This window comes from Megalobrama amblycephala, linkage group LG1, assembly GCF_018812025.1.
Source record: "Megalobrama amblycephala isolate DHTTF-2021 linkage group LG1, ASM1881202v1, whole genome shotgun sequence".
Lineage (NCBI taxonomy): Eukaryota > Metazoa > Chordata > Actinopteri > Cypriniformes > Xenocyprididae > Megalobrama > Megalobrama amblycephala.
Genome location: NC_063044.1, coordinates 29,751,926 through 29,820,904, shown reverse-complemented (window position 1 = coordinate 29,820,904; position 68,979 = coordinate 29,751,926). Strand labels below are relative to the sequence as shown.

General features: G+C 38.5%; 1 protein-coding gene across 3 annotated transcripts; it reads left to right on the top strand.

The window, feature by feature from the left end:
- The first annotated feature begins 42,967 nt into the window (after positions 1 to 42,967).
- rdh8a (retinol dehydrogenase 8a) lies at positions 42,968 to 57,075 on the top strand. Of its 3 annotated transcripts, none has more exons than XM_048188769.1 (7): positions 42,968 to 43,278; positions 47,595 to 47,756; positions 50,598 to 50,777; positions 50,975 to 51,068; positions 51,239 to 51,274; positions 55,991 to 56,174; positions 56,362 to 57,075. In XM_048188769.1, the coding sequence occupies exons 1-7, from the start codon at positions 43,170 to 43,172 to the stop codon at positions 56,587 to 56,589; spliced, it is 993 nt and encodes a 330-aa protein (XP_048044726.1). In that variant the 5' UTR covers positions 42,968 to 43,169; the 3' UTR covers positions 56,590 to 57,075. The 3 variants fall into 3 exon arrangements, with proteins under 3 accessions (XP_048044726.1, XP_048044735.1, XP_048044743.1); XM_048188786.1 differs by lacking the exon at positions 42,968 to 43,278 and adding an exon at positions 43,401 to 43,977; XM_048188778.1 differs by lacking the exon at positions 51,239 to 51,274 and having other exon boundaries at positions 42,970 to 43,278.
- Positions 57,076 to 68,979: the final 11,904 nt, after the last annotated feature.

The following is a 68,979-nucleotide window of genomic DNA, read 5'->3' as shown; positions in this document are numbered from 1 at the left end:
ATGTGACTATTGTGAGTCAAAGTTATAGCGCCACCAACTGGCAGCAGGAAGTGTATCACTTTTTGAAATGTTTTGAGATCACCCTCTTATTTTTACCTGATTTGCTTCAAACTTCATCAGTGTAATGTCAATACACAGCAGATGTAGACCTATGACAGGATTTTTGATATTTGAAATATTGTTGCCATGGCAACAGGTCAAACTGTAATAATATTCTTGAGTGTTTTTGAGGCTCTTAACATGCTTCAAATTGCATGAAACTCGACACACACATCAATATTGTCAACCAGTAGACATGGACAAAGCCATAGAAATGGGCGTGGTGGAGGGGCTCAGTAGCGCCACCTTTTGACAAAAGTGGGGGGTTTGTTTTTCCTACAGTCACCAAACTTGGTACACATATTGTTCTCATCAAGCCGGACAATTTTCTAATTTACATTCATTAGCTCCGACCAACAGGAAGTCAGCTATTTTGGTTTGAATGTTATTTTTTTGAAAAACAGGCTATGAATTTTATACTACTACTCCTACAGGGTTTATCCAATTTACACCAAGCTTTTTTTAACTTGTTGCTAACACATTGAAGTTGTTTAATTGCAAACGGATTTTGGATATCTCAAACGGTTTGGCCGTGGCGAGGCAACGAATTTATGGCAAGAAAAGGGAAACAAAGTGTTATAACTTCTGCATACATTAATTGATTTTGATGAAACTTCGGCTTAGTCTTCGTTGTACAAGGCTGATCACATGGATGTGACTATTGTGATTCAAAGTCATAGCGCCACCAACTGGAAGCAGAAAATGTGTCACTTTCAGCATACATTGAGATCACCCTCTTATTTTTACCTGATTTGCTTCAAAATTCATCAGAATAATGTTAAAACTTGGCACATGTAATCCTTTGAAAATGGGCAGGGAGGAGGGCTCTATAGTGGCACCTTGTAGTGCAGTAAATGTGGAGTGAATTTGACATAGTCCTTTGATGTTTAACCGTTTTAAGTGCCTATTGCCCGCTGTGCACAGTTGCCCTGAAGCCACCGGGGTGGCGGTGCCACCGGGCTTGGGCCCGCCATCGCTGCTCGCAGCTATATTTATTTTTATTTTATTTTTTTTATTTTTTTTCCGTCTTCCGGGGCTTTTTGGGGGCCTTAACATGCTCAAAACTCTTGAAAATTGGCACACACATTGGAATCCGCGGCCAACAGGGCCGGGCAGAAGCTGGTACCCGGGCGTGGCAGGGGGCTCAACAGCGCCCCCTTGAAAAAGGTCTGAAAATTTGGTCCATATATTAAACACGCTTGCACGTATTAGTCTGAAACTCGGTACACATATAGACCTCATCGGGCCAAACAACTTTCGTGCTCTAAGTTAAACGTCACGCCAACAGGAAGTCAGCTATTAAGGGTTGTTTGAAAAACGCATGCTCTGGAATTTGATATACTCCTCCTAGACGATTAATCCGATCGCCACCAAACTCGGTCAGCATGAAGTCAAGACACTGATGATTAAAAATTGCCAGGGATTTTTGATATCTCGAACGGTTTGTCCGTGGCGAGGCAACGAATTTATGGCGAGAAAAAGGAAACAGGAAATGTGTTATAACGTCTGCATACATATATTGATCTTTATGAAACTTCACAAGTGTGTTCGTTATAGGAGTCTGATCACATGTATGTGACTATTGTGAGTCAAAGTTATAGCGCCACCAACTGGCAGCAGGAAGTGTATCACTTTTTGAAATGTTTTGAGATCACCCTCTTATTTTTACCTGATTTGCTTCAAACTTCATCAGTGTAATGTCAATACACAGCAGATGTAGACCTATGACAGGATTTTTGATATTTGAAATATTGTTGCCATGGCAACAGGTCAAACTGTAATAATATTCTTGAGTGTTTTTGAGGCTCTTAACATGCTTCAAATTGCATGAAACTCGACACACACATCAATATTGTCAACCAGTAGACATGGACAAAGCCATAGAAATGGGCGTGGTGGAGGGGCTCAGTAGCGCCACCTTTTGACAAAAGTGGGGGGTTTGTTTTTCCTACAGTCACCAAACTTGGTACACATATTGTTCTCATCAAGCCGGACAATTTTCTAATTTACATTCATTAGCTCCGACCAACAGGAAGTCAGCTATTTTGGTTTGAATGTTAATTTTTTGAAAAAACAGGCTATGAATTTTTATACTACTACTCCTACAGGGTTTATCCAATTTACACCAAGCTTTTTTTAACTTGTTGCTAACACATTGAAGTTGTTTAATTGCAAACGGATTTTGGATATCTCAAACGGTTTGGCCGTGGCGAGGCAACGAATTTATGGCAAGAAAAGGGAAACAAAGTGTTATAACTTCTGCATACATTAATTGATTTTGATGAAACTTCGGCTTAGTCTTCGTTGTACAAGGCTGATCACATGGATGTGACTATTGTGATTCAAAGTCATAGCGCCACCAACTGGAAGCAGAAAATGTGTCACTTTCAGCATACATTGAGATCACCCTCTTATTTTTACCTGATTTGCTTCAAAATTCATCAGAATAATGTTAAAACTTGGCACATGTAATCCTTTGAAAATGGGCAGGGAGGAGGGGCTCTATAGTGGCACCTTGTAGTGCAGTAAATGTGGAGTGAATTTGACATAGTCCTTTGATGTTTAACCGTTTTAAGTGCCTATTGCCCGCTGTGCACAGTTGCCCTGAAGCCACCGGGGTGGCGGTGCCACCGGGCTTGGGCCCGCCATCGCTGCTCGCAGCTATATTTAAATGTTGTCTTTTGTTGGACAAGAGGTTCATAAATGCTTCTCATGTCTGGAAAGATGTCTGCTTTTTCAAATGTACATTATAAGCGACTCAAACTTACAGTGCTTTCAGGTGGATTAGCATTTGGAGCCATAGCTCATTGACAAGCTGTGCATAAAAAATACAGCCTTTGCGATTTCATAATCACACTAAGAATCGCATTTAAGTTCAATGTTATTTTTCGTATTGTGCAATAAATCGTGCAGCCCTACAATAATAATCAAGTACTTTACATATGCTTTAGTTGTGCATGCAACACATCAAAATAAATGTACTTCTTTAAAACAAAAGATTAAAACATAATTATACAAAATGTACGTTAAAGGAGCTATATGTAAGAATTTTCATGTATTAATCGCTTTTTTACTGCCAAAGTGTGAACAGCTTGTAACGAGAACTTCCCCAACTTCCTAGGTTGTCTATGAAAGCCTGATTTTTATGTGAATTTTTATCTTTTTTTTTAATCATTTATCATAGTCTACAATTTTATGACTCAGGAGAAAAAATCAAAAGGATGTTATGGCTATGCGTACTCCAGAGAGCCTGTCTTCAGTTCAATGACACATGAAATCAATGCTTATTCAATGTTCAGGATAATGCCGAAAGTGCCATTGTACTGTAATGGCGACGTTTCATGCAAAGAAATGGGATTAATTCAAACTATAGTCTCACATAGATAAAGTCTCTAGTCTCACATGCTTTCTTAACTGCTGCTCTCTCACTGCTGTCATTTTTGTTGTGTGTTTATTTTGTTACTTAGAGGAAAGCACACCCCACATATTTACATTCATCTAAATGTCGCTCTCAGCAGTGTGAACACCGTCGGGATGTTTGTTAAAAGTAAATCGCTGCAAAGGTATTTCCAACTTTTTTTACTTCTAAACGAAGAATGAAAAAGAACTTTGTTGTGAGTATATCGGGGCCTTGAATCACATTCAGTCTATGCTACGTGTGCTTGAATGCGAATAAGTTGCTGGCTGCAGTACACTTAACGGCCACTGGTGTCACTAATAACAAAGGTTTCTGAATTCTACATACAGCCCCTTTAAAAAGTAAAACTTTCTAAAAACATTCCATAAAATTAAGAGCACTACTTTTTCGAAAGAGTATGGCTAGGCTAACAAACTATGCTATTTGGCAGAAAAGTTCTGGAAAGTCTACTCAATGTTATATGTGTCTCTATCGAAAGAGTACTAGTTAGGAACACTACAAGGAATTTGAAGCAAAGGACTAGAGTCCGATGGCCCTGCAGCTGTATTATTCACTAAGCCAATCCCCTTTGGGTCACAGCAAGAACGAACAACAAGCTGAGAGTTTGGCTGCCGTTAGTTTGCTGATTTGCAGCCAGCTCAAAGTGTGCTGATCTACTTGGAAGCTTCAAGATACAGTCACGTTCAAATCAAGGTCACAGATGGATATCGATGGGGTGTCATTATAGGATATAGTTTTGACACAGTCTAGCCTGAGATAGTTAAACACACACCTGACAGCTGACACCTGCCAACACCTCTTTCAAGACTTCCACTGTCTAATGTTTACGATCACTTGAAACTTAATGCACAGGAAAGTTATAAGAAAATACTTTTTGGCATTGATTAATAACTGCAGTTGATGTTTTACTGATATTATAGTCTGTAATTGAATAGGCTAATCTAATAAGACTAACCGGGGGGTTTCTTTTGACTGAGGTTTGCCTAACCACAACCCCTGGCATGTGTGTCAGATCCTAACAAGGATCCTAAATTTAAATTGCCCTCCTGTTTCCATGGCCCTCCTTTCTCTCCTCTGTAAATTAAACATGTGGGAAGAGTTTGTCCATGCCAACCAACTGCTTGCCTGAAAAAAAGAGAACTGCATTTTATGGCATTATTTATTTGTTTAGCAGATGCCTTTATACTGGGTTTGCTCAAAGCATGGCAACAGACTTGTAAAAAGGCAGTGCTGAAATCCAGGCAAGACTAAAACACAATGGAAAACATCAGGTACTCATTTTCAGACAGGGCTGTGTCATTTCATCTCCCATTTATTACATTACAAAGACCTTGTAAATAAACAGTTCTCGGCTCAATGCCCATTGTCTCACAAACACGCATAAATGCGCCACCCAAGCCACATCTGTTATTGTTCACTGGTTTAAATTCATCAGTCTGAGGTTAAATGTATTTGACAGTTCAGTAACTGGGAGTGGGATATGGATGATTGGGAAAATACAACCAATTGATAGGGCTGATGTCTGTTTTTTTTCCCTTTCTATAAAGTATTCTTATACTATCTTTTAAATACACATGTACACATACATTTGTAGACACATACTCACAAGCGCATGCAGAAACAGGTCAGTAAGTCAGTGGTATTTATATGTCTGAGCAGCCATGTAATCTGCGTCAAAATAGGCCCAATTATCACAGGACTCAGCCTAGCAAACATCAGACATCTTGACTCGACATCTCAGTCACATGTGACCCAAAACCATAATTCTGACTGCTGTTTAATCCACAATCAGTCAAGTGCAAAGTCTAACAAAACCCCTGTGAAGTACACACAAACAAACATATATATATATATATATATATATATATATATATATATATATATATATATATATATATATATATATATATATATATATATATATACACACACAGTATACACTATCGTTAAAAAATTTGGGGTCAGTAAGATTTTTTAATGTTTTAAAAGAAGTGTCTTCTGCTCACCAAGCCTGCATTTATTTGATTAAAAATACAAACAAAAACAGTAATATTGTGAAATATTATTCCAATTTAAAACAGCCGTTTTCTATGTCAATATACAGTAAAGTCTAATTTATTCCTGTGATCAAAGCTGAATTTTCAGCATCATTACTCCAGTCTTCAGTGTCACATGATCCTTCAGAAATCAATCTAATATGATGATTTGATGCTCAAGAAACATTTATGATTATTATCAATGTTGAAAACAGTTATTTACATTTTTATTTCATGATGCTATGATGAATAGAAAGTTCAAAACGTTTGAACGGTAGTGTATATATAGTTCAAAAGTTTGAGGTCAGAATGATTGGCTTTTTCAGAGTGTCTATTCACACTAAGTGCAAATAGCGTCCCTTGTTGGCAAATGCTATTTACACTAGCTCCGCCCACCAATGTCTGGTTGGGCAACTCAAGTTTTATAAAAGACACACAGTTCAACATCTTCAGGCTTTTAACGCGATCGACGTCAGGTTCGAATCTGCCTTTTGCTGAGCCTTGGTCAGCATAAGAGATTTATTCTTTTTCTCTTCTTCTTTTTTGTAGTTTGCTTAAATAATCCTGCAATGTATAGGTTAAAAAATGGTCACATCATTAAAAGCTACACTCTAAAAAATGCTGGGATAAAAACAACCAAGTTGGGTTAAACCCAGTGATTGGGTTGTTTTGACCCAGTGGTTGGGTTAAATGTTTGACCAACCTGCTGTAGTTTTATGTAACTCAAGTATTGATTAAAAATGACTATATGGCTGGCTTAAAATCAACCCAAAATAGGTTGGAAATTAAAAATCAGACATATAATTACTAGAGGCAACAATAATTAATAACATTTATTAATAACCAGTTTAATAAATGTTTATTATTTAACTATTATTAATTAATATTATTTTAGGCGAGCAATATAGTAATTTTTAAACAGTAGTTGAGTTTAATAAAACTGCACCCTCTGGTGTCCATATTTCATTTTCTCCATATTTAACCAAACTTGGGTTGTTTTTAACCCAGCAGTGTACACAATAAAATTATCCGAAAAAAATAGTTTTAGATAATGTATAGAGTCCCAATGCAGTTTCACTATTTGAAATGTAATTTTTACCCACTTATAGTTAAGTTACCAAGTGCTCAAAGTGTCAATATCATTTGTTTACCAAACTCTGAGACTGAAATTCCAGAGGGAATGGTTAAAACACAGCACTGTTAAATATCTACCCTCTGACCTCGAAGAAATTCACATGACAGTAATAACAGTAGCCTATTGGTTTGAGAACAGGAGTAGAAATGGCTCCTCTGAGTGAGAATTCTTCAACACATTCCCAAGATACTCATAATGAGCGTGTTCATGAATGCTCTCAAAACAAAGCATCCCAGACACAGACCGTCATGTTACTTCTTAAGGAAATACAAATAAATGGTGAATCAACATTTATGACATTAAACCAATAACATCTCAAACTAACTGCAATATTCTGTGAAGTAAGAATACCAATGTTTGAGATATTGCATGGGAAACCAGACTATTATGCCTACAAATAACCTTAAATGGGTACAAAGTCAATGTGTTTACAAGGGCATCAGTAGTAGGATAGGAAAAGAACTCACATGCCCCAAATAAACCCTGGTTAACAAATCTTTTACAAAATAGACTGAGATCTCCTGAGGTCTGGGGAATGTTCCTCCCCCATCATCAGCATGAAGGGGCCTGGGGCAGGTGGCTAGACGCCATGTTGGATATCCGGAGCCGGTCCAGAAGTAACATGCTGATGCTCTATATGTCTGCCAACAGCCAAACCTGAGCCAAGCCTACAAATTACATTCATCAGAGGTTGTGAAACCCAAGGCGGTGCTACCTGTCTGTTTTATTCACCTGTACGCTTCATCCAAGTGCTGCTCTCACAGATCTACCTGTAGCTATGTCACCTACACCTGTCTGGGCGCGGCCGTCTGGCACAACTGAAGATGCTTCATCTGCGGGGCTTATACAGTAGAGAATGCTTTCCAGCATCACCTCAAATAACTGCTGAATGAATTCAAGATTTATGTGAGTTGAACACAAAACTGTAGCAACTGCAAATTACTCTGAATGCTTGATGAATGAACCTGCTCACCCCATAAACATATTTATCAGTGTGTCTAGCAATAAAAGGCATAGTTCAGCCAAAACTGACAATTATGTCATTGTTTACTCAACCTCATGTCTTTCCACTGAAGAAAAAAAGTCTTTGGATAGACATCAGGATGGGTAAATGATGACAGAAATTTTTGGGTGAAGTAACCCTTTTAAAAAAATAGTGTGCTTAATTGCATTGGATGTGCACATATAGTGTATTTCAAATCTTAAAAGTGAACACATTAAAGGTGCTAAAGAGGATGTTTTGTTTTATACATTTTTGCAATATTATTTGAAACTGTCTTTACTAACTGATAAAAGACTATTTATTAGATGCACTGAAAGTAATAATATTAATATGCATCATCTGTGCACAAGGTAGGGCCTTAAAAACATCAGCCAATTGTTTACGCGATCATCGCGTAAACGATTGGCCCTCTGGTTTGTCAATCACTGCTGTGACGTTCCTTGTGAGAGACGAGCGCGGCTGCACGCTCCAGTAACTTTCCACACTCCAGAGGTGCGGCATGCAATGTTTTTGTCCGGAGTAACAACTGCAGATTATGAGTTACCTGCGGTGAGTCCGACATAATGAATCCAACAAACACGACACAGAGAATGCCGGTGGTAAACACTCGTGTTCCAGTACTGGTGCACGAGTTTTGGGAGGCGTTCCTTTGGGTTGTTCTTACGCATGCGCTCATTTCAAAAACTCACTAACAGTCTTTGGTTTCTCAGTCGACGAAAAAATCCTCTCTATCACCTTTAAAGGGTTAGTTCACCCAAAAATGAAAATTATCATTAATGACTCACCCTCATGTCGTTCCACACCCGTAAGACCTCCGTTCATCTTCGGAACACAGTTTAAGATATTTTAGATTTAGTCCGAGAGCTTTCTGTCCCTCCAATTGAAAATGTATGTACGATATACTGTCCATGTCCAGAAACGTAATAAAAACATCATCAAATTAGTCCATGTGACATCAGTGGGTTAGTTAGAAGTTTTTGAAGCATCTAAAATACATTTTGGTCCAAAAATAACAAAAACTACGACTTTATTCAGCATTGTCTTCTCTTCCGGGTCTGTTGTATATATCCGCTTTCACTCCACAGTGACGCTGCTTCTTCTTCTTCTTTCCTGTTTTACGGCAGTTGGCATCCAGCTTATTGGTACATTACCGCCCCCTTCTGCTCCGGACAGTGACGCTGCTGACGTGTTATGTAGTGCGCCCAAGCTTCGTTTACAGTCTGAGGGAGACGCACGCTGTATTCAAGCTATTCTAAATTGTTTGTATTTTGGTATTGCTATATTTTTTAAAATGGTGCGTAGGTGTGCATGTCGCGGATGTCCTAATCGCGTTACTGTCTGGAGCAGAAGGGGGCGGTAATGCACCAATAGCTAACCCACTGATGTCACATGGACTAATTTGATGATGTTTTTATTACCTTTCTGGACATGGACAGTCTACCGTACATACACTTTCAATGGAGGGACAGAAAGCTCTCGGACTAAATCTAAAATATCTTAATTTGTGTTCCGAAGATGAACGGAGGTCTTACGGGTTTGGAACGACATGAGGGTGAGTCATTAATGACATAATTTTCATTTTTGGGTGAACTAACCCTTTAAATCAACGCATGGCGTATGGATGAATGCAGAAGTGCAGAGGATAGAGCAAAACAAAACACCGGTCATGAATTAGAAGTCTAAAACAAGAATGTTGGAGGATTTCGATATAAGAGAAGAGGAGCTTGAGGTACCTAAACTTACGCTACATCCTACGTCATACATTATACGCCAGGTCAGAGGTCACTCTTCCACCAGAACTCGACTCGGTCGTTGCCAGGAGCCAGTGATTATAGTTTATAAAGTTTTAAATATATATATTTTTCTTACAAAAACCCATCACTTCCCTTCAGAAGGTCTTTATTAACCGCCTGGTGCCGGATTACTTTGATGGTGGATGGATGTGCTTTTTTGGGCTCCAAAATGTTAAGCCCCATTCACTGCCATTATAAAGCTTGGAAGAGCCAGTATATTTATTAATATACTGTAACTCTGATTGTATTCGTCTGAAAGAAGATAATAGTCATATACACCTAGGATGGCTTGAGGATGAGTAAATCATGGGATAATTTTCATTTTTGGGTGAACTATCCCTTTAATGCTGCCTTCACATGCTCTCGGAATTATCGTAAATACGAGTTTCCTAGGTAAAATTGGACATGAACGCCCTCCCAGCTCGTAATCACAACTTCAGAAGTGGGAATTATCAAATTTCAGCTAGCATGTGAAGGCAGCATTAGTGTGTCAATATTACATTTAAAGTCCATATATTTCAAATGTACTAAATTGCAACGTCATCTGTACAAATGTGTGATTACAAATACATATCAATACATGATATATTTTAGGTTATCATAATTCTTGTCAGTACATTCTGCAATGCACTTTAACCACATCTCAAAGAAACAGATGTAATTGTGAAATTACATATAAAGATGTACTTAAGTCCTACTCAAGTGGGTCAAAAAAAAGTTCAGCTAGCTGCATTTAATATAAATTTAAACTACAATAAATTTTCATTTCATTGCCATGTTACTGAAAACATTAGATTAAGTTCACACTTCTTTACGTTATAAGTACTCTAATGTATATTATTTAGTATGCTAAAGTGCACTTTGCTTTCACAAGGGTATCCCTTTAATGGATATCCTTCATTGGGTTTGTCACATTGCATCCCTCTTCTCCTATGCACTGGTTTCCGCAGGGGGTTTCCAAAGGGGTCAGAACAACATCAAAAACAGACCAACTCAAACACTGAAAATATTTTTAGAAAATTATACAATTACTATTCCAATCTATCCCAGTAAACTCTGAATGAACCAGTGAAGTACTTTGGTCAAATTCTATTAAAACATTATGTTACTGATCTAATGTTTGTACTAATATCTGTCACATAACACAGGGTGGTTTACACTGGCTGCACTCGCCACGAACATCCTTAGAGCATCAGCCTTATTTTCCTACCGTCTACGCAGTTCTCACATTGTCCTGCATCTTTATTTACTGAAAGCAGTTCACTTGGGATGGGAGTCTTGGCTAAATTATTAGCTGTAAAATACACTATAATTTAAGGGAACTCCCTTTAGTGTTCATCAGTCCATGTTTTTCCTCCCACATTGATTCAAGACCACAGGAATATTTACCACACTGTGAGAATGACTCCAGCGGTCCACACAGTTTCTGCCCACAGCTTTTTAAAACATAATACCACAACCTAATATATACATATATAAAACCATAAATATTCTGAAAAATCAACCTAATATGAAACCATATTGTAATTTAACATACAACTGGAGGCGGACCGATATCTGTACAAGTCTAAATCTGTGACAAACAACATTCATCACCCTTCTGAGGCTGGATATAATTGAATTACTGGTCCTGACCCCTGACCTCAAGAGGCCTGGAGCCAAACCCTGTAGACAGCAGAGGCAATGAAGCGAGGAGAGCTGGAACAATACAGCTCAGACACGCCCAAAGGCACTCCAGAAACGCTGTCCCAGCTCACCACCCCTCAGCCACGGTCACACACTTTAACTCTCTTTCCACATTAGACAAGCAGTTCAAATCTCAAATTTCCTTCTGTGGTGTTGGATCCTATTTCACATTGTTTGCCTTTCAACACAGTCTTTAATTTGTTCAAACTCCTCCAAGAAAGCGTAGGATGGTGGTTATATGCGTGGAAATAATCAACTGAGATCTCCCCATTGGACTAACGCTAAATTAAACAGATGGACAATCAGCTCAACAAAAATGTTTGTGAGCTTTAAGCATAAACGTGAGTGAGATTTAAGTCCGGGTCTGTTTCATGTTATCGCTAATGTTTGGAAGTCGTTCAGACTGGTGGCTGGATGCTGTTAGAAAAACCTGGAACTTCCCCCACCACAGCAGCGAACTCTTCCCCTTTTGGAGTCATGCTCCACTAAACCCACAGTTTGGACGGAACATGATTGTTTAATACCATCTCATTTTGCGCAACATGCAACCAGATCCCCAGCTGAAAATAAAGGAACAGGGAGTTTGCCGAATTTTCTATTTGTCTACTGTGTCTTGAAGGCAGTGGGAGCAGTATGTGGGCTTAGAGACGGCGCTGTGGAGCACTGTGGGATACTGTATCCAACGTACTTAGATTCTGGGAACTGCTGAGTGGACGACACTATTGTGCCAGGGAGCTGAGCATCATTACACATCAGTCTCACATTCTTCTGACTGTAAAGTAGGTTCTGTGATATTTGCTCACTGCAAGACATCCCTGTATGTGGGACCACAAAGGAAACACCTGCATCTCTATGTCCCTCTCTGAACACTGCTGTCCCCCACCCCAGTATACACATTAAACACACAAACCCTCCCAGTCTAAGATGCGCACACCAGAAAAAGCTTTCCATTAAGCAGTTACTGTGGTTTCCACAATGTATAGTTGTTCAGCTGATTTTCGAGGCCAAAATCCAGTCATTTAAATAAGAATCCACACGATTGGGAATATTGTGTGAGTGGAAAGATTTCCCCACGCAGATTTAGCAACAAGTTCAACTTAGTCATGCAGACTCACCACTCTGACCAACAGAAAAATGCTTGGTTTGAAAGTGACGTTCACGAGTTCACTCTTACATATAATCAGATATCGTATTAAATATCTGTATTTGGCATGCTGTCCGAGGAGCGGGCTCCGAGCTCGGAACTTGGCCCAAAACCTCTGTTTATCATATTAGATACATTTGAGAGTGTTGAAAATGATGTTATAAAGTTACTCCCTGCGTTCTCTCGGTGGCTGCTGTGAGACACTTGTTGCGCGCTGCAGTAAGATAGATTGATTTTAGAATATCATATTAAATGCTGGATGGCTTGAGTTGATAAAGGGCATGTAATTCATTTTAAAACGTATTGTATGATGGAGAAAATTCTGTATTACTGTTACTAAAAATAAAGCTGCATCTGATTATGCTATGTTAGCTACTTGACAAAATAGTGTTTTTCTCTGAGGCATGGTAAATTATGGTACTCGCAAAAAATCAAGAAAATTAGATTTAAACAATAAGACTAAACGTGTTGAGTTATATAACAACAATTAGTTTTCTGTCTATAAATCTATCAAAACAGTTGTTCCCTTGTCTATTAAAACGTGTAATATATTAAAGCGTCTTTGGAGTTTCCATGGTTTCTACAAAATAAAACCGGAAACCGAGGATAACGTGGGTATGACGCAATTGACAGGCGACTCCTCACACGTCCCGGAGCCTTGGTTAAAATTGCAATTTTCTCACGATTTACAAATAGTTGGAAACATTTGGGATATTGTAAATACTCAAGTGAACAAAATATATAACACTGGCCTAGTGGTTTTTGGATATTTTACTGCAAAAAAAAACTACATATTGCACCTTTAATCCCTTCATAGATTGGTTTTCAAAGAAACGCTGTGGCTCTGTGGTGTTTTCAATATTGCTGTTTGTTTGAGTGGCCCAACAAAGTAATATTGAAGCCCAAAGTGTACTTTACCTCTTGGGCCTTATCAGGCCACCGCAAGTGTTTTTTGCTAGTTTCAGCCCGACGCAGTTATCATTTTCACATCCTGTGCCACGTTTTTTTATTTAAAGAGCGCGTTAGTAATATGCGGGTGCATAACGCAAGTACATTCTGCTTATTACACACACAGGAAAGTGCAGCAGCATAAAAACATGCCAAATATTAAAAATTAAAGGATTACAATGTACAAACCCGATTCCAAAAAAGTTAGGACACTGTACAAATTGTGAATAAAAAAGGAATGCAATAATTTACAAATCTCATAAACTTATATTTTATTTATAATAGAATATAGATAACATATCAAATGTTGAAAGTGAGACATTTTGAAATGTCATGCCAAATATTGGCTCATTTTGGATTTCATGAGAGCTACACTTTCCAAAAAAGTTGGGACAGGTAGCAATTAGAGGCCGGAAAAGTTAAATGCACATATAAGGAACAGCTGGAGGACCAATTTGCAACTTATTAAGTCAATTGGCAACATGATTGGGTATAAAAAGAGCCTCTCAGAGTGGCAGTGTCTCTCAGAAGTCAAGAAGGGCAGAGGATCACCAATTCCCCCAATGCTGCGGCGAAAAATAGTGGAGCAAAATCAGAAAGGAGTTTCTCAGAGAAAAATTGCAAAGAGTTTGAAGTTATCATCATCTACAGTGCATAATATCATCCAAAGATTCAGAGAATCTGGAACAATCTCTGTGCGTAAGGGTCAAGGCCGGAAAACCATACTGGATGCCCGTGATCTTCGGGCCCTTAGACGGCACTGCATCACATACAGGAATGCTACTGTAATGGAAATCACAACATGGGCTCAGGAATACTTCCAGAAAACATTGTCGGTGAACACAATCCACCGTGCCATTCGGCGTTGCCAGCTAAAACTCATTAGGTCAAAAAAGAAGCCATATCTAAACATGATCCAGAAGCGCAGGCGTTTTCTCTGGGCCAAGGCTCATTTAAAATGGACTGCGGCAAAGTGGAAAACTGTTCTGTGGTCAGGCGAATCAAAATTTGAAGTTCTTTTTGGAAAACTGGGACGCCATGTCATCTGGACTAAAGAGGACAAGGACAACCCATGTTGTTATCAGCACTCAGTTCAGAAGCCTGCATCTCTGATGGTATGGGGTTGCATGAGTGCGTGTGGCATGGGCAGCTTACACATCTGGAAAGGCACCATCAATGCTGAAAGGTATAAGGTATAAAGGGATAAGTTCTGGAACAACATATGCTCCCATCCAGATGTCGTCTCTTTCAGGGAAATCCTTGCATTTTCCAACATGACAATGCCAGACCACATACTGCATCAATTACAACATCATGGCTTCGGAGAAGAAGGATCCGGGTACTGAAATGGCCAGCCTGCAGTCCAGATCTTTCACCCATAGAAAACATTTGGCACATCATAAAGAGGAAGATGCGACAAAGACCTAAGACAGTTGAGCAACTAGAAGCCTGTATTAGACAAGAATGGGACAACATTCCTATTCCTAAACTTGAGCAACTTGTCTCCTCAGTCCCCAGACATTTGCAGACTGTTATAAAAAGAAGAGGGGATGCCACACAGTGGTAAACATGGCCTTGTCCCAACTTTTTTGAGATGTGTTGATGCCATGAAATTTAAAATCAACTTATTTTTCCCTTAAAATTATAATTTTCTCAGTTTAAACATTTGATATGTCATCTATGTTGTATTCTGAATAAAATATTGAAATTTGAAGCTTCCACATCATTGCATTCTGTTTTTATTCACAATTTGTACAGTGTCCCAACTTTTTTGGAATCGGGTTTGTAAAAGATTATTATTGTGTGCATAAAGAAAAAAATGCTTTGGTGGAATCCGGCTTTTCCCATAGATGGTCTGCTCGCGCTTTAACCTTGCACACGAGCAGATCAGTTTCCTCGCTAGAGAAGCATTCAGTTTTTCAAATTCCACCCTGTAAATAGCAAATCTGCCATGGCGCGAGTGCAACTGGCTTTTAAAGGGAATGGGAGATGAGACTCTGATTGGTTTATTGTACATTACATCCAAAACACACCCATTACTATAGGGACAACCCTTTTACACCATGTGGCGGGTGCACCAACCTTTTTTCCCGTCATTAAACTAGCAAAAGTGGATTTGGACATGCCCTAAGCCCACTTGCGGCGTGCACTTTAGACCATGTGCTTAGATTATTAAAATAGGCCCCCTTATGTGTACGCTAGGATTCAAGTCTTACCGAATCTCCTACAGTGCATACTCTGGGCCATTGATTCACAAGGTAATTCAAGAAAAAAACTGAATAGACAGAACAGAGAAAAATGCTTGCAAGCTTCAACAACAATGGATGACTACGTAGATGAGAGGTTGTTCAAGGAGGTTAAAAAGTACCCACATTTGTACAACTCTACACAATGCTGGGTTGTTTCAACCCATGTTTGGGTCAAGTATGGACAAACCCAACCGTTGGGTTTAAAAAATTGATTCAAAAATTTAAACCAAAGGTTGGGTTTGTCCATATTTTACCCAAACATGGGTTGAAACAACCCAGATTTTTTATGTGTAGCCTAAGAGATTATAAAGATGAATATGGGTTAAAACTCCTAGTGAAAGTTCTGTCAACAGAGTGGAAGTTGTTGTAATGCACATGCGTTGACTGCTTATGTGTGCTTGCACGTCAAATGGAGTATACTTTGAAAGGCTATGTGTACAGTTGTACATGTAAATTATATTTTGGGCTTGACTCAACCAATGGTGTGTTTACAGGTTTGACCGAACAGTGTTCAACAAGACTGGAGTGTTTAAAACTCCCTTTGGTGTCTCTAGATGTGCCGAAATCTTTGCTTATCTAACTTATCCTTGATAATCAAATGGCATTAAAGCAGAAACAGGCCACTCATACATATATGAATGGGAGAAATCACAAAGCTAATAAACGTAAAAGTCCCAAGAGAGTCCTCGCACCATTGGTGCTCAGGCCCTAAATATGACATCTGAAGTGAAAGTGACATGATGTGAATTTGTGCTCTGCATCTCACCCATCCAAGTGCACACACACAGCAGTGAGTATTGAACACACACCCGGAGCAGTGCGCAGCCAATTTTTGCTGCGGCACCTGGGGAATGATTGGGGGATATGTGCCTTGCTCAAGGGCACCTCAATTGTGGGTAAAGAGGCCACAATTCACAGTTAAAGTCAGCGTGAAACTAAAGTTGCAATAAACTTTTCTTCCCTATTGTGATGTATAACCAAAGCGGCTTCTCAAACAAGAAAAATTTACTTGATTTTGTCCATTGGAATTGATTGGATAGTTGATGTTTGCTATTGCTGTGATCTTGTGAGTGATTTTACAATTGTTGTGACTTGAAATGTTTTTGCATAATCTTTGCCAAAAGTTTTGATTTAATCTTTCCCCATTCAAGAAGACAGGCACTGCACTTGCATGACTAGAAATAGTTGCCTAGGGTAGTTATGAATAAGGCTACAAAGTGAACTGAATTGGGCACTTTGGTGGAAAGCAGCAGGAGAGAAGATGTTTACATGGGAATCATGATGTACATGAGGACATCACTCCTCTTAAAGGATCATAAGGACATTGATGCAAAATACAGTATATGGCGATTATAGAAAAGAGCATGGAGCTCTGCTTCTGTGAGCCAGATGTTTGTATTGTTATTGGATGGATGACACATTTTGCACAGCAGCACCATTGGCCCAAATTCATCAGCAGCAGGAAGGCATGTCTGTTTAGAGAAAGAAAGGGCTCTTTTGAATGGAAAAACCCATCCTCATCGGCCTCTTGTCTTCAAATATTCTCATCCATACTGTTTCATGTATTTATTTGTTCAGTGGGATCAAAAGGAACATGCATGACTGTTCTACTGCAGGAGTTCCCAAACAGGCTGTGTGAAAGGTGAGGATCAGGGGCGGCAGAGCGGGAGGCACGAGCAGGCATGGTAACACATGATAACCATAAAGAGAAGATGCAACATCAGAAATAGTCCTCCCACAGTCTTAAGAACTCAAGGCCTTTGAAGAAGATGGGACAGATAGATTGGATATAAATATGTGGAGGCAGAGAGAAAGAAGAATCACAAACAGAAAAAAATGCCTTTGTTCTTCATGTCAGACATGACAACAAACTGTGGCTCCAAAGTCCTATAGTTAAACACATGAAACTCACACCAGACTTTCTCGGGGCGATCAGGCAAATACCCGACAGCTGACTCAACTAACCACACATCCTGCTCCGTCATATCAGGATCCACTGTTTACCAGACAGGAGTGATACCACTGTGGCTGCGCATCTCCTTACATCTCTGCAAATGGCCTTCATACTGAGATGAAGTCTGACTGACCCAAGGAATATTAATATTAAGGGATATAGATTACAATTTTAAAAAAATCTCCAAATTTATCTCTATCCTCCATTCACTTTAATCACAGCAGCATTTAAGCTGCATGAACTGCACGATGATCTTGTTCTCCAGCATGATTTGAGATGAAGAGCATCTTGAGTTTCAATGAAAGCAAGAACATCAGACTGTCTGTACAAAGAGTCACATGATCAAATTTCACTAAATTAATAGAATTTTTTTTACATCATAATGTTTTTTTTTTGTTGTTGTTGCTGTTTGTTTCAATTTTTTAACTTTATTTGCAGGCTTCATGTTTATGGCTAATACAGGTTGCACCCCTTACTTAAAGGGTTAGTTCACCTAAAAATGAAAATTCTGTCAATTATTACTCACCCTTATGTCATTCCAAACCCGTAAGAACACAGAACACAAATTGAGGTATTTTTGATGAAATCCAAGAGGTTTTTTATATCCCATATAAAGAAAGTACCAAATTCAAGGTCCAGAGAAGTAGTAAAGACATCATTAAAATAGTCCATGTGAATACAGTGGTTCAACCTTAAAGGGATCGTTCACCCAAAAATGAAAATTTGATGTTTATCTGCTTACCCCCAGGACATCCAAGATGAAGGTGACTTTGTTTCTTCAGTAGAACACAAATGATGATTTTTAACTCCAACCGTTGCCGTCTGTCAGCCGTATAATGCATGTCAATGGGAACTCCATCTATAAGAGTAAAAAAAAAACATGCACAGACAAATCCAAATTAAACCCTGCGGCTCATGACGACAGATTGATGTCCTAAGACACGAAACGATCAGTTTGTATGAAAAACGAACAGCGTTTATATCATTTTTTACGTCTAAAACACCACTATGTCCAACTGCCTTGAGCATCCGGTTAGTGAGGTCAAAAAACACATTCTGATGACGGAACTGATGTCTCGCGCTTTGCTTCAATGAGTGCTAGACATCACTTCCGTTGTCAGAGAGCGATCAGACCTCACTAACCGGACATGGAGGGCAGTTGGACATAGTGGTGTTTTAGAGGTAAAAATTTATATAAATACTGTTCGGTTTCTCGCACAAACCGATCATTTCGTGCCTTAGGACATCAGTGTGTCGTCACGAGCCACAGGGTTTAAATTGGATTTGTCTGTCATGTTTTTTTGACTCTTATAGACGAAGTTCCCATTGACATGCATTATAAGACTGTCAGACGCAACGGTTGGAGTTAAAAATCATTTGTGTTCTACTGAAGAAACAAAATCACTTACATCTTGGATGCAAGCAGATAAACATCAAATTTTCATTTTTGGGTGAACTATCCATTTAATGTTATGAAGCGACTGTAACGGAGACCAGCTAGTAGTTGTTGTGCGAGTAAACCTCACTCCTCTGATCTCAAGAGATGCTCTAGCGACTGACACTAGAGATTGAAGCCTTTAGCCTCCTTGTTAGAGTGTCCGACTCCCAAGCCGGAGACCAAGGTTCGAGGCCCGCACAGAGCAGGGCGAGTAGGACCTGGGTGAGGGGTTACACGACGAGAATACTCTAACAAAAACAAAACAAAAATAACGACTTTATTCAACAAATTCTATCCCGTCAGTCTCCTTACACAGTTTCTACACACTTTCTGATGTAAAACCTGGAAGCTCTGCAATGAGAATGAGAGGGTAGAGAGGAAATTCTTGAATAAAGTCTTTATTTTTGTTTTGTTTTTGCGCACAAAAAGTATTCTGTAGTCACATTGACTATTTTAACAATGTCTTTACTACTTCTTAATTTGGTAATTTTGTTGCTTTCAATGGGAGATTAAATAAAACTCTCGGATTTTATCAAAAATATCTTAATTTGTGTTCTGAAGATGAATGAAGGTCATATGGGTTTGGAACGACATAAGGGTGAGTAATTAATGACATAAATTTCATTTTTGGGTGACCTAACCCTTTAAAGGGACATGTGAGAGTCAGTAACTTAGATGCACTGCACCATGTTTAGAAAAAGCAGTGATTATATTTTCTCCGTCCGTCCTGGAGGATGGTTCTGAGTGCCCGGAAGGCTGCATCTCACCCCGTGCTGTATACTCTATATAATACTATAAACATGCCACTGACCTTTTTCAAAGACTATAGAACAAGACGTGTCACTCGTATTGTTTTGAATGGGAGAAAGTGCAACGCGCAATATGGTGGAATAAGTCCCGCCTTCTAAATAAGAGCCAATCGCTGATTGGTAAAGTCATCGCGTCACTGCAGAAACAGTCAGACGTGCGCGACACAAGCATTTAGGACTGCGCATGCACATTAGCTTGATCCAGCCTGAAAAATACAGCTTTTTGTCATAATTCGAGCATTTAGAAACTAAATTTATGAGACAATTGTTGTCAGATTTCATTGGTGATTTCAAATATGAAATTTAATCGAAAGCTTGGCAAACAGCTTTGGAGAATTTGATGTTTCTCCATTCAAAGAGATAGGAGCTGCACTTGGATGCCCAAGAGGCATTTCAAAGATGGCCGCCGAGTGAAATGACTCATCTTAAAGGGACTTTGCCTTTTCACACTAAACATGCATGAATCGTTTAATATTTTTTATGCTTCTCATACACATAAAAGACCACCATAACATAGCAATTATGATTTTTATTTTTCAGCATAATTAATAAATCAATTTAATTGTATAAGTTACATAATACAAAACCATTTTTCAATTGAAATTGCCCACATCTTACTCAGCCTGCATGGTTTGGGATGATGGTGTTGACATATACACCACATTGTATAACAGTACAGTTGGCCAAGTGCCCAACAGGAATTTTAATCTACTGGAGTAGGTCAATAAGCACTCATTCACCTATGTCTCAAGCCAACGTCAAACTGTTTCACAGCAAACCGACATGGGTCACGAGCAAACTCGAACATGACGTGACAGTCTGCTGGAGAATTCCCTCCCTTGACTATTCCAACTATGCAACTACACCTGATCAATGATGTTACCCTGAAAGCATGGGCTACCAAAGGGTTGAAAAAGCAATTAATTGGTATAATAGAAAAACAGGACAGTGTATTAGATGGGTGAAATTGCTGTCACATGCACATGACCAAGGTGACAGTAGAATTAAACATTTTTTCAAAGTAATGGATACTCAGATATCCAGTAGTGGATAATTGAGATACTACTACTAGTATCTGAATCAGCAAGCTTGTGAGTTTAATTTGATATCTAACCAAAATCAGTTTAAAATAGAAATGTCAAATAGAGGTCAAATAGAAATGTCATGTCTGAGGAGGATTGTAACATTTTTGTACTTCTGCTTGACACACAAAGATTGCACAGACAGTCTAGACCTACATTTGACACGGTTGTGAGACTGAGTAACAAATGCTAACTAAAATTGTAAAATAATAATAATAATGAGGTTGATTGGGGTTAAGTTATTATTATTCTTGTTATTTGATTACCACAAAAATCCCAAAATTCAGTTAAAAAGCAAGTTTTATTTGAAGAAAAAGAGCCTTAAAAAAAAAAAAAAAAAAAAAAAAAAAAGCTGAAATCTATATATAAATACTTGAGACAGCAGCAAAGCACCGAATAAATCACGCCCAAAAATACAAATGCAGTCATTAAGAGTAAGTAGAGTAGTAGAGTGTGTTGGAAATCGGCCTTTTTAGGAAACTTAAAGCGCATTAGCGGCTGTCAGTCATCCTCCTGAAACTCAATGAACAAGTTCAAACTGGCGGAACACTGAATATTCAGCATTTATCTCAAACTTCCCACACAGTAATAAGAGCTTGTTATAAAATTATTAAGGAAAAACTCTAAGTGATGCGCGCGAATTAACACGACAACGCCACATTTTGCGCAACATTTCTAAAACAAATGTTATTGACTCGAATCCGCATCTGTAACAAGTGCACAGGAAATAACTATGTCCCAAGGTTTAAAAGTATTATGAAAAAGCTATTTAAAGCACTGATGGAAAAAAAATATTGTTTTAAGTTTTCATTTAGGCTACTTTACCTGTTTGCGTCGTTGTGGTGCACAGAGAGAGAAGCAGCGGCACTATCGCGCAGACCACCGTCTCCTTCAGCCGCCTCATGTTCAGGACCCGTTACCTCCACTCAGGCGCTTTATCACACAACAAGGAGATTACGACTCAGAAAGCCCAGAAGCCATATGCGTAGAGAGAGAAAGAGAGACAAGTGCTCCGGTCCCGGTCTGTAGCTGCACAAGATGGAGAGGTTTTTTCTCTGAGTATCCTCCTCTCCTCCAAGACCTCTAAGCTCTGTCCCTCTCATTCAGTTTCTGCCTCCAATCACTCCTTTCCAAACTTTCTCCCACGTCCCCTCCTCTCCCTCCAATGATGCGTTTAACTAAACTCTGATGCTTAACGGTGCCTCCATGGGACACGTGTCAGAGATTGAATGTGATATGACGTTACTTTAAAATGTATGCTTGTGTTTAATTCAAGTTAATGTAGTAATACAGTAACGCGTTAAAGTAAGCAGGAAAAAAAAAACATCTTAAATAGCCTTATTTACTGGTATAAGTCTGGTCTTACTGGTTTTAGAGGGGTTTTGGGCACTTTTCAGGAGCATGGCCGGAGAAGGAGACCATCTTAAACAAGCTAAAAACCAGCTAAGACCAGCAAACCCACTCAGGCTAGTTTAATGCTTTTCCCCCAGCTACTCAGTATTTACTCAAAATTCAAAAGAATAAATAAGATTAGTGCACAACAGAAAAGAAAGAGAAATTGTAATACATTGTCAGCAGGTTTTCGACACATTGCTTTGCTAAAGTCGTTACATTACTTTGATTCCTTTAATGAAAGTGATAACACTTTTGTATGGGGAACAAACTTTCACTCACTTTCAAATAGTTGCTTATTAGCTTTCATATAGGCTGTTATTAATGCTTTATTCTTCATGGCCATATTCTACATACCTAAATCCTACACAATACCTGAACTTAACCACTACAACTACCTTACTAACTATTAATAAGCAGTAAATTACGAGCTTTTTGAGGCAAAAGTTGTAGTTAATACATTGTAAAAAGGAATTGTTGGTTTAACTTAAAAAAAAAGTTTTGAGTTCATTGAAATTAAATTTTTTTAGTTAATACAATGAAGGTGATTGGTTTAATCAACAGAAACTCAAAATATTTGAACCACATTAAAGGGTTAGTTCACCCAAAAATGAAATTTCTGTCATTTATTACTCACCTTCATGTCGTTCCACACCCATAAGACCTTCGTTCATCTTCAGAACACATATTGAGTTATTTTTGATGAAATCCGAGGGTATCTGATCCACACATCGGCAGCAACGTCATTGCACCTTTTGACGTCCAGAAAGGTATTAAAGACATCGCTAAAATAGTTGACATGACTACAGTGGTTCAACCTTAATATTATGAAGCTACGAGAATACGTTTTGTGTGCAAAAACAAAACAAAAATAACGACTTTGCTAAACAAATTGAACCGTTTTCATATGTAGTGAACTCAGTGCAGGCTTCCAATGTCATTGCTGCCTATGTGTGGATCAGAAGCCCTCAGATTTCATCAAAAATATCTTAATTTGTGTTCTGAAGATGAACGAAGGTCTTACGGGTGTGGAACGGCATGAGGGTAAGTAATAAATGACAGAATTTTCATTTTGGGGTGACCTAACCCTTTAATTATTGAAGTTGATTTGACAAAAGAAAAAATGTGATAACAAATCATGAAAATAATTTTTTGTTCCCCATACTAAAGTGTTACCATGAAAGTTGCATGAGAAATGCCATCGGTGTCCAAGCCTTGAACTTCATAGTAATAAAAGAATGAGAACTTGAACACCTTTGGTCAGTTAATGAAGCGTAGTGGGAACAGTGGAAAGGTTATCTGCTGATCTCTCTCCTCTCAGACTAACAATGCACCCCCAGCAACTACTGCAACAAGATCATGACTCCATGATACCTCACAAGGTGGACAGTGGCCTCAGGCCCCTCTAAATGACACTAGTATTTATCCTAACATATCATTAAATTGCATAGTAATTATTTATCCATTACTCATTCTGCTCAACATATCAAAATTCCACACAGCAGATCATGTCTAAGCAGAGTGTGAAAAAAAAGGATTCATGTGCTTTTTTTTGCATGTCAAGGCTGAGATGTTTTGGATAGAAAAAAAGGGAAAGCCCACCGGGCCCTTCTTCCTTTGACACAATATATCCTTTTTATATTGCCTTGCAGAGTTTGCAGGGCCGCTGAGGCACTTTGGCCAAAAATTCTGCTGCGGCTTTGGTTTGGACTCGCAGACTGACAAGCCTTTGCGAGATAGATTCCTCTAATTGACAAAAATTCATGGAGCTGACATCGCCATAACCCAGGCTATAACCCAGGCTATGATAGACCTTTGTGGATGAGCCAGCACAAGTTCAAAGAGAAAGACATGATAGGAAAAGTGATGCTCTTCCTCTGACAGCCTTCCTACTTGGGAGAAAAACACAGAAAACAAGCGTGGGACACACTATGAAACATAACAAGCTCTCTTTTCTTCATTCTTTCTCAGTTGTATCCTGCAGCCCCCTCACAGCATGGCCTTGTACATATTTGTCTTTTCACAGGAAATGCTTACTGCTCTCAGGTCACTTTTCATGTCTTTCTCTGATTATTACAAATTATTAATGCTAAATACCATAAAAATACATCAGTGTTGGGTGTAATGCATTACTAGGTTATTAATTTCTGTCATTTAATTTCTTTTCCCTTGAAAAAGTAAAGTAAGGGATTACTCTGTAATTTAGTAGGGGAATAGTAAGGGAAGTAAGGGAATTTGCTGTAATTACAGTTACTTCTGATGTAATTGATATAAATACTGTATAGACTATAGAACAATACTAGATAAAACAATAGTGGATTTAACATCAAATGTAAGTCTAAAATGTCTTAAAATGTATGATTGACCTTTTTTAAAATAATTAAAAGTGTAGTGTCATGTCTATCCTAGTATTGTTTAACTGGTTGAGATTGATATGGGATTTAGACAGTAATTAGTATAAATAATGCAATACTTTTTAGAGAGAGTTATCAGTACAGTAGTCTACACTGTTGAAGACATAATTAAAGGTGCCCTAGAATTAAAAATTGAATTTACCTTGGCATAGTTGAATAACAAGAGTTCAGTACATGGAAATGACATACAGTGAGTCTCAAACACCATTGTTTCCTCCTTCTTATATAAATCTCATTTTTTTTAAAAGACCTCCAAAGAACAGGCGAATCTCAACATAACACAGACTGTTACGTAACAGTCGGGATCATTAATATGTATGACCCCAATATTTGCATATGCCAGCCCATGTTCAAGGCATTAGACAAGGGCAGAACGTCTGGATCTGTGCACAGCTGAATCATCAGACTAGGTAAGCAAGCAAGAACAATAGCGAAAAATGGCAGATGGAGCAATAATAACTGACATGATCCATGATATTTTTAGTGATATTTGTAAATTATCTTTTCTAAATGTTTTGTTAGCATGTTGCTAATGTACTGTTAAATGTGGTTAAAGTTACCATAGTTTCTTACTGTATTCACGGAGACAAGACTGTCATTATTTTCATTTTTTAAACACTTGCAGTCTGTATAATTCATAAACACAACTTCATTCTTTATAAATCTCTCCAACAGTGTGTAATGTTAGCTTTAGCCACGCAGCACTATCAAACTCATTCAGAATCAAATGTAAACATCCAAATAAATACTATACTTACGCGATTAGACATGCTGCATGACGAACACTTTGTAAAGATCCATTTTGAGGGTTATATTAGCTGTGTGAACTTTGTTTATGCTGTTTAAGGCAGTCGTGAGCTCGGGGGCAGGGAGCACGAGAATTTAAAGGGGCCGCAGCCTGAATTGGGGCATATTTAATGTGCTCCAAAATAGGCAGTTAAAAAAATGAATTAAAAAAAAATTATGGGGTATTTTGAGCTGAAACTTCACAGACACATTCAGGGGACACCTTAGACTTATATTACATCTTTTGAAAACACGTTCTACGGCACCTTTAATTGCTAGTATATTTACTTTTTTAGTGCAACTTACCCAACACTGACATACAATGCAAATGTGTGGCTTCTGATTGGCTCAGGGAGCCTAACAACATTAAAAGCTCCATGCAATACAAAAAACCTAATGTTCTATAAAAAGAGGCCTTTCTCAGATTCAACAATCAATCAATCGATAAAACAATCTAGTCAGAGTAATAATCCGCTCCATGGGTGTGAAGATAAACATGGGATGTTTTTTGGGAAGTGCACAAAGGGAACAAAAGAAATAAGAGCCACTGAGATATTCAGATATCTTTACAGATCCCAACTGATCCTTTGTGTAAACTATACCCTCACACACACTTTCACCTCATTTTAGTCAGGCTCTCATAAGTTAGACCTGCATTCCTTGTGGTTTTAACAGATAGTTACTAAGAATGAAGTTGGACATTTAAGCAGAAAGTGAGAAATTCCAAATTCTCACAGTCAGAAGGATTCAGAAACTCTCAAGACAGTTCAAGATGGATTGGACTAAATGTGGTCTGTCCAATCAAGTCACAGATAATTTGCTTTAAGTCTATCATCATCTACTCTCATGTCGCTCAAAGCTCACATGACTCTTTTCCCAGGAAACACAAAAGTATATTTTAAAAATGGAACCATCCAATGCAAGCAGATCACTGGCTGTCAATTATGATGGATAGACAGACAGACAGACAGACAGACAGACAGATAGATAGATAGATAGATAGATAGATAGATAGATAGATAGATAGATAGATAGATAGATAGATAGATAGATAGATAGATAGATAGATAGATAGAGAGCAATTATCATGCCATTAAGTAAGCAATAAGGTACTCGAGGCTGTGCTGTATCGTGAATAAGTCAAGGCTAAAGGGCGTTGTTAGGCACAACGCGAAGCAACCCTTTCAGCTGTGACTTATTCACAATACAGCACTAGCCTCGAGTACTTTATTCCTTTTAGAAAACGGTTACCACACAATACAAATATTAAAGCCAAAAATATGTATCAATGCAACTTTCATGAAGTAAACTTTCATGAAAGCCTTCCTTCCGCCGAAAAAAATAGTCCCTGACCGTGAACAGCAACAGAAGTTACTTTATTACGCCATTAGATGGCGGCAAAGACTGTCTTTATGAGTGTGTCAGTCAGTAGCGAAGACTTTTACATTGAAAAGACTGAATTGTTGTGAACACAGAACAAGACGCAACTGACAAACGCTTTGACTAGCGCTGTCAGTCATGGGAAAACCCCTTAACTGTTAAAAGGACAAGATAATACATCAGATATTTAAACAGATTTTTTATTATGAACATAGGACTGACCTGAAGGAAAATGCTAAATATGAATGCAGTTAATAAACTCCCTCACTCGATCTCTCTCTTACAATACTTTTCTACATAATACAGTAAACTTCAATGAACAACATCAATTGAGAACATACAGTTTACGTTGCTAAGAGTGGTTGCTTATAGAGTGTTGTGTAGTGATACACAGAACCGGTGGGTGAAGCGGTCATAGCCGTGGTTTATCGTGAATAAAACACAGCTATTGACCAATCAGAATCAAGGACTGGAACTAACTGTTTTATAAGTGTCCAGAAACTACACTCAGTTCACATATTATTTCTATAATGTGTACAATTCATGCTAAAGTGTACTTCTTTTTCAAAAAGGGACACATTGAAAAATCATACATTCTTTTGCCATTTTTCATTCTTTTTGGTTTAAAAAAAAACTCAATGAAATGAGCTTTACTTCATTCTTTTTCATATGAGAACCACTCCATTGGCCAACAGCAGTCTTTGAATTTGAGAAAGACCTCAGCTTCAATGAGAATCACTTCACATAATCAACATTGAATACCCAAACATCTTAAGAAAGTTTCTAATTTCTAAATAACACTTCTAAAATTTGCAACAACACTTTGAAATCGCTGTTTATATAAAGGCATTACTCAAATTTTAGTAATTGTCTAGAAGCTAGAAAGTCATCAAAACCAATGTCTCTTCAAGCCATATGTTAATGATTAAGTTGTGAAAGGACCTTGCTGAGAGTAAAGAGTGTTAATCAGCACATAACTCATGCACTAAAGGCCTGTGGTACTTTAATTTCATAAATAGAGAGCATTGCATTTATATTGTGTTTAAAGGCTTCATGTTGCATTTGGCACTTTCTCTGTTTGCATGAATCACTGAAAAGTGACAGCCGCTTTTGACTACCCGGGACGTTCATGGAACATATGGCACACCACGCAGTTACATTAAAGCACATCTGTAACTCGACACAAATTAGTCTCGTGTAACAGTTCAGAAACGTACAGCAGAAAGAAGAGCTGGCAGGGAATGAAACCATTAGATTTCCTTGACGAGGAACCACAGAACAGCCACCCAAAGAGTGTGATAAAGAATCTCCATCTTGACTGCACTTCTCCGTCTTGAGGTCATATCAGTGACATATGTCTGACAGGCACTTGAGTAAAGTGCTTTTGCGTATCTGCAGCATTAATCTACACTCGTCTCTTCCTGCGGAGTCTCCATGAGAAAGTGATGGTACAGATTGGAGACAGGGAACCTCAGATAAGAGAAGAACTTGTGGAATGACGCATGCAGGTGAGATACTGCTGACAATACAGAGGCTAATATTCCCACAGAATTAATCCCATTAACCACAGCAAGAGAAAGTGAGGGTTGATCTGAAGATCTGGAAATAACAACTGCTTTCTTTAATGCTTCACAAAGGTGGAGCATGCCGGGACAGGACAGCAATCTGTTCAAAAAAGGAAAATATGCATCTGATGTTTCAGTGTAATAAAGCGACTGAGTCTCCACTGCTGCCAAAACATAATTTGAGGGATTTTGAGGAGAAAAAAGTTCTTTGATATTAATCTTTTCTCAATGGGAGTCTTTTCACCCATAGAGAATATAATCCTTTTACATAATTCACTGTGATACAATGTTCACAATGTCAGAGAACATTTTGGCAAATTTCATTACCTCAGTTAGAAGTCCAAACAAATATAGTGAGTATACAGATTACCGAAAATATTTATGTCCTGAACCATATACTGTATAAGTACACATTTAAAAGTGCACTTTGCAATAATGTCAAATTTAGGCCCTGTTTCACAGACAGGGTTTAGCCTAAACCAGGATTAGGCCTTAGTTCAATTAAGGTATTTAAGTAGCTTTTATAAATGTACCCTAGAAAAAACTGGTGTGCATCTTGAGACAAAACAATGGCACTGACATATTTTACAATATGTCAGTACAAGTTGTTTTCAGATAAAACAGCTCAAACATGCATTTTAGTCTGGGACTAGCTTAAGCCTCATCTGTGAAAACGGGGACACTTTTAATAATCTTTTGTCATGCTTCAAAGTACATGTTGTGTTGATTAACATAATAAAACACATGTAAAATGTTTGATTATAATTTTAACTGTAGAGTATTATTTAATATTACATTTAAATTTCATATATTTTAAATATACTAAATTTCAACTTAAGCCTTACTTAAGAGAGTCAAAAAAGCACTCGAAATTTCAGTTAATTACATTTAGTATTAATTTAAACAATAACACATCTTCATTTAAAGGAGTGGTCAATTATGATTTCACTTTTTTTACTTTAGTTAGTGTGTAATGTTGCTGTTTGAGCATAAACAACATCTGCAAAGTTACGATGTTCAAAGTGACATTTTCTTTTAAAGAATTCGCTGTTTAAGGACTACAACAAACTGCTGATACGAATTACAACAAGCTTCTTCCCAGGTTATTGACATCACTAACCCTAAAATTTACCTAAACACTGCCCCTGGGAACATGCGTCAAAGGGGGTGAGGCCATGTTGGGCCGCTTTAGAGAAGAGGAAGAGTTGTTGTAGTAGAGTGATGTTACCATGCTGTCATTTTACGCCGAACTGCTTCATAAACGAGGAACAATTCAACGCTGGATTTGCACAAAAGATTAACATGACGGCATATGCTAGTCGATGAGTTGAATCAACTCCACAGCAACTACATAAATTTATCCACTAAACCGTTCAGAAATGTCCAGATGCATTCTATAAGTTGTAACTTCTCTCGGAGTCTCTCCATCAGTGTCCGACTCCGGTTTGAACAATGTAAGGCTGAACACCGTTACTGACAATCCTCATTTTGTCTGTGTGAGATTCTCCAGCTTTGTTGTTGTTGAGCAACCAAAGTGTGAGCTGTTAAAGCTCCACCCTCTTCTGGAAAAGGGGCCGGGGGCAGCAGCCGATTTGCATTTAAAGGGACACACAAATGGCGTGTTTTTGCTCACATCCAAATAGGGGCAAATTTGACAAGCTATAATAAATGATCTGTGGGATATTTTGAGCTGAAACATCACAGACACCAGAGACTTATATTACATCTTGTAAAAGGGGCATTATACTGTAGGTCCCCTTTAATTGTAAATGAAATGCAGTTAAGTGTCTGAAACATTTAGCTTGCACTTATTATTTCCATAATAAATTCCATAAAATTGGGTAAATTCCTCTTGTAAAATGTATGCTAGAGTGTACTTTTTTAAACAACTTTACAATCCATATTACAAGCAGAAAAAAAACAACACTATGCATGTCATATTGATTTTTCATCCAATAACAAAAGTGCTGATTTGACAAGCATGCTCAGTGTCCTTGAGGGCAGAACTGTCAAAGTGTCTGCAGTGAGCTGTAGATGTATGACAGATTTTCTGTAATCTCACACTGTTGCATAACTGCTTTATATGCATGATGGACGGAAAGATCAATAAGATGGAGCCAGCTAAGAGAAAGGCTCCTGGTATACCTAAAATTAGCTCCACAAGTCACACATGACCAGTGATTTACTGACTGACTGTAGTAGTATATTGCCACACATGGTAATATATGATTCACAGCAGATTCCCTCCAGCATATCAGATTCACTCTTGTGCTGTGTTGAAAAATCTGTAACACCTTTTGTGTTCCAGGTCAAAAATGACCGGCCTTTTAAAAATTACTTGTAAATCTCTCGTTATATGCTATATTATCAACAAATATTGGATTAAGTCTTTTGGTCAACTTGTTTTCTTTCAATTTGGACAGGTGTATTTCTTTTTGGAGGCCTCATTCATCTGAGGATAAATTTCTTCTCTGTGAAAAAGAAAGCCTGTAATACTCAAACTAGTTTGTTTGTGTACATGAACTAGTATGTGTGTGGTAGCGTGAATATATCCACACATGCAAACGTCTGAGGCCTTTATTTTTGCGAGCACAGATGTAAATATGTGAACATGATGAACACTAAATGATGGTCATTATTGACCAATAAAAGCTCAGATCAATGTGGCATACAATCAGTCAATTTCAAAAATAAATTCAAAACCTGTCCTAATTGAAAGAAAACAAGTATTTGCTGATAATATAGCATAACAAACACAACCTGAGGGTTAAATCACAAATAAAACATCTTATTAGTGAAATGTTATCATCTTATATTTCACGGCTACCTGCAATACTTGATTCTGATTGGTCAGTAAAAGGAATTATGCAAATATTGTAAACTCTTCTCATTTAATAAAATAATAAAATTGACATTTATTAATGTTAAGCAGCCTATGTTTCACATTAGGGGGCATAATTCAACAATAGTGACCAGCTTACTGTACTTTATCCCTTAATTATTTGAATAATAGCTTATCATGACGTAATCATATTTTAAAAGAGCCAATCAATGTCCTCCTTAAATCCTGGGTAAATTCCCACACAGACTTTCTCACGATCATTCGTCAAGTGTCTGAGAAGAAAAACATTTCACAGCTATTGAGGGGGTCATTTTAAGGATGAAGTTTGTTTGTGTGTGTGTGCAAGGAGGTGGTCTGGACTGTGTGGAGGAAACTCTACATAGGTGTAGATTTGATGAGAATATGACTTACAAGCCCAGAAAACACCTGAAATTGCTCTATTAAACATCTTTGATTTCAATAGTTTTATTTTCCGACACTTCAAGCACCCAAGGCCCAAAGATGTACAATTATAAACTAGTCAATGCAGGGGGAAAAACAGTCTCAGCTCCTCACTGTAATTGCATTGACCTCATAAAAAACACTTAATACCTCTTAAAGAAGAATAAAACATGAAATTCTTAAGGAAGAGGAGGACCAGACTTCCTGTAATGAAGCACAACTCATGCTTAATGTGGAAAATGCCTGCTGTAACAACAACAAAACAGATTTTTCCACCTCCATTTCGGTCCGGATTGCTGAGTTTGAGGGCGGAGTTCTCAGTATGGTGTTTATTTTGATAATTACCAGTGTGGTGGTGCCTGAAATAATTAGCACACAGGATCAATTTTTTTAATGAACCGCTAAATCAATGAACACTTCTAGGCAGTGCTGTCTTCGTTTTCCTCGTCTGTCTGCTCACTTCCTACAACTTTCCATTCTCTTTCTTTCTTCTGTCCCTCTCGGGGAGCTTGTCTCCCTTTATTTAAAAGGCACATATTCTTTTTCTTTCTCGTCGTCCTTCCCTTTTCTTCCCCCTGCTTTTGTGAAGTTTGCATTCCACACCTCCTCAGCAGACAGCAAACAAAAGAGCAGAAAGCACCACTCTTGACCTGCAGCAAACATTCTTGTGAATGTCTCTCTAACACGCCTCCAGCTGCCCAGACAGAATGAGCCTAGAGTCTTGTGTGCTTTTATATACAGTGGATGTATAAAAAATATTTCTCACTCACAATTCATTGGTTAGAAAACCAGCAGTAAAGTATTCTAACATAATCATATTTAGTATTTTTTAACATAATAGTAACCAGCGTTGCGGAAAGTTACTTTTAACTCCCTATAAAAAGTAACTAATTATGTTAGTTAGTTACATTTTATGGAAAGTAATGTGATACGTTACTTTTACGTTACTTCTTCTCTGGGCTGGGCTTGCATGTTTAGGTTTTTAATAACAAAAAAATATATATTTTTGACAAATGTAAAGGACATGCAAATTCACTCCTGTACAGTAGAGGGGGCAGCTCAAACAAACCTTTCAGCTGTGCTGCCATTCTGGATTACAGAAGAATAGGACGCAGGAGAAGGAAGTTCAACACTATTACTTGACATTGGTTAATAAAGTGAAATTAAATACAAGTATATTTGTGTTATTTAACATATGTTTGCATAATATTTTGAGATTGCATTTCACTGATTTTTATTCATTTTGAGGAATACTGAATGTTTTCGTGCAAGTTAGATGAGTAAATGCATGTTCACATTTAGAACTACAATAATCATCATGTTTACACACAACACCTCTGCACTTACTCTCGATTTCTCTTAACATGGGGTCAGGAGAGCTGTCAGTCAATAAATGTGAAAACAAAGTAACTTGCATTACTTATTTGAAAAAGTAACTCAGATATTTTGTTGTAAATTTAAAAGTAATGAATTACTTTACTAGTTACTTGGAAAAAGTAATCTGAACTTGCATTACTTGTAATACGTTACCCCCAACACTGATAGTAACAAATTATCATGATACGCATATATAAATATCAAAATCATTTTACATACTGGCATAGTATGTAAAATGACAATATTACAATTAAAAAAACCTTTAATCCTTTGGATAGTTAATAGATGGTATATTTTAATTTCATTATTTTACATTTATTTTATTTCAATTTACTTTACTTTCTTTATTTTACTTTACTTTTACATTAATTACATTTTTCTTTAATTTTATTTATTTGTGATCTGTGTGATCTGTGACCAAAATGTCATCCAATGGTCAGTCCAATCAAGTTCCACAGATCATTTACTATAAAGTGTAAATTCTGTACCACCATTATGTTGCTTAAAACTTTCCCCCTGGAACACAAAATCAATGATATGAAAAGTTTTTTAAATTTGAATAAAATGAAAACTAAAAGACTTTCAAATCACATGAGCCAATATTTTATTCACAATAGAACATAGATAACATAACAAATATTTAAACAGAGAAATTGTACAATTTTATGCACTAAATTAGCTCATTTCAAATTTGATACCTGAAAAAAAAGTTGGCACAGGGGCAACAAATGGCTGAAAAGCAAGAAATTTTGAAAATATTCAGCTGGGAGAACATCCAGCAACTAATTAAGTTAATTGATATCAGGTCTGTAACATGATTAGCTATAAAAGGGATGTCTTTGAGAAGCAGAGTCTCTCAGATGTAAAGATGGGCAGAGGCTCTCCAATTTGTAAAAGAGTGCATAAAAACATTGTGGAATACTTTAAAAACAATGTTCCTCAACATCAAATTTCAAAGGCTTTGCAAATCTCATCATCTACAGTGCATAACATCATCAAAAGATTCAGAGAAACTGGAGAAATCTCTGTGCTTAAGGGACAAGGTCGAAGACCTTTATTGGATGCCTGTGATCTTCGGGCCCTCAGATGACACTGCATCACTCATCAGCATGATTGTGTCAATGACATTACTAAATGGGCCCAGGAATACTTCCAGAAACCACTGTCGGTAAACACAATCCGCCGTGCCATCTGCAGATGCCAACTAAAGCTCTATCATGCAAAAAGGAAGCCATATGTGAACATGGTCCAGAAGCGCCGTCATGTCCTGTGGGCCAAGGCTCATTTAAAATGGACTATTTCAAAGTAGAAAAGTGTTCTATGGTCAGACGAGAATTTGACATTCTTGTTGGAAATCACGGACACCGTTTCCTCTGGGCTAAAGAGGACCTTTCAGCGTGTTATCAACGTTCGGTATGGGCAGCTTGCATGTTTTTGAGCCGAGGCAACCACTAGTTCCTCCTAGTGGGGGGGAATTATACTCCTTTAAAGGTCCCATCCTCAGAGAGAGCAACCAGAAGTCATAGGTAATAGATAAAAGTTCAAAGGTCATATCCAAATGCGGTAACTGTCAAACGAAGTCAAAAATAATACATTCTAATTGTAAATTATGCATGTAGAAAAGCTGACGTGGACCTACAGTGAGAAAGAAATATGCACATGAAAGTAGACAGAAAAAGTGGCTGTGAAGACACAAGCAGAGGCCTGTACTGCTACTTATTTATTCAACACACACTCTCCTTTTCTCTCTATCCCTCTCTAAACCTGTGTAAGATGCCAGAGTGATTGCTTAGAGGCTAAAATTCCCTCTCCAGCACTCAGGCTCATCCATTTAGTCCTTCTACCTAACACACATGCACACAAACACACCTGTCTACTTTCTCCCAAAGCCGGGGAAAGTAACCTCATACACAGCCACCCTCTCATCTATCCATTTCCCTTATGCAAATTTAGATGCAACCGGTCAAATCTGAGCAAGGAAAAATTAAACGCTAAATTCACCAAACAATTCACATCTTGTCATTTTTTCCCCCACACACACACCAATAAAACCCATCCCTCTGCTGTATTAACCTCTAAAACAGGTGTGTCAAATATACAGCCCACGACGGTGTCCAGTCCGGCCCGGGGGATGATTTGAACAATATTATAAAATAGAGATGCACCGGTCGACCGGCCATGAATAGTAAAGGTTTTAAGTTTTATTTTGGTGATCTCTATTCTGGACTTGGACACAAACTGTGTTGCAATCATTTTCCAAAATGTCATTTTTGTGGGAATATTACAAGGTCTGTAAACAGGACTTTAAAGGGTTAGTTCACCCAAACATTTCTGTCATTAATTATTCACCCTCATGCCGTTCCAAACCCATATGACCTTCGTTCATCTTCAGAATACAAATTAAGACAAGGCGGTGTTCTGACGTAGAACCTGGAAGAACTGCACTGTGCTTACTACTTCAAGACTGACATGGAAGAGAAGAGATTGTTGAATACAGTTATTATTTTTGTTTTGTTTTTGCGCTCAAAAAGTATTCTCATTGCTTCATAACATTCCGGTTGAACCACTGTGGACTATTTTAATGATGTCTTTACTACCTTTCTGGGCATTGACAGTGGTAATTAATTTGCTGTCTATGGAGGAGTCAGAAAGCACTCGGATTTCATCAAAAATATCTTAATTTGTGTTCTGAAGATGAACAAAGGTCTATGGAACGACATGAGGGTGAGTAATTAATGATGACAGAATATTCATTTTTGGGTGAACTAAGCCTTTAACACAGGCCAGACGGGCCACGCTGAAGATGGACGCAAAGAAGAGAATACAGACATGCCAGCAGAGCTGAATAGTTCAGAATAGTTTTAATGGCATTTTCTTGTCCTTTCACCTCCGTATATAATAGTGTTTATAAGCTCAGGGCTGCTTTGTGTACAGCGGTAAACAAGCAAACACTATATTGCTGCTGTTCAATAAGCGCCACCTACTGACAGAGAGTGAATTTGCATTTTCATTCAATCCGTCTTCTGTTTTTATTATGTGCAGGTGTCTTATAGCATAATTATAGCATAATTTCACAAAACAAATGTCAGATCATTCTGTTTTTGGTTTAAATCTATAAATTATACAATCTAATTTAAATAAAAAAATAACTGCTTATGCTACATGTGTCACCGTAATGTTCTGTTAGTTTCATTATCATGAACTTTTAGTTTGTTTTCATTCTCATCATGTGCTCCTTTGTTCTGTTTTCCTGCTCCTCATTTGTATTCATATGTGTCAGCTGTGTTTGATTAATCATCCTCATTTGTACATCCTATATAAGTTGGTCCTTCACATTCATTCTCTGTCCGATCACTGTTATGTTAAGTTGTATTAGTCTTCATCTGTCTGCCTGCCTAGAGTATTATAATTAAACTTGGAGTACTTTAAACTGGATCCGTCTGTCTTCATCTTCCTGCCTGAACACAAAGTGACAAGTGATCAGACCGCCCAAGATGGATGAACGGGCTAAATTCATCACCTGAGCCACAATTGTTTGGAGTTCAACGACAAGATCCTGAAGACCTTGTTCGGGATCGGGGCTACACTCAACCAGTCCACTGACCTCAAAAACACCATCAGACTGGACTGGAGGGAGACTATTATCTGGTGTCTGGAGAGCGTCACGTCTCGATCCGGAGCCCAGCCAGACCCAGAGCAAGTTCCACCACTGATGACCACTAGGGAGTCACTTGAGCCCCCCGCAGGCCAGGGGAACGAAAATGGAGGACTGGCTGATGGACTTTGATGGGGACTTGTTGATTCCCTCCTTATCCCAACCGATATCAGACTTTTTGTTGGATTATGAGAACTGTTTCGACTCAAATCTGTCTGTTTGTTTGGATTTACCGCTATTTAATGACAGTATGAAAATTACTATGGACTGGGAATTAACCCTTTCACTGACCTGTATTGACTGTGTATTCCTCACGGAGGCCCTCTCAAGTCTCCTATCTACGCCACCTCAGTACTCAGAGATACCTACAGTATCTCTGTGGAACCCCTGCCTTGATGTTGAGCTGCAAGTCATGCAAACACCAGCAGCGGCTGTAAACCTGGATTCTACGGCTCTGCCTCTGGCCCCTGATCCCTTCGCTACACCTCAGCTCGTCGACCTCTCGGCTTCTGTCTTGGCTTCTCCCACCTTCGGCTCTACCAGAGACCCTCGGACTTGTGGCTCAACCAGGTTCCCTCATCCTGCCGGCTCCCCCTTGGTCAGTCGTCCCACCTCTTCCGCCGCAGACTTGTGGGCTGTCTGCTGCACTCCATCCCTCCACCCCTACCAGCTTCACCTCAGCCCTTAAGATCTCCAGCTCCACCTCCATCGCTCATCGCCACGACTGTGCCTTGGTCTCCAGTGCCAGCGAACTGAATACCATCGGTCTTCCGTTTGCACCTGCAGTCATCCCCTGCTGTTGTCAGCCATTACATCACCTTGTCTCCTCCCTCCCTCAACTCCAGTGGCTCTGATAAGCTCTGTGTCTGTGCCATCGGCCAACCACCATCTTCGCCGCTAGGGAATCTTTGTCCTGCCGTCACCATCATTTGGTGTCTGCCTACCATCTCTCCTCACCTGCCTCTCACTATAGCTTCGCCATCACCTCGCCCTCCACCTAAGCCCTTTCCCTCTGTTGTTCTACCAGTGGCAGTATGTCACCATAATGTTCTGTTAGTTTCATTATCATGAACTGTTAGTTTGTTTTTATTCTCATCATGTGCTCCTTTGTTCTGTTTTCCTGCTCCTCATTTGTATTCATATGTGTCAGCTGTGTTTGATTAATCATCCTCGTTTTGTACTTCCTATGTAAGTTGGTCCCGCACATTCATTCTATGTCCGATCACTGTTAAGTTGTGTTATTCTTCACCTGTCTGTCTGCCTTATAACTATCTTGGAGTGTTTTGAACTGGATCCGTCTGTCTTCGCCTACCTGTCTGAACACAACATGACAACGTGTGTAGCATCTTTGTTTGCATCATAATTAAAATGTAGTGGTTGCCTCTTGTTTCAAATGGCTGGCTACAGATTTTTTGCTCAAGCTCAGTTTGGCCTGTTACAGAGCAAATCAACAACAAATAATCGGCAACCAGTATAGGAATCGCCCAAATTTGCTTGTAAAAAAGCTACCCTGCTAGCTAGAAACAATGAAGCTAATGTTTGACAAAGATCAAATGTTAGACAACAGAATGGTCATCAAAACAAGACAGATTTAAATTCATATACATTAACAGTATGAGGAAAATATTATGAAAAATGAAAAATTTTGTGATGGGGAGTCGACTCTGAATAGCCCGAGTCGGGGTCAACTCCAGCACAGGAATCGACTCTCGGTGTCAACTCTGTTGCTGTGTCCGGAATCGCTCACTTGTTTACTGATTCTCGAATCCATAGCCTACATAATGCATGGCAGTTAAGTGCATAATGTCTATGGTTAAGTGCACTAAGCAAGGAACGAAATGAAGCAAGGAATTCAGACACTGACGAATCGCATCAGAGAGCTCAGAGCTGTCGTAGAAACTTTGTCACATAGCCTACATTTTTGTAGCTTACTTTTAGATAACAGTCATAGTGACTTTAGTTTGTAACTATACCTCCGTGTCAGCTTTAGTATTGATGGTAGCTTATATTATTGCAATAAATATAGATTTGATTTTCTAGTTAACCGTGTTCATTAAACTAACCATACATAAAAATAATTTAAAAAAACTCACATCAACAATAAACACATTAAAAACTGTACATGTATGCATTTTTATGCATAACTCCCGTGTCCAAGCACTTTTAAGACAATGATCATGTGCGTTTAGCGCCATCCCCCAACCATTATAATGAGATGAATTAATTAAAGAATCCCTGCTTTCTCGTTTATTTAATTCTGACATAATATTCGACCACAGATGTTTTTCATGACTTTTCTCTCGGTAAAAATAGGTATCGGCAATTAGTATTGATAGGCTACTCATCAATCATCTCTAAATTGGACTAATTTGGACAGTCTCGCTAAACGTGTGTTGTTTTAATGAGGGGATTTAAAGGCTTTGCGTCGGGGAAAAATAAATTAAGTGTGTAAGGACTGCCATCTTGGCTTGTTTATGACCCTGTTTTGATGTACAGTAAATGGAGTCGAGGAGTCGATTCCATCGACTCCTACAGTGGGAGTCGGGAGTCGAAGTCGACTCCAAAAAACCTGGAATCGAACACCCCTAAAAAAATTACTTTATACCTCAAAAATGAGTCTTTGTAGAAAAACTTTAACAAGTATGATTTAGAAGCTTGTCCTTTGGCATGCAGAGAGGGATCTCCACAGAGCACATGGAGATGAATGAGTTTCATGGTTCTGTCTTGTTTCTGATTGGTGTAATTTGAGATGTTACAATTGCCCCTGGTCTCCCCTATTAACTGCTAAAACTAAGGTCAGAATAATTTGCTATTATAATATGTCTACGCTTTCTTGTGAAAGTAGGACAATTCACAACAAACTTTGCTCCAGTGGATGTGGTGTGGTCTAAAATATGAATTCTGATCTATTTCTCCTTTCGCTGAACCTCTCCATCCTCTTTTGTCATGACCATGTGGGTTTTGTGGCTGCGTTCTGACTGCAAGGCTAAACTTGTGTCCAGTGTGTAACTCTGTCAGTATGTAGGATGAGGGATGATCCTAAGAGGGATCAGGCCAGGAATCCATGCTGGGAAAACTATGCCTGCCCTCAGGAAGAAACTTTAAATGGCTTGACAGAAATCAATAACTACAAACAGTGAGGCCTGAGGCGTATCAGATCATTCTGTAAACAAACCAAGCTTCCACAGAGCAGATATGCAAAGCTCATATCAAACTCCACTCTCCCCATCAACCCAAGCTGATCTGTTATGCTAAGTGTAATAGCAGTAAACTGCAGAGTGGAGCTCTCTCTTGCTTTCATCTTTCCTAGTCCTGTCTGTGTGACTTGTTCAAGCTAAGAATTTTACTTTTTGAAATGTAAAACTTTGTTTGGTTGTCTTAATTCTTCAGTTACAAACCTGCTTAACAGCCTTGCAGCTGTGTTCACAACATAGCCAACATGCCCAAACATGTGTGACCTCTGCATTAGCCCTCTTTGTTCTTATTATCTTCTGCACTTTGACACCTCTCAGTGATGTCCAGAATTCAACTCAACCCACACCTAAAACCCTTGCCAAAGAAATACCTAAAGCAGTTTTCAGAAAAGGGCATTTTCACTACTTGTGACATGTAATCATTGTGTTAAAGACTTTAACCTTGAAGCTTAAAGTTTAGCATTTTCTTTTTTTATGATTGGATGAGAAGGTGTCCTTTTCACATTTGTTATTACTATGGATTGTCGTATTGAGCATTGATGGGTGAACTTCTGAAGGGGTTATGACCCTGTGAAAAGTAGTACACTTTATCATACTTTTAGAAATAAAACTTATAAATAATAAACTTCAAAAGAATATAATTAAGTGCAAAATGAGCATAATGTTTCCAGGCATTTAACTGCATGTCTATTGCTATTCAATGAAAATGCTTTTGAGCATAATTTTGAGTGCTTTTTAACCCACTTAAGAAGGCCTTGAGTACATCTTTATATGTAATTTCATAATTACTTCTATTGTCTTTGAAATGTGGTTAAAGTGTACTGCTGAATATGCTGACAAGCATTTATGGTGAACTAAAATGACATTTCTATTGAAACTTGGATGTTATGTTATTAAATATATTAGTAATTCACCCAAAAATTAAAATTCTGTCATCATATCCTCACCCTCAAGTGGTTCCAAACCTGTATGAATTTCTTGACTTCCGTAGTAGGAAAAAAATACTATAGAATTCAATGGGGTCCATCAACTGTTTGGTTACCCACATTCTTCAAAATATCTTTTTTATGTTCAACAGAAGAAAGAAATTCATACAGGTTTGAAACATCTTTCGACGCTATCTCAAGACCAATTCGTACGTATTTTACAAGGTGGCTAATTCTATTTTACGATTTGTCTAAACCCCAGTGATGGGTAGGTTTAGGGGCGGGGTTAGGGGTAGGTCATTCGTACGAATTCATCCGAATTTGGCAACTCGTAAAATACATACAATTTAGCAAAAAACGTACTAATTCGTATGAGTGAGGTCTTACGAATTCATACGAATTAGCCACTTCGTAAAATACGTAGGAATTGCCGTGAGATCGGGTTGCAGAATTTTAGTTTTTGGGTGAACTATCCCTTTAACTCTAGGCTATGTTCACACTGTCAGTCCAAATCAGATTTATGTGCATATCCGATTTAGCAAGTGTGAACGGCAAAAACATTTCCAGCTACATCCATATGTGATTTGAAATCCTACTCAAATTGCATTTCTGGAAATCCGTTTCAGTCTGACTGCACTCATCGGATTTTGCGTGGTTTATGTGACTTTCTCACGCCGTGTAAAACGTAAACGTCAGTCACTGCAGAAAAAAGTTTGTGTTGTTGCAAAGTGTCGGACAAGCAGAAAATGACAATATAACTGAGAAATGTTTTGAAACCGGCGGAGACGACAGCGTGGAATAAAGCCACTCATACCAACCATTCCAATCAAATGCACATCCATCATGAACATACTCATCATGGCTCCAGGGAGTTAATAAAGTCCTTCTGAAGCGAAGCGATGTGTTTGTGTCCATATTATCCATATTTAACAAGTTATAAAGTAAAATATCTAGCTTCCGTCAGACCGCTTTCTGTATTCAACTTATTCAAAGCAAATTCAAAGCACTTGCGCTACATCCTACACCTGCCATTTTCAACTAACAAAAAAAAAACATAACTGATGCATAGACTTACCCTGAAGGACAGTCTAGGATCAGAATTTAAAACATGGGGTGACTGAGCTTGTTTGACTTTAGCCAGTAAGCAAACATCTACAGTAACAACAACAACAACACAGAACCCCATAGCAATCACCTCACAGCGCCCGTAACCATACAGAACACATTCACAACAGCATAGCAACCCCTTGACAACCATCCAGAGCATCTTTGCATCATGGTGGCAAGTTTTACACAGGCAAGCATGATTCACATTTTCTAGCTTCTCTAAAAATCGAGTTTCCTAGCACAATTCTATCTATCTATCTATCTATCTATCTATCTATCTATCTATCTATCTATCTATCTATCTATCTATCTATCTATCTATCTATCTATCTATCTATCTATCATCTATCTGTTTGTCTGTCTATCTATCTATCTATTTTTTTAACTATGTCCCTAAGTTGTGGCATCATTTCCATCAAGGCCAACAATTTCTAGTCGTCTTTAAAAGTCTAAAATATATTAAAAACTAAATTTAGAGTCTTGTATCGAGTTTTACCAGCAGGTGGCAGTACAGACTAATGTAATTCCTAAGCAGCTTACTGAGTGTGGAAAATGCTTATGGTCATATGTAGGCTATTAACTAGCTAGCCTATTAGATAATATTAAAAAATAAAATAAAACTTGGAAACAAAATGGAGAACTAGAGTGCAAATCCAAAAACTAAAAGGCTTCAAAAACTGAATAATCACTAGTACAAAGATAGCCTACCATTTACTAGAGGATGGCAAAGCAAAACCAAACTCACATAGGCTACCATAAATAACAAACTAAAATAATATGAATACTATAATATAGCTATCCCTCCACTCACTTTCCAAACCTTATGTAGGTTCGCTGAATAATATAATATAATATAATATAATATAAAGGCTACAGGCCTATATGTTGTACAATCACTGCATGCTTTTAAAATCATGCTCACTCAAGGCACTGATGGCTGACGCTTTGAAGTAATTAACTTTTAATTTAATTAAAATTGTTAACTTGTAATAGTTTGTTGATTAACTTTATTTATTATTCCTCGCCCTAGACCCCCGTCCCCTCCCCAAACACACACACACACACCTCTCCCCTTTGCACCCACAACTGCGTTAATCTGTTTGTTTTTCAAAGCAGTACAGTAAACGCTGATGCTAACGTAAGTAAGCACGCATGTTTGCGTCCTTCTTTAACTAATCGATTCTGCCTGCCATGTGACTGCATAACCCGCTCACATGAGCGCCGAGTTGCATTATCCGCTTTAAGTTTTTTAAAGTGCTCTGATCCAGCTCGCAGCTGAGACTGACAGGAGTTGCCATGGCGAGTGGCTGCGCGCAGAAAGTGGTGCTGATCACCGGCTGCTCCTCCGGGATCGGACTGCGGATCGCCGTGCTGCTGGCCAGAGACGAACAGAAGCGTTACCATGGTAAACGCGCTCATTTGCGTTATAATTCCTTCGGCGTTCAAACGTCTGTATAACGTTTTGCTTTGTGTTTAAGCATATTTTAAAAGTTGTAGGTATTACAAGTCAGTTTGGAGTTAGTCGGTAGCCTACATGTCTTATTTTGTAACGCAGCTGGTGGATATTTTCATTACATAACACGCTGTACATTTACGCATTAGTTTTTCTCTTCAAGATTATACATTCACTTTTCTCTAGTTGAACCCAAAGGCTCTTTATTATCATGTGAAAGCGCAGTTTCCAGGGTACGGCTCCGCGAGGATACCGCTTGCCAGGCGGAGATCATAAAGAGACTGCCAGTTCTCTTTCAAGTGACTTCTCCAGTACAAAGCTCCCTTTATGGCTGTGAATTGTAGACCGCTGCCCTGGTTTAGTGCCGTGTCTAATGCGCCCATAGTTCACACACTGGAATGAGTGTTGGGAGAGGGACAAAGTTTGAGACCTGTACAAGTGAGGGCTCTAAAGCGAGGGTCGTCTGAAGACTTCATCTGCACTCTGAGCAGGGCAAAACCATTGGACATTTGTTATCTCCTACTCAGCTACATCCAGAGACTCATTAATGTCAATCAAATGGTTTACACCAGGGGTCTTCAACCTTTTTCAGACCCTTGGTGGATTAAGAGATGAAGCCTGGCCTGAATGAAAATTCTCTCATCATGACCCGTATGTATGAATGTCTTTCGTCTGCTGAACACAATAGAAGATATTTTGAAGAATATGGGGTAACCAAACAGTTGATGGACCACATTGACTTCCAAGTCAATGTGGTCCATCAACTGTTTGGTTCTTCAGCAGAACAAATTAATTCATACAGGTTTGGAACAACTTGAGCGTGAGTAAATAATGACAGAATTTTTATTTTTGGGTGAACTAACCCTTTAATGTATTGGTTGCACTTTCATTGTACTTACAGTGTACTTACCAATAAAGTACTGAATAATATTAGGTAGCTACATGGGTTAAGATAGGTTCAGAACTAGTTATTACCCAGTTATTGCAAAAAAAAGGACTGTAAAATAAAGTGCTACCAATGTAACATACCTTTTTATGATGCTTACTGTAAATGTACTGATGTAGAGTTATGTAGTACTTCTACATTACATTTTAAAGGGTAACTTCACCCAAAAATGAAATTTCTGATATTAATTACTCACCCTCATGTCGTTCCACACCCGTATGACCTTTGTTCATCTTAGGAACACAAATTGAGATATTTTTGATGAAATCCGATGGCTCAGTGAGGCCTCTGTTGACAGCAAGATAATTAACCAGTGTTGGGCATGTTACTTTAAAAAAGTAATTAGTTATAGTAGTTACTTCTCACAAATAGTAACTGAGTTACATCATTATAAAAGTAACTAATTACCAGGGAAAGTAACTATTGTGTTATTTTTAAAAAAAAATTAAAAATAACTTGGATGCCCCCAATATTAAATATAAAAATAAATTATGCTTGATCCGATTTGTGACTCATGATCCGCTCTTGGTCATGACATGAAATTTCTCTGTACTGTAGGCCTACTATACATGTTGGTAGCCATTAAAGAAAACGTAGTTTCATATTTATGTTTAAAAGGGCCTGTGTTATGTTTTAAATTTATCTATTTGATTATGAAAAGTGAACAGCATTAGTAAGATGCATGAGCAAGATGCATCATAAGAAGCGCGATATATCGGGAGACATGTAGTGGGTCAGACATGATTTTGACCACTTCATTTAAGTTTTGTTTTGTAGAAAGCCTTTCATTAAAGTGATTTTCGTTTTATAAAAATTGTATCTTAATTTTAATCAATGTTTCATCAACCAATTGCCTAGATTTAATAAATAATAAGCAAATATAGCAGACGATATAATGGAGGCGCCGGCGCGATCGCTTGCATGTGAACTGAAGCGCGTCTAAATGAACCGAAACTCAGCGGCTGCTTGCCTCACAGACATGAGAAATATATCTATAGAAAGCTTGAAATGTCTGAACAACTACTAGTCGACTAGAAAAAACGTATTTCACTTATTTTCGAGCCAGCATGTCCGCAAAAATTCCCATCACTACAATGAACACTTTCAATGCCCAGAAAGCTACTAAAGACATATTTAAAACAGTTCATGTGACTACAGTGGTTCAACCTTAATGTTATGAAGCAACGAGAATACTTTTTGTGTGCCAAAAAAAACAAAATAATGACTTTTCAACAATATCTAGTGATGGGCGATTTCAAAACGCTTCAAAGCTTTACGAACCTTTTGTTTCGAATCAGTGGTTCAGAGCGTGTATAAAAAACTGCCAAAGTCACATATACTATTGTAATTTCGAAACACTTATGACGTAACGAAGCCTCGTTTACTGAAATCATGTGATTTTGGCGCTGTGAACCACTGATTCGAAACAAAAGATTTGTAAAGCTTCGAAGCTTCATGAAGCAGTGTTTTGAAATCACCCATCACTAGATATTGTTGAATAAAGTCATTATTTTGTTTTTTTGAAGCTCAAAACATATTCTTGTCGCTGCATAACAATATTTTAAATATGTCTTTAGTAGCTTTCTGGGCATCCGAAAGTCTTAATTATCTTGCTGGCAATAGAGGCCTCACTGAGCCATCGGATTTCATCAAAAATATCTTAATTTGTGTTCTGAAGATGAACAAAGGTCTTACGGGTTTGGAACGACATGAGGGTGAGTAATTAATGACAGAATTTTCATTTTTTGGGTGAACTAACCCTTTAATACATTTAATGTGGGCAAGACGAAACTTTTCACTTCTTTAGATTTGGTTAAATTTATATTGTGACTTTAACACATTTTTAACTATCTTGAGATTGGTGGACCTCCTGCAGCAACGCTACAGTCAGGCCCATTATTTTCCTATATGAAACGGATGCTTTTAAGAAAGTTGAAATGGAGATGTTAAAATGAAACCGTCATAATAGGAACTTCTCCATCCACAAAATATCTTTCATTCTTTTTCATCTTTTAAATGAATTCCATTTGAACTTTGTTCCCATTCTGAGAGCATTGCAACAATGGATTTTTCGGAAAGAATGAAAAAACAACAACAAAATCCTTTTCATTGGTTCTGGTTATAATGAGAAGCAGTGATATATGCCAACTTCAAAGAAGCCAAAAAAAAAAAAAAAAATCCAATTACAAGTGAGAGTGGCTCATTCAAGAATGCTTAATCTGCCTCGAGTCTTAAAACAACAGCTTTAACAATGAGGCAGTTGTGTGGCAGAACACATAAATGTGTTCTCTCAAACACATTTATGTTGTGGCCTAGTTTGGCCATACAGGCCTTGTGTGTCGTAAGAATTAAGTTCTTCTCTCATCAAGTACAGCTTATGCTTAATGTATACAAGTGAAATCTAGTCTGAGAAGACAGGAATGCAGATTTCCCAGCAGCTGTGTCTCTCCATCATCACCTTACAGATGCACTACGGTTTCCGCATGTTCACTGGCACTTTTCAACAGCAGCTGGGCTGTGACTGATCATAGATGCTGTCTGTTGATAGACTACAATAATTTGACAAATGAATGACGCTTAAACAAGCTGCTGAGGCTCCTCATCTTTCAATTTTGACTTGATCAGCAAGTCAAATCTCAATGTACTCAATGTACTCAATGTGTGCTACAGAGAAAAATAATGTCTTTCATCGTCAAAAATGAAGAGTAAACCTATGTTGTAAACACTGAAGTTCAAGTTGAATATTGTATGTATTCATTAAGCAGACACTTTTATCCAACTTACACCCACGAGGAACAGTGAATCATGCTGCACAAATTTAAATATCGACCTTAAATATGGAAAGATGGTAAAAAAAAATAGCTTTGCTTCTCATGTAGAACATGCCAGCACAGCTGATCACTGACATCACAGAGTGAACTGGATTTCTAATGTTTTCATAAGGATAAAGCTGATTACTCCAAATGCAACAACACGAGTTACAGATGAAAAATATTCAGCTTATTATTAAATCTGGGATGGGCGCTTGATTTAGGTCAGTGTCCCACATGTGTTCAAAGTGCAAAGTGCATTTAAATGTTAATCTCTTCAGCTTATCTTTCAGCCAGAGTTTAATTAAGCAACACTGAGTGATTTGTTTGGGTCAGCATATATCAGTGCTAAAAAACATAAAGGGGGCAAAATTCATTCAAACTGCAATCTTCTGCGCTGATTTCAGGACAAAGCATCTAGTGGGACCCCTTGTAGATATTAAGCTTGCATTTTTGAGTAATTACTGACAGTTTGTTGATGATATGCTTATTTTCTCTAACTTGTCTTGAAGTTATTGCCACTATGAGAGACCTGAAAAAGAAGGACCGGCTGGTGGAAGCAGCGGGTGATGCATACGGCAAGACCTTGACACTGCTGCCGTTGGATGTGTGCAGTGATGACTCAGTCAGGCAATGTATTGACAGTGTAAAGGACCGCCACATCGACGTTCTCAGTGAGTGCAGGATGCCTTTGACCTCATTTGCTTTGTTCACACTGCAGGGGAAATCCATTTTTTTAGATGGGCTTTTCAAATATATATGCAGCAGGATCAGATTTGGACTTGTGAAAAGAGTGAAAAGACTACTGGAAATGTGCAAGTAGAAGTACACTTTTAAAATGAGTGGAAATAATATACTGTAAAAGAATATACTTAAAGGGTTAGATCAACCAAAAATGAAAATGATCCCATAATTTACTCACCCTCAAGCCATCCTAGGTGTATATGATATTCTTCTATTAGCCGAACACAATCGGTGTTATTTAAAAAATAACATCCTGGTGCTTCCCAGCTTTTTAATGGGAGTGAATGGTACAGTACCTTAGATTCTGAAGCCCAAAAAAGTGCATCCATCCATCAAAAAAAATCCATACGGCTCCAAGCGGTTAATAAAGGCTGCATGTGTTTTTGTGAGAAAAAATATCCATATTTATAACTTTATAAACAGGGGTGCACATAAGTTGTTCACTCTGGTTCTCATGAGAGCACCTGGAGATCCGGGTTGGTGCTCACACTGCACAAAGTGTGACCCATTAAATATAACTATAAAAAATAAAATAATTAATAATAGCATTATTGCACTTAATTTAGTTAGTTCGTTTTTTAAAATAAAATAATAAACAAAATAGTAAAAAATATTATATTTTAAAATAAAAATAAATAAAAATACAATTATTTTATAGTACACTTAAAATACAATGCTGATATTTACATTTTCTTTTTTTTTTTCTTTTATATGAATTTTTCAACATTTTCAAACCTAAAATCAGTGAGCTTTTATTTTGGCGGGTTGCCAGGAAGAATGCACTGCCCCTTTTAGCTCTGCCAAGTGAAGCGTGTCAGTGAATGTCACTCACAGCTTTGTGTTTTGCAGATTTATGCATTTAGTTATTTTAAATTATGGAAAAATGGAAGTTAGTCGATCTAAAACAGTGATTGTGTATTAACAGCTGTCAACCATGTCGGTACGCAAATGAGCGGTCTAAATTTATTTACCCAGCTCCTTTTTTGATTTTGGTCATGTATGCACACCACTTATGTGCCCCCCTGTTTATAAACTATAATCACTGGCTTCCGGCAATGGCTGTAGGCTAGTCGACTTCCAGCAAAAGAGTGACCTCTGACCCGACGTATGACGTATGAGTAGCGTAAACTTAGGTAAGAGTAGACACCTCTCACTGTTCAAACAAATATGGCTGGGCAACAAACTCAAGCTCCTTTTCTCTTATTTCAAAATCCTCCGACATTTCTCATTTTAGACTTCTAATTCGTGACCGGTGTTTTGTTTTGCTCTATCCTCTGCGCTGTCATGTTCGTCAATATGTCATGCGTCGGGTCAGAGGTCACGACTTAAAAATCACATTCACTCCCATTATAAAGCTTGGAAGAGCCAGAACATTTTTTAATATATCTCTGATTATGTTTGTCTGAAAGAAGAAAGTCCTTTACACCTAGAATGGCTTGAGGATGAGTAAATTATAGGATAATTTTCATTTTTGGGTGAACTATCCCTTTAAGTGCAAACTTAAAGTAATATTTTGGGCACATGTTAGCTGCAATTACATGGAAATGTATTATAGCTTAAATTTATATTATAAGCATTTAGCTGAACTTTAGAGTGCTTTTTGGAAGCACTTCAGTAGGACGTCTGGTAATTTATACTTCTATTGTCATTGAAATACGATTCAAATGTACTGCTGAATGTACAACCAAGCAGTAACTAAAATATACTTTAATGTCATTTCTATTGGACCTTAAGGCCCGGTTACACAGACAGGGCTTAGACTAAGCCAGGATTAGTTCAATTAGGGCTTTTAAGTAGCTTTTATAAATGTACCCTAGAAAAAAAAACATTATTGGTGTGCATCTTAAACACAAAACAATGGCACTGACATATTTTAAGATATATCAGTGCAAGTTGCTCTCAGTTAAAACAGCCCAAACATGCATTTTAGTCTGGGACTAGCTTAAGCGGTCTGTTAAACCATGGGAAAATGTCATGTATTTAAATATTTTTGTAATGACACATTTGTAATTATCAATTAGTAGATTTAACTACAATATATTAACTTTAAAAGTAATATTGAATAATACACAACAGTTAAAACTCTAATTATGTACTTTATATGTGCTTTTAGTATGTTAGTCAACACATCAAAATAAGTATACTTCTTTAAAGCACAACAAAAGATCATTAAAACATGTACTTTAAAGTAATACTTGACATTTTTTATAAAGTGCACTTTTTAAAAGTGTGCATTGTGTTAAGAAACAGTCATGAAAGTGTGTTCCTTAAGTGCACTTAAATGGCCTTTTATTTCATTAATATATTAGCTGCAATTGCAGTTTTTATATATATTAAAGATATATATTATATACTTATATATTTAAGATTTGAAGTACACTACAAATTCACATTCAATACAATTAAGTGCACTTCTTTTTCACAAGGGTTCACTACCTGTTGTTGTTCTTAACAAAACACTTGTTGTATAAACGTGTCACATGATTACTAAAAAAAACCCCACACACATGCATCAAATCCTACTTTGAGACGCATTAACTTTAATAGGATTTGGTTTAAGCTTGAATTGGCATTATAGAAACTGAACAGATTTTTTCTTGCCTGTTTTAGCAGCGATACAAATAGATACTACAGATACTACATGAGATTGCTAGAAACTAGAATAAGCAGATGTCGAATGAAAATTGCTGCTCACAATAGATCAATATTAGCCTAGTGCCTCAGGAAACAGTCAAGCCATAACCACCCGTGTTTCCTGTCTGATTTTCCAGTTAATAATGCAGGTGTGGGTTTGCTGGGCCCTGTGGAGAGCATCAGTATGGATGAGATGAAGAAAGTGTTTGAGACCAACTTCTTCGGAACTGTGCGCATGATAAAAGAGGTCATGCCAGACATGAAGAAGAGGCGAGCTGGCCACATTATCATCATGAGCAGCGTAATGGGCCTGCAGGGTAGGAAGGACACACCAGGCTTTAGAGGCCTGACTGAACCCTTCTGTGTCACACAGCTGAATGCTTGACAGTCAGATGAACAATAGAGCTATTCACTTAGCTGTAGAGCATTATGATAGACAGAAATGCAACACATGGTTTGGGCAGCAGAACAATGACATTATCACTGAATATATCTCTATTGAACTCATCTGCAGGTGTGGTATTCAATGATGTCTACACGGCCTCTAAGTTCGCCATCGAGGGCTTCTGTGAGAGTATGGCTGTGCAGCTGCTGAAGTTTAATGTGAAGTAAGTGATTTGAAGTCATATGAATAAAGGGTTAGTTCACCAAAAAAAGACATTTCTGTCATTAATTACTCACCCTCATGTCGTTCCACATCCTTAAGATCTTCGTTCATCTTCGGAACACAAATTAAGATATTTTTGATGAAGTCTGAGAGCTTTCTGTCTCTCCATAGAGATCCAACGCAACTACCACTTCAAGGTGTGGAAAGGTAGGAAAAAGACATTATTAAAGGACTCCATGCGTGTTGTTTTCAGACTCGCGTGTCAACACGCATGAGCGAGTGTTCACGAGAGCTTCACGACGCATGCGTGTTTTCAGACTCGCGTGTCAACACGCATGCGCGAGTGTTCATGAGAGCTTCACGACGCATGCGTGTTGTTTTCAGACTCGCACGTCAACGCGCATGTGCGAGTGTTAATGAGAGCTTCACGACGCATGCGTGTTGTTTTCAGACTCGCACGTCAACGTGCATGAGCGAGTGTTCACGAGAGCTTCACGACGCATGTGTGTTGTTTTCAGACTCGCACGTCAACGCGCATGAGCGAGTGTTCACGAGAGCTTCACGACGCATGCGTGTTGTTTTCAGACTCGCACGTCAACGTGCATGAGCGAGTGTTCACGAGAGCTTCACGACGCATGCGTGTTTTCAGACTCGCGTGTCAACACGCATGCGCGAGTGTTCATGAGAGCTTCACGACGCATGCGTGTTGTTTTCAGACTCGCACGTCAACGCGCATGAGCGAGTGTTCACGAGAGCTTCACGACGCATGCGTGTTGTTTTCAGACTCGCGTGTCAACACGCATGCGCGAGTGTTCACGAGAGCTTCACGACGCATGCGTGTTGTTTTCAGACTCGCACGTCAACGCGCATGTGCGAGTGTTAATGAGAGCTTCACGACGCATGCGTGTTGTTTTCAGACTCGCACGTCAACGTGCATGAGCGAGTGTTCACGAGAGCTTCACGACGCATGCGTGTTGTTTTCAGACTCGCACGTCAACGCGCATGAGCGAGTGTTCACGAGAGCTTCACGACGCATGCGTGTTGTTTTCAGACTCGCACGTCAACGTGCATGAGCGAGTGTTCACGAGAGCTTCACGACGCATGCGTGTTTTCAGACTCGCGTGTCAACACGCATGCGCGAGTGTTCATGAGAGCTTCACGACGCATGCGTGTTGTTTTCAGACTCGCACGTCAACGCGCATGAGCGAGTGTTCACGAGAGCTTCACGACGCATGCGTGTTGTTTTCAGACTCGCACGTCAACGCGCATGTGCGAGTGTTAATGAGAGCTTCACGACGCATGCGTGTTGTTTTCAGACTCGCACGTCAACGCGCATGAGCGAGTGTTCACGAGAGCTTCACGACGCATGCGTGTTGTTTTCAGACTCGCACGTCAACGCGCATGTGCGAGTGTTAATGAGAGCTTCACGACGCATGCGTGTTGTTTTCAGACTCGCACGTCAACGTGCATGAGCGAGTGTTCACAAGAGCTTCACGACGCATGCGTGTTGTTTTCAGACTCGCGTGTCAACACGCATGCGCGAGTGTTCATGAGAGCTTCACGACGCATGCGTGTTGTTTTCAGACTCGTGTGTCAACACGCATGAGCGAGTGTTCACGAGAGCTTCACGACGCATGCGTGTTTTCAGACTCGCGTGTCAACACGCATGCGCGAGTGTTCATGAGAGCTTCACGACGCATGCGTGTTGTTTTCAGACTCGCACGTCAACGCGCATGTGCGAGTGTTAAGGAGAGCTTCACGACGCATGCGTGTTGTTTTCAGACTCGCACGTCAACGTGCATGAGCGAGTGTTCACGAGAGCTTCACGACTCATGCGTGTTGTTTTCAGACTCGCTCGTCAACGTGCATGAGCGAGTGTTCACGAGAGCTTCACGACGCATGCGTGTTGTTTTCAGACTCGCACGTCAACGCGCATGAGCGAGTGTTAATGAGAGCTTCACGACGCATGCGTGTTGTTTTCAGACTCCCTCGTCAACGCGCATGAGCGAGTGTTAATGAGAGCTTCACGACGCATGCGTGTTGTTTTCAGACTCCCTCGTCAACGCGCATGAGCGAGTGTTCACGAGAGCTTCACGACGCATGCGTGTTGTTTTCAGACTCGCACGTCAACGCGCATGTGCGAGTGTTCACGAGAGCTTCACGACGCATGCGTGTTGTTTTCAGACTCGCACGTCAACGCGCATGTGCGAGTGTTAATGAGAGCTTCACGACGCATGCGTGTTGTTTTCAGACTCGCACGTCAACGTGCATGAGCGAGTGTTCACGAGAGCTTCACGACGCATGCGTGTTGTTTTCAGACTCGCACGTCAACGCGCATGAGCGAGTGTTCACGAGAGCTTCACGACTCATGCGTGTTGTTTTCAGACTCGCTCGTCAACGTGCATGAGCGAGTGTTCACGAGAGCTTCACGACGCATGCGTGTTGTTTTCAGACTCCCTCGTCAACGCGCATGAGCGAGTGTTAATGAGAGCTTCACGACGCATGCGTGTTGTTTTCAGACTCCCTCGTCAACGCGCATGAGCGAGTGTTCACGAGAGCTTCACGACTCATGCGTGTTGTTTTCAGACTCGCTCGTCAACGTGCATGAGCGAGTGTTCACGAGAGCTTCACGACGCATGCGTGTTGTTTTCAGACTCGCACGTCAACGCGCATGTGCGAGTGTTAATGAGAGCTTCACGACGCATGCGTGTTGTTTTCAGACTCGCACGTCAACGCGCATGCGCGAGTGTTCACGAGAGCTTCACGACTCATGCGTGTTGTTTTCAGACTCGCTCGTCAACGCACATGAGCGAGTGTTCACGAGAGCATCACGACGCATGCGTCAATAAAGTGGTAAATTATTTTTTTTGCGAAAACAAAGCACTCACGTTGCTTCATATAATTGAGTTTAAGCCACTTGGGTCACATGGAGTACTTTAATGATGTCTTTTTCCTACCTTTCCGCACCTTGGAGTGGTAGTTGGATTGGATATTTATGGAGAGACAGAAAGCTCTCAGACTTCATCAAAAAGATCTTAATTTGTGTTCCGAAGATGAACGAAGGTCTTACGGGTGTGGAACAACATGAGGGTGAGTAATTAATGACAGAAATTTCATTTTTGGGTGAACTAACCCTTTAAGGGGCCTATTCACATCTAAAGTCTAAATGTTCTGCAAGAAAAAAGACTTTAGATAAACAAAGACGATACACTCATAATACTATCAATGGGAGAAAGTGCAACATGCAATAAGGCAGAATAACTCCCGCCTTCTAAATAAAAGAGCCAATCGCCAGTTGGTAAAGTCATTGTGTCAGCTGCCTTTAGAAGTTCTAGTTGCTGTAGAAACAGTCAGTGTTCTGAGACGCACGCTTATAGGCCAATTCACACTGCACTGACAGATGCAGGCCAATGCTGACAGTCACCAGATCACAGCACATCAATTCTCAGACATTCTAAATCTGATTCAGCATGTTCAGTTGGCGAAAACAAACTCCAACAGACGCCAAGAGACTTGAGTAACACACTGATCTGACAAAACCTGACAAAGTGTCTGTTGCCGTCTGTCGGTGCAGTGTGAATTGGCCTCATGACTGCGTCATGCACATTGGCTGGTTCAGCCTGAAAAATGAAGTTTTTTTGTCATGATTTGAGTGTTTAGAAACAAAATTTATGAGAGAGTTAGGGGCTGTACTTGCATGACCGAAATGGTGAATGTGATTTCACCAAGTACAACATGTTCCCGGATCAACATATTTGTTGATCCTGGAACAACATTCCAATCAACCAGTCAGATGTGAGGGACAAGTTTACCATTTATTTCAAGTTTAGGCTTACAACCTGGGTTAGGTGCTTCTACAACAGTGTTATTCAACTATCATTTCCCTCTGATTTTAGGGATAAGATATGTTAGGTTTAGGGGTTGGCAAAAGGTTAGGACTACATTTTCGGATAGGAATGTTGTTCCAGTATCAACAAAATATGTTGATCCAGGAACATGTCTTACTTGGCAAAATCATGGTGACTGACTGGAATAGCTGCCCGAAAGACATTTTCAAGATGGCCACCTAGTGACATGACTGGTTTAAAGCCATAACAATGAAAATATCCTTAAAATATCAAATTGAGATGATCCACGATTAAAACTGATTTTGTTTTTCAGCAAATTACAAAAATTCTGCATCAGAAGGTATTAAAAAAAAAAAAAAAACTGACGTAAAACGTAAAATGTTTACAAATACATTAAGCACACACACACACAGACACACATACATATATATATATATATATATATATATATATATATATATATATATATATACTGTATATGTATATTATACACTTAATACTAATGCAATTGATGGCTAATAAAGGATAGTTTAAATTACTTAATTCATGAGAGAACTATTTACAGCTAATAAGTTGTTAACAAAGCATAAAAACATTATCTAAGTCTTTACATATGAGCCAATTTAAAAAATAATTATTTTGTAAATTACAGTGACAATGAAGAACTCACTATTTGTATATAGCCTATTAATATATTAACAATGTAGAGACTACAATATACTAACTATGAATTAACCATAAACTAGTAGTTTGCAAATGATTTTTAAGTACTATATTATTGTATACTTATTATAAAGTGTTACCAAAGGCTTTAAATAAGCAGCTTTGTTATAATTACAGCAGAAATACTGGAAATATCTCAGCCTATATGGGAAGGCATTTGAATATTGTCAAAATTATAACTTTATTCTTGAAAAAGGCCGATTACTATAGATTTATTCTCAAGATTCATTGATTGGTTTATAAGACTTGGTGTCCTCTTATCAGACTTGGTGTCCACGGGCTTCTTATAGTCCATCTTATTGACATTAAAGAGTGCTTCAGTTCTAATGTAACATTCCCTCTGTACTCCCAGACTGTCTATGATCGAACCAGGCCCAGTGCATACAGAGTTTGAAACAAAGATGATGCAAGAAGTGGCTAAGATGGAATATCCTGGAGCAGATGCAGACACAGTCAGATACTTCAAGGATGTATACATTCCATCGTCCATTGATATCTTTGAGGCATTGGGACAAACCCCTGAGGACATCGCTAAAGTATGTGCCACCATTTGACTGCAAACATATGAACCCTATGAAAACATTCCATTGAAAACAATTGCAAGCTCTAATTTGCTTACGCTGCCCTTTAAATCTTTAAATTTTTTTAATTCTCCATGCATTTCTGTCTGTTTATACACTAAATCTGTCGTTATTATTCACTTCCTAATTACCCAAATTCCAGTGCACCAAGAAAGTGATTGAATCCAGCCAACCTCGATTCCGGAATCTGACCAACAGCCTCTACACGCCCATTGTGGCCATGAAATACGCGGATGAGACCGGAGGACTTTCAGTGCACACCTTCTACAACCTTCTCTTTAACTTTGGCTCGCTCATGCACATTACCATGAGCATCCTCAAATGCCTGACATGCAACTGTCTGCGCAGACGCACCATTTCTCCTGACTGAAGAGGGCAGCAGTGAGATGCACACACTCACACTTCCCTCAGTTTACGGCAGAATAGGACACAACTCAATGCAACAAACACAATACAATACCTCAAAGGAGTATTCCACATTAAAACACATTATAAAAAGAGGCAGATTTGGATTTTCAAACAAAAAAAAACCACATACATGTATCATTGTATTAATGCTAACACCTCTATTCATCAGAACAACTCAGTTACTGTCAAAGCAGATAATGTTTTAAAAGAGTAGGTTGGTTAAGTTATTACTGTGATTGTGAATTACGCAGAATTTTTGTCTACGAAAAAAAACAGAAATTGCTACATGGAATCAAACAGTACATTAGTACACAAAGCTAATCGTGAAGCTTATGATGTTCATATTCAAGTGAAAAATAATCACATAGCTGCCTTCATTTGTACTAATGACGTACATGGAGATGTTTTTGATGTTTTTATCTGTTTAAAATCTATTTCACTCCTTTTATTAGCCAAGTCTATGTTTTTTATTTGAATTAACTTGAATATTTAGGCGGTCTTAAAGCTTTATTTAAAGATGTGCTGATTTTGAATAATAATGCAATTGATCATTTGGTCAAGCCTGGAAGCGTGTTACAGTTTTTCTGAATTTATTTGACACATTTCTACAAACGCTGTTCTCAAAACAGTTAACACAGTGATCTGAAATTGTCCTAAAAAGGTTGTAAATTTTTCTTCATTTCAAGCAAATTACAAATCACATACATCGTTTTCTCAAAACATTGTGCACAAAATTCTGTGCACCATTTTTACAACCACAACAAACAATACTTTGTTATTTGTTAAATTCTCAGTTGTACTTTGAATGTTCTTAGCCCCAAATAAGTATCTGCTGAGTTAGTAATACACACAAAACAGGAAATTCACATTTCCAAATCGTTTACACAGCTATCTTAATTACAAAAACTATAAAAGGGGAAAAGACAAACAACAAAAACAACAACAAAAAGAAGAATGGGAAAAGGAAGAGGTGTAAGAGTGAGAGGTTTTGGAGAGGTAGAGGAAGGGTAATATTGAGAGGGAGAGGAACAGTGGAAAAGGTAGAAAGAGATGGGAAAGGGGAAAAGAATAGATGGCATTGGAAGAAGAGATGGAGAAAGAAGAGTTGAAGATGTAGGAGAAGCAAGAAGAGCCAAGGATAAAGGAGAATCAAGAAGAGTTGAGGATGTTGGAGAATCAAGAAGAGTTGAGGATGTAGGAAAAACAAGAAGAGTTAAGGATGTATGAGAAGCAAGAAGAGTTGAGGATGTATGAGAAGCAAGAAGAGCCGAGAATGTATGAGAAGCAAGAAGAGTTGAGGATGTTGGAGAAGCAAGAAGAGTTGAGGATGTTGGAGAAGCAAGAAGAGTTGAGGATGTAGGAGAATCGAGAAGAGTTGAGGATGTAGGAGAATCGAGAAGAGTTGAGGATGTAGGAAAAACAAGAAGAGTTAAGGATGTATGAGAAGCAAGAAGAGTTGAGGATGTATGAGAAGCAAGAAGAGCCGAGGATGTTGGAGAAGCAAGAAGAGTTGAGGATGTAGGAGAATCGAGAAGAGTTGAGGATGTAGGAGAATCGAGAAGAGTTGAGGATGTAGGAAAAACAAGAAGAGTTAAGGATGTATGAGAAGCAAGAAGAGTTGAGGATGTATGAGAAGCAAGAAGAGTTGAGGATGTTGGAGAAGCAAGAAGAGTTGAGGATGTTGGAGAAGCAAGAAGAGTTGAGGATGTTGGAGAAGCAAGAATAGTTGAGGATGTTGGAGAAGCAAGAAGAGTTGAGGATGTAGGAGAATCGAGAAGAGTTGAGGATGTAGGAGAATCGAGAAGAGTTGAGGATGTAGGAAAAACAAGAAGAGTTAAGGATGTATGAGAAGCAAGAAGAGTTGAGGATGTATGAGAAGCAAGAAGAGCCGAGGATGTTGGAGAAGCAAGAAGAGTTGAGGATGTAGGAGAATCGAGAAGAGTTGAGGATGTAGGAGAATCGAGAAGAGTTGAGGATGTAGGAAAAACAAGAAGAGTTAAGGATGTATGAGAAGCAAGAAGAGTTGAGGATGTATGAGAAGCAAGAAGAGCCGAGGATGTATGAGAAGCAAGAAGAGTTGAGGATGTTGGAGAAGCAAGAAGAGTTGAGGATGTTGGAGAAGCAAGAAGAGTTGAGGATGTTGGAGAAGCAAGAAGAGTTGAGGATGTTGGAGAAGCAAGAAGAGTTGAGGATGTAGGAGAATCGAGAAGATTTGAGGATGTAGGAGAATCGAGAAGAGTTGAGGATGTAGGAAAAACAAGAAGAGTTAAGGATGTATGAGAAGCAAGAAGAGTTGAGGATGTATGAGAAGCAAGAAGAGCCGAGGATGTATGAGAAGCAAGAAGAGTTGAGGATGTTGGAGAAGCAAGAAGAGTTGAGGATGTAGGAGAAGCGAGAAGAGTTGAGAATGTAGGAAGAGTAGAAGAGGGAGGAGAGATAGGTAGAGTGGAGGTTAATGGTATTAGTGGAAAGAGCAAGAGAATAAAATATAAGAAGACTTGGACAGAGAGAAAGGGGAAAGCAAGGTGTAAGAGGAGGGAAGAGAGGTAGAAGGATAGGGTATAGACAGTTTTCAAATGAAAGCACAACACAGAAACGCTTCTAAATATTTAAAACTCCCTCAATGAAACCCACTTTCCACAGGGTTATCAGGATCAAATTGAGCAAAATTGTGTAGTTGTTTGAGACAATGTCCTATTTCACCATTCAGCACGGGTGCAAGAGTTGTTTGAGCATCCACATCCATTTCACTCCTTTTATTAGCCAAGTCTATGTTTTTTTTTTTAATTAACTTGAATATTTAGGCGGTCTTAAAGCTTTATTTAAAGATGTGCTGATTTTGAATAATAATGCAATTGATCATTTTGCTCAAGCCTGGAAGCGTTACAGTTTTTCTGAATTTATTTGACACATTTCTCCAAACGCTGTTCTCAAAACAGTTAACACAGTGATCTGAAATTGTCCTAAAAAGATTGTAAATTTTTCTTCATTTCAAGAAAATTACAAATCACATACATCGTTTTCCTATCTCCTATTTCACCATTCAGCACGGGTGCAAGAGTGGTTTGAGCATCCACATTTCAGGATGGTGTTCCTTCCAGCATATTCTCCTCTTGAAGATGGAAAGTATATGTTCACAACCCTTACAAATAAATAAGTCTTTCTCAAGTGATGGAAGAGGCCTGTGGAGAAGTTAAGGCACAAAGATGGATCCAGCATTCACAGCTTTGTCCCACGATGAAATATATATGCTGTGATGATGATGTTGGTTCTTTGGCCAGATGTAAATGAGAGGCAAGATCTATAAAGTTCACTGATTGCAGTACATTTATTTATTTACTTTTTTATTTTATTTATTTATTTATTTTTGTGTGTGTGTGTGGGGGGGGGGGGACTCATTGTTATACAACTAAACTTGTCATTAAAGAAATTTGAACACAAATTAAAGAACACAAAAAACATACATTTTCATTCATGTATTTGTGTATCTACAGCTGGATTTATCATCAAATCAACAGAGCTGGAGAACATACTTGTAAGAGTGTTTAGTTTGCTGTGTTAATTATTTTGAGAACAACTACATTCATTTGGAGAAATGTGTCAAATCGATTGAAATTAGATTGTTGCATGTCTTTCTTGTTGAAATTGCTGTTACTTTTTTCTTGTGCCACATTCACTTTCCTTAATTCTGCTCCTTTAATTTAGAAAAATCTAAACAGTGAATACACCACTCAACAGAGTGGAACTGCCTTAACCACATTACTGCTGTGGCCTCAGGATACTCAGCATTAGCTGAGGACAGACTGCCAGACGTTCTCGTTTTAACCAGCAGAGGGCGACAGAGTACACTAGCAGAGTAAAGGATGATGACAGAGGAATAGTCTGAGATCTGTGGTGTCATTACTATGGGTGCTTCTCAGTTGGAAAGCTTTTTTGTCCAATCCTAAGGCTTCTATGCTAGATTTTCTCTCAGATGGTCTAGTAAAATGATCTAGTAATCATGTCTTCGTCATTAAGTATTCTGCCACTGTGGTCACAGTACACTTTATATTAATTATCTTTATATTAACTGAATGTGTGCAAAGCATTGTAGGTGACTGATTAGTGTACACTTGATGCATCCTACAAAAGATACTAAATGAAGCAAAGAAACAAAGGCCGCCTTCCAAAGATCCTTCAAATTGAGACCGCCTTGGTGACGTGGCAGTCCAGATATGCAGCCTTCCAACTGAGAAACACACTATGGCTGTCTCTGAATATGCATACTTCCATACTATTAAGTAGGCAAAAAACAGTATGTGAAAAACATTATTCATAAAACAGTAGGCAAAAAGTACTTGGATGACTATCAACTTCTGTTAGGATTCTGAAGTTTGCATCCAATGGACACTTTACTATCCCATTTGTGAATGGCAGTGAAGAGACACAACTGCTGGTAGGTCACAAAACAATGACAGCATGACAAATGTAGTATGTGCGGAATACATTCATACTACACACATTCATACTAAATATAGCCTACTTTTTTAACAGTCATCAAGTCAGTACTTATTGCCGATGCCGATAGCCTCGTGGGCAGCACAGCATCATATAACGTCATTGCGCTTCAAGCGACCTGAGTTCGAGTCCTGGTGTTGTGCCGAATTCTGACCCCCACCAAATTATTACACCCCTAGTATTGGTTGGTTTAGGATTAGGTGTGGGGGAGGGGTTAGGATTAGGGGTGCGGTTAGGATTAGGCAATCAGGTAGCGACTTCAACGAAGGGGGTAATAATTTGGCAGGGAGTCGAAATTCGCCACAACCCCGGCTTGCAGACCTTTCCCGACCCCGTCCCCCTCTATCTCTCCCACTTCACTTCCTGTCTACATACTGTCCTAAAAAAAAAAAAAAAAAAGTAAGTACTTATCCAAAAGGAGCGCATCCACAGAGTATGCGATTTCACATGCACCCAGTGTTTATTGAGGATCAAATAAGGCCATAATGAAATCAGAGTACAAGTGTTAAAATCCCTGACACTGTGTATAACCCTGCCTGTACTGAAAAAAAAAAAGTTTTATTTATGATTATACAGAGCACCCCCACCCCCAGCCCTTGTGCTGTTTTAGTTACATAGCTAAGCTATTTGTATTAGTCACTATGCAAGGAAGACAAACATTAAAAATTGAAAAAGCGAAAGCTGGAAATAGAAAGAGACAAAGTGAGAGCAAAAGATGCAGGAGATCTAAAGATTGTGACAGCAAGCAGAGAGACCGCAAAAGCAAGAGAGGCAAAACGCACACATAAGTACATTCCGACACATTGCAGATTGGACAGCGCACACCCGGCCAATGATATGTTGATGGATATAAAGAGGTCATGGCCTAGTCCCCATCCGCCACCCTCCCTCGGCACCCCCAGCCCTCTCACACACACACTGCTTTGTGCGGACTGAGAGAATGTGACCTGGTTCCCATCCCTGAGGAGCTGTGTTAATGACAACCACTTCAGACAACATTGAGCATCCCTTTTGCCTCCCCCACCAGCTGTCCCTCTCAGCCGCACCACCTCAGCACGGCGCAGCTTGCAGACGGACTGCGTGAGGTTCGTCTGGCCTGTGTCCGGCAACACGCAACCATGGCGCTGGTTTCTAAACGACTGGAAACTTACCTAGCGCAGATAGCACTTTCTTGTATCGGCGATGACAGACCTTTAAGTCTGCCGCAACAAGGCCAAGGTGCGCGAGCAAGAGCGTGCTTTCCAATGCATGCATGTGTGTGTGTGTCTTCATCAGAGGCGACAGCTCAGTACAATGGGACAAAGAATCTGTCAATCACAATCAAAAGGGAAATGGAAGGCAGTCCAGAGGGGGAGGAAGGGGCCGCTGTGTGTCCCGAATCTTTGGACGGGATGTGGGCCACAGAGCACAGGGGGTTGGGGAGTGGTGTGGAGTTGAGATGTGTCTGATTTGGAAAACGAGGGCTGAGGTTCCCTGCATTCAACAGGGGACCTCTTTACTAATTGAGAGATTGCAGGAGTTACAAATCTCATTAAACAAGACCATTATTCTTATCAGGCCATTGTGGTGTCGCAAAACAGTTATGACATAATCAGCTGCGGTATTGTCTTTCATAGGTTTTTTGACTGAGTTATGGGAACATTTCACATGCGCAAAATAAAAGCAACTTGTTGCCGAGCAGACTTAGATTGGCGTACATGTTCAAGAGTTGGAACAGCGAGAGTTTGCAGGCTTCCAGCGTTATCTTTGGCATGCTGGTTGTCTGACACATTCCTGCAACATCTGGTCTGTCCACAGCTTGGGTCATCTCTGGTTCAGCCCTTCGCAGTCTCAAACAACCTCAGCCTGCAGTGCAGAGTCAGGACGTTAGAGATCGTCAGCTGGTCGTCTGCAAGACCCGGGTCTCAGGGTCTAGATGCTCTCATCATTCTCATCTCAGGAGCAAACAGACAAGAGCTTCTCTTTAGAAGTGCTGCTGGAGATATTCAAGCCAGTCAGTGGTGGTGTGGCCTGTGCCCAAATGCCTACAGATAAATAACCAGTTGCTGATGTTTTCATTCAAGCTTTCTCCTGACACATGGTGATTCACTAACTGTGGCTTAGTTGCTTTTGTAATGTACCTGCCTCTATTCTGCCTTCTATTCAGTGATACACACCTTAAAGTTCTTCATAAAAAATATGAAAGGTAATGAAGTGTTACATATAGACTTATTGTTAGGGCCTAAAATCTGACACAACTAGCATTATTTTCTGATTTAAACATTTTTCCATCACAATTTATGTTGTCAGAATAACTGTTTGAGTGAAAGTTAATTTAGCATGAATGTCAGAATTTCTTAGTATTTGGTTTGTCTTCCTTTTGCTTTAATGACAAACATCACTCAAGCAGCATGAGTTCAGAAAGTTTACTGTACATAAAACCTGATGATCATGTTCTCCATTGTGATCAAAAAAACATTTTGAGTTTAAAAGAAACATTTTTGATGAACATCAAAAATATTCATAAATGTCATAAATTTGATTAGTAACCAAGAAATAGCAAAATCTTAAATATTTCTTTCTTTGAATTCACAGATTTTTATTTTTTTTTTTTTAAGTATTATTTACTTGATTTTTATGTCATTTTTACAAATATAAAAGGAGGTTTTTGGAGTTTAATATAATTTAAGTTTAAATGACTTGTACAACCATGTTGATTCTACTTAAAAAAAAAATTTGAAGCAGCAACTGAACTTAAGTTTTTAAGTTGAAATAGGTGGAAGTGTTTTAAAGTGGATATACACACAAAAGTAAAAATAAAATAATAAAAATAATTTTCTTACTCAATATTGTCTTGTTTACCCGTTAACATATCTAAACACCCCTAAAACAAAAAATATTTATTTCAGAAGCAACATTACATACAATATTAAAAGGATAGTTCACTCAAAAATGAATTTTCTGTCATCATTTACTCACTCTCATGTTGTTCCAAACCTGTATGACTTTCTTTCCTCTACAGAACATGAAAGAAGATATTTTGAAGAATGTTTCAACTGTAAATGATATTTTCCAAAAATATCTTTTGTTTCACAGATGAAAGAAAATCTAACAGGTTTGGAACAACATAAGGATGAGTAAATGATGACAGAAAATTCATTTTTGAGTGATTTATCCCCTCAAGTTTTGTTTTCAGAGAGAGAGAAAAGAGGTTTATGCTTAAAACAAGAAAAACTATTTGCCAATGGGGTAAGAAAAATAAACTAAATTCAAAGGGGAAGCAAATTTATTTTTCTTACTATATTGGCCAATACTTGTTTTAAGCGTGGACCTGATTAAAATGAAAACAAGACTTAATATGTCATTTTATTTATCTTGTTTTAGGATGTTTAGATATTTTGCTTAAATACTGATTAAGAAAATGATTTTTTGATTAAGAAAATGCAGAACACCTGGCATACATTACTGAGTATTCGCTGGCTGAAGCACAGCCTGTCAAAGCTGCCAGTGTAAACAACAGGGCAGTAAAGCACCCAGGGCTATCTCTTGTCTGTCTCTCTGCATGCCTGCTAAAGAACACAGAAATCAACATGAAATAAACAAACATGTTTTCAGAGCTCGCTGTTGGATCCTTCTGTGTGATCGCTCTACCGATCTCATCTACTGCTACGAAAGGTCACGTCGAGCAAGTGTGTTATAAAAACAAAAATTTTAATGTCATTACTACACTGCAGTTGTTCACTTTCCTGGCTCCCTCTCCAGGGATTTCCGTGACCTTAAAACAGGGATGGAAAACTTTCAGAGGTTCAGATGACTCCGAAAGTCTGATTAAAGACTCAATCTCCTGTTCCACAATTAACCTCGTCAGACCTCATTTTGATTGCCGTGATTGTGCCAGGCTTGGGTGACGAATACAAGTAAACCGCTGCCACCCAGCTGGGACGACATACGATATCCCTGATTTTATTGCAGACACAAAAACTGAGCCCCCTACCCACACACAACACAAACCCCATAAGCCCCTTTGGCTGGTGCTTTTATAGCCAATCACAGGATGAAAGAAAAAGGAGGAGACTGGTGTCAAAAAAACGAAACTGCACTAATCCACTGGGCTCAGCTGTATATGCAGGTAACAGGCGGAAAGAGTGTTTTCACTCGCTTTTATCTCTCACTCCCGTCTTTCCTACTCCAGGTAATTTTTGGCACTCCTCCTGCTCCCACGATGCCTGGCGGATTGCTCCTGGTGGACAGCCAAACCACAGGCTCTGCCAGTCATCCTCCTTGTTCTACACCCCTTTCTCTTTCTTTCCCCACTCCATCTTGTCTTTTATTTACTTGTATCTCTTCCTCCCCAGCCAGGACACATTCCTTCAGCCGCAACTACTCTTTATTGAAAAACAGTTTTTCACTCCTCAACTCCACCCTCCACTTTGGGAATCTCAGATTTTGTTCATCCCCCCTTTACAAATGTCAAAAAAGCATCCTTACATCACACATCTCTTTTAGGTTTCATCTTTCAGTTTTTCATTATATATGTGGAAACACAACCAAGGATTTGCTTCTGTTGCTAATTCTTTAATTTTCTTGTTCTCGTTTAAACCAGTAGGTTTTTTTCCACACGATTATCAACTTTGCAGCTTTCCCAGAATTTCTTGGTTGGTCTGGAGTGAACACTCTTCACAACTCTCTTATCACCAAGAGCATTAACTGTGTAGTCCGTTTGTAACTCCAATGTCACAAATTATTCTGAAGAAAACACTTAAAGGATTAGTCCACTTTCAAATAAAAATTTTCCTGATAATTTACTCACCCCCATGTCATCCAAGATGTTCATGTCCTTCTTTCTTCAGTCGAAAAGAAATTAAGGTTTTTGAGGAAAACATTCCAGGATTATTCTCCTTATAGTGGACTTCAATGGCATCCAAAGGTCAAAATTACAGTTTCAGTGCAGCTTCAAAGGGCTTTAAACAATACCAGACGAGCTAAATTGTCATATACAATATGCTAGTGCAAGACGCGTCATCACAGTCTGTGAAAAGTTGAAATTCATGTGCGTAAAACTATTTGCATTACAAACAAGTTTTTTATTACAATAAACTAAACTTAATATGATAACAATAACAAATCTAATTTTGCTACATCAACGCAACGGAAGTAACGTGAGTTACGTAATCGAATTACTTTTTTCAAGTAATGAGAAAAGTAACACATTACTTTTAAATTTACAATAAAATATCTGAGTTACTTCAAGTAATGCAAGTTAGTTTGATTGCAGTTTAATGACTGACAGCTCACCTGTCCATGTTGAGAGAAATCAGGAGTGCAGAGGTGTTCCTAAAAATGAATAAAAACAGTAAAATGAAATTAAAATGATTATGTAAACCTGCAATAATTAAATGTTAAAAAAGTATACTTTATGTATTTAATCACTCTTTATTATCTTTGCTGCAGACCTTCGATGACCCAGTTCAAACATACCAATAAGCAAAAATGACTTTAGATAAACATTACATTTATGTTTGATTTTTTTGTTTTTATTGCTGAAGAATGAGTTTTGAACTTTCTTCTCCTGTATCCTATTCTTCTGCGATCTAGAATGGCAGCACAGCTGAAAGGTTTGTTTGAGCTGCGCCCTCTACTGTACAGGTGTGAATTTGCATTTCCTGCAGCCTGAGGTTTATTCATTTCACTTTTGGTGTGAAAGGGCCTGTACATTTGCCAAAAATATAACTTTTATGTGTTATTCAAAAAAGCCTTGCCCAGATGAGAAAAATTAATGCAAAAGTAACGTTCATTAAGTTAAGTTAGCTACTTTTTAGGGAGTAACATAATATTTGAATGCATTACTTTTAAAAGTAACTTTCCCCAACACTAAAATGATCTTATTTTAAGGATATTTAGATATTATTACTGGGAAACAAGTCAACCACTGATTAAGAGAATTATTTTCTGGAGTGCATTAATTCTCGTAGGTGTGTCTTTGACATTTTCCTAGCTTCATGGGCAGATGTCCAGAGCCTAAGTGAAACCGTGCCAAGATTCTGAGCACTTGCTTCCACACTCACTCACTGACTGTCTTTCAGGGCTGGTTAGGGTGGGAACCACTCGTCTCTATGCCAGCTGACTGTACAGAGGCCATTTATCTCTCACCATTGCTTATTTATTTGCTATTTATTTATTTATTATTTATTTATTAGCACCATTGCTATTTTTTTGGTGACTAGATGCAGAAGCTCATTCAAATATTCCACAGAAACTGTAAAAACAGACAGAAGAACAAAAAACTTTTACTATAAGTTTGTCTAAAATGTTTTCTTCATATAGAAATACAGAGAAAAGCTCCACTTAGATTTTGAAAGCTCTGTCATTCCTCATTCTCTCTTTGTCGATTGTTTCCAAGAACTCTCCGTCTCAGTTTGGCCTGGACCAATCAGAACGCAACCATGTGATTTGGCGGCTGTTCCTCACTTTCAGATGCATTCACACACACCCACACTTAAATCTTTCTTCATTACCTCTCTCTTTCCAAATTTCCATCATTTTTTCACTGTCCATTTTTCTTCTCTATCCCTGCCATCTCATTTTTTTTAGATGTCCTTCCATTTTGTCTGCTTCTTTGTGGACTACATGCAATGTGAGTGGTTCTGTCAGAGGTCCTTTATTTTGCCATGCAGGGAGGATCAGGAACTCTTACAGCTGCTCTGCAGTGACCAAAGCAGTTTGGCTGTGGAGGTCATTTCCTGTCCTTGTTGAAGAACAACAGAAAAGCCAAACATCTGCCACTGCAAAAACTAAGTCTTATCTGTCAAAACCTGCAAAAACAAAAACATCTCTCTCAAAAATATATGAGTGACAATAAGGGATCTCGTAGACCATACTGAATATGTCCAAAATTAGTTTGTTCCCACTGGAAACATCACAAATAAGATATCTTTAATGTCTTGTTTCTGCTAGACTGCATTTAGATAGAATCGAGCAAATGGTTTCCTGCTTCTCAGAAAAATACCACAGTACTGTGATGTGTCTCACAAACTGCTCACATTTTCCAAGAACAAAGTCTGACAATCAAAAAGCAGAGATTTCGCAATGAATATGCTAACCATAATCATTTTCAAGCTCAAAACTGTTACTGCATGCCATGCATTGTCGAGTTGATACTTAAATTGAAACAATGCAAAAAAAAAAGTTAATCTGAACTTCATAACAAGTAGCATTGTCTAATGTCCAAATAACCGCCTAAATATAAACATGATAAATTTACTTGAGAAACAACACTCTAAAAGTAATATTGCAACTTAAGTACAAATTGATCTTTTTAAAGATCTTGTTTTTGTATATTTTAAATGATTAGTTCCTGTCCTTAATTCTGATTTGGTATTTGGTATTTTATTTATTTAGCACCATTTAATACAACATTAGTTGTCCAAAGTGCTTCACAGAAAAAATAAATAAATAAAAACAGATAAAACAGTATAAACAAACATATCACCTTAGAGAAACCATACACACAATAAACATCGCTCTCAATCATTAGAACTTGCAGTCAGAGTTGAGCAAATGTGATTTTAACATAGCTTTAAACACAGATCTAACACGGATCTAATAGCAACAGGGAGATCGTTCCACAATTTAGGACCGGCTCGAGAGAAGGCTCGATCACCTTTATGTTTGTATTTTGTCAGTAACGGAAAGAAGATATTTATTTTCGGATCTCAAGGATCTGGGGGGAGTGTACATTGTCACCATCCTAGACAGGTAAATAGGGGGTAAATTGTGAATGGCCTTAAAAACAAGTATGAGAATCTTAAAAATAATACGATAACGTACTGGCAACCACTTCAGTGAAATTAATAGTGGAGTAACAGAGTCATGTTTT

Excerpts from the sequence above, each read along its gene's own strand:
- rdh8a (XM_048188769.1), top strand. The coding sequence starts at position 43,170 with ATGGCGAGTGGCTGCGCGCAGAAAGTGGTGCTGATCACCGGCTGCTCC. Across the intron at positions 50,778-50,974 it reads CAGCGTAATGGGCCTGCAGG|GTGTGGTATTCAATGATGTC; the intron begins GTAGGAAGGACA and ends ACTCATCTGCAG. Across the intron at positions 51,275-55,990 it reads CCACTTCAAGGTGTGGAAAG|ACTGTCTATGATCGAACCAG; the intron begins GTAGGAAAAAGA and ends CTGTACTCCCAG.